At 39.9% G+C, this 72,089-nt stretch overlaps 2 protein-coding genes across 2 annotated transcripts; both read right to left on the reverse strand.

Moving 5' to 3' along the window:
- Nucleotides 1-10,863: 10,863 nt before the first annotated feature.
- SHCBP1 (SHC binding and spindle associated 1) lies at nt 10,864-41,478 on the reverse strand. Its single transcript, XM_069552737.1, has 13 exons — nt 41,240-41,478; nt 36,806-36,973; nt 36,522-36,637; nt 34,896-35,104; nt 30,139-30,231; nt 26,104-26,337; nt 25,844-26,012; nt 25,420-25,540; nt 22,138-22,269; nt 21,360-21,478; nt 14,721-14,807; nt 14,214-14,355; nt 10,864-12,186 (listed from the first exon to the last, which is right to left on the reverse strand). Exons 1-13 carry the CDS (start codon nt 41,346-41,348, stop codon nt 11,861-11,863), a joined length of 2,025 nt encoding a protein of 674 aa, XP_069408838.1. The 5' UTR covers nt 41,349-41,478; the 3' UTR covers nt 10,864-11,860.
- A 14,904-nt stretch (nt 41,479-56,382) lies between these two features.
- On the reverse strand, nt 56,383-56,845 carry LOC138419764 (small ribosomal subunit protein uS8). The gene has a single exon (XM_069552739.1). It carries the CDS (start codon nt 56,819-56,821, stop codon nt 56,429-56,431), a length of 393 nt encoding a protein of 130 aa, XP_069408840.1. The 5' UTR covers nt 56,822-56,845; the 3' UTR covers nt 56,383-56,428.
- Between the last annotated feature and the right edge of the window lie 15,244 nt (nt 56,846-72,089).

A 72,089-nucleotide genomic window follows, 5' to 3' on the forward strand; every position in this document is an offset into this window, starting at 1 on the left:
TTCTACATAGTTGGAAGTTGGATCTTATACATCCTTTACTCCCCCACAATATCCAGCAGGATGCCATACATAGACCACTCTCCAGACAAGTCCCTGGGTCAATACTCAGACATTATGATAGTAATACTTAGTCAAAAGACTTGGACATTAAAGAACCCTCCTGAAATTAACTCAAAGCAGGTCAGCAAAGCTGTATTCCATTTCTCAAGTCAGAAAATGTTCGGGTGGGTTATTCACATGTTCAAGGTGACATGAATAGTTTGTGGCAGATTTAAGAGGAATTTTCACACAACTCTAGACATTTAGAGTTCTGGGCTTTCTTGCAAACAACAATGTAACAGATGTTTTATTTTAAATTATCTATGCCTGAACTGACTTTAGATCAGTTATTTCAGGATCTTGAGAGGGTGGTGGTGCCTATGCATGTTTCAAGTGCTGAGAATCATCAGCTAATATCCCAGCCTTGTCATCTTACAGCACTGGCATGGAAAGAAAAAGGGGGGTTGGTGCTGAAATAATGACCCTACATGCATGGTCTCTAGAAATTGCTGGGAAATACCGGAAGACACAGACTCACATGCATTCATAATCAATACCATGAGTGATGAACCTGAAATAATTCTGTCTTCATGTTCTATGGAAATTATCCTTAGGCTCTTTTTCTAGAGAAGCAAAAGTGCTGGATAAAAATGAGATACTCATACATTTCCATGATGTCTATCTAAGATAGTATTTTCTGAAAGCCTCCTATACTCCTGCTATTATCTACATCCTTAACATCTTCAAAATTTGGATGCAGAAAAGACCAAAGGTCTTTCCTCAAAAGATGCCCTAACATATGCTATAGAAAAATACCTGTAGTCCAACATTTTTGTCTTGGGAAAAATGATTGGCTTTCTATTGTCAGTATTTGCTTTAATAGTCTCAGATCTTTCCATAGGATATTATGCAGTTAATTTCATAGTGTAAGCACTTATCTAATACCAGTGCCTATCAGTACCCCCTCCAGAAAAGCTTTTAGGTGATAGTGTTCTACAGAGTAGATTTCCTCCCTTCCTCCATCATAATGCCATCAGCAAATTAGTCATTACATTCCAGAGCCTAGCAGAACCCTCCCTTGTCCATTGCTGAATAGTCAGTTACAGTCTGGACAGAAGCGGTTTCTCACCAATTAAAAAAAGAATTACAGTCATTGTTTCTGCTTTTCAAATTAAGGGACAACATCTATGTAATATAGAATTAGATTTGGCTTAACAAAATGATTGGGTGTTAGTTCTAAAAGTCTTGTAGGTCTTCATAGAACTGTTCAACTTCAGCTTCTTCAGCATTACTGGTTGGGGCATAGGCTTGGATCACTGTGATATTTGTCTTGGAAACGAACAGAGATCATTCTGTTGTTTTTGAGACTGCATCCAAGTACTGCATGTCGGACTCTTTTGTTGACCTCATGATGGCTACTCCATTTCTTCTAAGGGATTCCTGCCCACAGTAGTAGATATAATGGTCATCTGAGTTAAATTCACCCATTCCAGTCCATTTTAGTTTGCTGATTCCTAGAATGTCGACGTTCACTCTTGGCATCTCCTGTTTGACCACTTCCAATTTGCCTAGATTCTGGAATGGAATTCTGGGACTGGAATGCAAAAGTAGAAACTAAAGAAACACCTGGTAACAGGCAAATTTGGCCTTGGAATACGGAATGAAGCAGGGCAAAGGCTAATAGAGTTTTGCCAAGAGAATGCACTGGTCATAGCAAACACCCTCTTCCAACAACACAAGAGAAGACTCTACACATGGACATCACCAGATGGTCAACACCAAAATCAGACTGATTATATTCTTTGCAGCCAAAGATGGAGAAGCTCTATACAGTCAGCAAAAACAAGACCAGGAGCTGACTGTGGCTCAGATCATGAACTCCTTATTGCCAAATTCAGACTTAAATTGAAGAAAGTAAGGAAAAACACTAGACCATTCAGGTATGACCTAAATCAAATCCCTTATGATTATAGAGTGGAAGTGAGAAATAGATTTAAGGGACTAGATCTGATAGACAGAGTGCCTGATGAACTATGGAATGAGGTTCGTGACACTGTACAGGAGACAGGGATCAAGACCATCCCCACGGAAAAGAAATGCAAAAAAGCAAAATGGCTGTCTGAGGAGGCCTTACAAATAGCTGTGAAAAGAAGAGAAGCAAAAAGCAAAGGAGAAAAGGAAAGGTATAAGCAGAGTTCCAAAGAATAGCAAGGAGAGATAAGAAAGACTTCCTCAGTGATCAGTGCAAAGAAATAGAGGAAAACACAGAATGGGAAAGACTAGAGATCTCTTCAAGAAAATTAGAGATACCAAGGGAACATTTCATGCAAAGATAGGCTCAATAAAGGACAGAAATGGTATGGACCTAACAGAACCAGAAGATATTAAGAAGAGGTGGCAAGAATACACAGAAGAACTGTACAAAAAAGATCTTCACGACCCAGATAATCACGATGGTGTGATCACTCACCTAGAGCCAGACATCCTGGAATGTGAAGTCAAGTGGGCCTTAGGAAGCATCATGACAAACAAAGCTAGTGGAGGTGATGGAATTCCAGTTGAGCTATTTCAAATCCTGAAAGATGATGCTGTGAAAGTGCTGCACTCAATATGCCAGCAAATTGGGAAAACTCAGCGGTGGCCACAGGACTGGAAAAGGTCAGTTTTCATTCTAATCCCAGAGAAAGACAATGCCAAAGAATGCTCAAACTACCACACAATTGCACTCATCTCACACGCTAGCAAAGTAATGCTCAAAATTCTCCAAGCCAGGCTTCATGTGAACCATGAACTTCCAGATGTTCAAGGTGGTTTTAGAAAAGGCAGAGGAACCAGAGATCAAATTGCCAACATCCAATGGATCATCAAAAAAGCGAGAGTTCCAGAAAAACATCTATTTCTGCTTTATTGACTATGCCAAAGCCTATGACTATGTGGATCACAATAAACTGGAAAATTCTGAAAGAGATGGGAATACCAGAGCACCTGACCTGCCTCTTGAGAAACCTATATGCAGGTCCGGAAGCAACAGTTAGAACTGGACGTGGAACAACAGACTGGTTCCAAATAGGAAAAGGAGTACATCAAGGCTGTATACTGTCACCCTGCTTATTTAACTTCTATGCAGAGTACATCATGAGAAACCCTGGGCTGGAGGAAGCACAAGCTGGAATCAAGATTGCTGGGAGAAATATCAATAACCTCAGATATGCAGATGGCACCACCCTTATGGCAGAAAGGGACGAGGAACTAAAAAGCCTCTTGATGAAAGTCAAAGAGGAGAGTGCAAAAGCTGGCCTAAAGCTCAACATTCAGAAAACGAAGATCATGGCATCTGGTCCCATCACTTCATGGGAAATAGATGGGGAAAGAGTGGAAACAGTGTCAGACTTTATTTTGGGGGGGCTCCAAAATCACTGCAGATGGTGACTGCAGCCATGAAATTAAAAGACGCTTACTCCTTGGAAGGAAAGTTATGACCAACTTAGACAGCATATTAAAAAACAAAGACATTACTTTGTCAACAAAGGTTTGTCTAGTCAAGGTTGTGGTTTTTCCAGTGATCATGTGTGGATGTGAGAGTTGGACTGTGAAGAAAGCTGAGAGCTGAAGAATTGATGCCTTTGAACTGTGGTGTTGGAGAAGACCCTTGAGAGTCCCTTGGACAGCAAGGAGATCCAACCAGTCCATCCTAAAGACCAGTCCTGGGTGTTCACTGGAAGGACTGATGCTGAGGCTGAAACTCCAATACTTTGGCCACCTCATGCGAAGAGTTGACTCATTGGAAAAGACCCTGATGCTGGGAGGGATTGGGGGCAGGAGGAGAAGGGGACGACAGAGGATGAGATGGCTGGATGGTATCACCGACTTGATGCACATGAGTTTGTGTTAACTCTGGGAGTTGGTGATGGACAGGGAGGCCTGGCATGCTGCAATTCATGGGGTTGCAAAGAGTCGAACATGACTGAGCGGCTGAACTGAACTGAACTAACAAAATGATTACTGAAAAGAACAGAAAATTGAATTTAGAGGGAAACTCTGAGAGCAAGACAATGTGACTTTCCAAAAAGAAGGTTGAAATCTGTTAGCCTTTCTAAATCCGGAAAATTGAAAGACCCCCATGGAACTGTAAACAAATCTAATATCAATACTGTGTTGAAAAGTCAAAACGTTAATTTCCTGAAGCACTGGAGAGGATTTGTCTCTAGCAAATTTTAGATATAAATACCAAGTCAGAAGTAATTCTCCAGTGACTGAGTATGTTACCAAAGACCACAGATTTGAAATGCATTTTAGAAGCAATGAAATGGAATTAAATAATTGCCAGTGCTATAAAGCTTAATATTACTTTAGAAAGTGTTAAACTCTCATCTTCCTTGCAACTCATTTGGTACCTTGTAAGTGTTGAAGAAAAGCTAAGTGCAGGAGCAGTTTATTAATGTACCAAAAGCCACATCAATGTTAATATGCCTAACACCTTCAGAAAGTTTTTGAGAGATCTAAAATAAAATAGTATGTGAATTCCTAAAAGGCTTGTCAGAAAAATATCACTAGCTATCACCTAGGAGAGCTGCCTTTAGCACAAGGACCAACTATAAGTTAGGGATATTTGATTTTGCAAGAATATTCACAAGTTAACTGCAATGCATTATGCTTCCCATGAAAATAATGTAAAGATTCTAATTAGTTTTTAATTGCTTGATAAATTGGTCCAATTTTACTCAAAATGGCCTTTAAAGGGCTATACACCAAGATTATTTCAGTGAGCAAGACAAATTGAAAAGAAAATTGAAAGACCCCAGGGAACCATAAACTAATCTAATATCAATACTATGTTGAAAAGTCAAAACATTAATTTCCTCAAGCACTGGAGAGGATATGTCAGCCAACCTGGCCTTCAGGCAATAAAAGCTGAACTCAGAAAGCATGCATGCATGGTAAACTCCTAACTTTGGATGTGAGCAAATCAAATTAGAGTTGGTTAAGATTCTAGAACGTGAATGTGCTCAATTCAGAGTTAATGCCCTGTGATACCACCGTACCAATACTTCCTTTTATTTAAATGCTCCAAAAATGTTTTTATAGTCAAATACCAACCATTCTAGTAAATATTCCAACAGAAATAAGTATAGAGAAACTCAGGAACTTGACCTAGTTACTAATTGGCTATCACAGAGTATCCTAACATAGAGAGTTAACATAGAAAGACTCCATAACATAGAGTCTCCTAACTTCTCTCTCTACTAACACAGTCTCCCATTTCTTTTGGAAATGGTTCTCATCTTAGGAGAGTGGTCCTGAAGAGAGATCTCCATTCTCTGCCCAGGAACAGAATCTGGGTAACCTGTTTAAAAACCAGGAATCTTAGCCACTACACCATCAGAGGCTAGAGGCTAGAAGCGAATTGGACCCTGCTCTTTCCGTTTGGAAACAAAAATGTTTCAAGGAGGCAAAAACTGTAAGAACAGGCACAAAGTTTATTATTAGAGACACAGTACAATGTATGGGAGAGCACATAGGAAAACAGTCTAAAATCAGAAGTTAGGTAGAAATACACCCCAGAGAGAAAGGGTATGGGCATCCTCTTTGATGAGGAGGGGCCCAGTAAGGTGATTTAAATCACTTATATAGGACAGTCCTTTCAGGTCTTTGCTTACATTTGACCAATTATCTTGTTTCTTTCTTCACATCTTGGACCTTCCCCAAGATGCATGTGCGACTTTTTCCTAAGATGGATTCTACCACAGGCCTATGGGTGCATGTCCTCACTTGTTATGGAGTGGGGCCCTCTCCCTTTTCAACCCCCAAGAAGCCTTCCTGCACATATGCAGACAGGAAAGTCTTCCTTGACCTCAAGAACTGGCACCTTATTGCTTTACTTTGGCAGAGCTCAACTTTTGCCACTAGCTTTGCCCTTGGAGTGTCTGGATGAGAACAAAGCTTGAATTTCACTCCACTTGACAAACACTAGGTGTCCAGCCCAGAGGCTGTCTTCTACCTCAGTTCCAACCTGGAGGATTAAAGAAGACTTCCACTTTCAGTGAAGATTGAGTAACAAGTTTCAGATTTACCCTCCTGCCTTAAATAACTAGAAAACTGGACAAAACATACGAGACAATGGTTTTCCACACATCAGACAACAGATAACACAGGACTGTGATACCTGAGATGGGAAACAAAATTATGCCAGCTTTCTGCCTGGAGGCAGTTTCCAGGCCTCAACACAGGGACAGGGAGCAGAGCACAGCTGTTTCACTAAGGTTAGGAAACAGAAATCAAGAGTTTAGAGGCCAAGGTGCCCAGAATTTGCAAGGCAAACTACTAGAGAAAGGAAATGTACAGGAGAGCTTCAGAAACCTGCAGTGGGTCCCCTTGAGTACGGGTTGAGTACCAACCTGCATATGTGTGAAAAAGTTACCCAAGGCTGGGGAAAGGGTCACCAGAAAAGAATGAGCAGAAAAAACTTCACTCTCACCAGCCAAAGTGAAAGGACCTTATAATATATGGGGCACCAGATAGATTTCTGGAAAAGCAAAGAAAGGTGTAAATTGGTCCCAGACTATAAGCTGCTCTGAACCTGCCCAAACAGAGCTTGAAAACAAACACTGAAAGAATTCTACTGATTCCAAGTAACCACATTCCAGGAAAAAAGAACAAAGCCAACACTATAAAGGACTAAAACAAACTACACATTAACAGAAAATTCATGATGCCTAACATCCAATCAGAAATAAGCAACCAGCAAAGAAACAGGAAAATATGACCCATAACCAAGAGTAAAGCCAATCAATAGAAACAGACAGAAGCAACAGAGATGATAAAGCTATCAAATAAGGATACAAATAGCTACAATAAATGTGTCCTATAGGATCAAGAAACTAGAAGAAAATCTAATCATGTTAAAGAGCAAAAGGAAAGATGTTATAGTCACCCTGAAAAACCACCTTGGGATTAAAAAATACATAATATCTGAAATGGGTGAGATTAATAGCAGTTTAAACTATTTGGAAGAAAATTTTAGTAAACTTGAAGACATAGCAATAGAAACTATCCAAAGTGAAACACAAATGAATAATGTATCAGTGACCTTAGGAACAAAATAAAACAGAGAAACATGTATGTAGTTAGAATTAAGGAAAGAGAGATGAGAGAGAGGACAGAAAAAATATCTGAAAAAAATAAACTCACACAATGAACTCCATGCAGAATAAGTAAAAATAAAACAAATTAAAATCAATATAAAGATATAGGATAATGAAACTACTGACTGACAACCAGTGATAGAATCTTAAAAACAGTCTGCTTGCTAGAAACTATGAAAGTGAAATGATAGTGAACAACATATTTAAACACTGAGATACACTGTCAATTTAGAATTCTCTAAGCAGCAAAATGTCATCTTTCAAAATTAAAGACAAAATAAAGGCATTTTCAGACAAACAAAACCTAGAAGAATTCACTGTCAACAGACCTATACCAAAAGAAATGATAAGGAATATTATTCAGGTAGAATATGATACCAAATAGAAATTTGGATCTATATAATAAAAGTAGAGACATTACTTTGCCAACTAAGGTCCGTCTAGTCAAGGCTATGGTTTTTCCAGTAGTCATGTATGGACGTGAGAGTTGGACTGTAAAGAAAGCTGAGCGCCAAAGAATTGATGCTTTTGAACTGTGGTGTTGGAGAAGACTCTTGAGAGTCCCTTGGACTGCAAGGAGATCCAACCAGTCCATTCTGAAGGAGATCAGCCCTGGGATTTCTTTGGAAGGAATGATGCTAAAGCTGAAACTCCAGTACTTTGGCCACCTCATGTGAAGAGTTGACTCATTGGAAAAGACTCTGATGTTGGGAGGGATTGGGGGCAAGAGGAGAAGGGGACAACAGAGGATGAGATGGCTGGATGGCATCACTGACTCAATGAACGTGAATCTGAGTGAACTCTAGGCGTTGGTGATGGACAGGGAGGCCTGGCATGCTGCAATTCATGGGGTCACAAAGAGTTGGACACGACTGAGCGACTGAACTGAACTGAATGAAGAATGGAGTGTGCCAGAAATAGTCCATACATTAACAAATATAAAAGACACATTTTTCAATCTTCCTGACAACTGATAGTTTAAAGCAAAAACGACAGCAAAAATATTGAGGGGCTTATAATCTATGTAAGGATAAAATGTTTGACAACAATAGCCCAAGGGAAAGGGAAAATAGACCTTACATATAAGGGGAGAAGACAGTTTATGTCTATTGTAAACTGTAGAGCAAGGGTCAGCAAATTCAGGCCATAGGACAAATTCATCTTGCTACTTACTTTTGTTCAGAAGCTACGAATGTTTTATACATTTTGGAAGCGGGTGGGTAGAAGGAGATATAAGACCATGTATTTACTACCTGGTTCTTTACTGAAAAAGTTGCTGAGGACTGCCTGGAGCAGGAGCTTTCCTTGGTACAACTGACATTTTTGGCCAAAATGTCATTCCGCGATGTGAGGGTAGGTACACTGTTAGATTCAGATGTTTACTGGCATCCCTGGCCTCTACCTAATAAACACCATTAGCACTCCACTCTAAGCTGTGACAAGCCAAAATGTCTCCAGACTTTGGCAAACGTCCTTTTGGGGTGGAGGTAAGGGGCCAAACTTGCCTCTAATTGAGAACTACTGCCCTGAAGCAAAACTAAAAAATATATATTTAACACGTGTATATAAAATAAGCCAATGGTAGAGATAAAATGGATCCATTTTTAAAAAAAGTTTTAAAAAACTCAACCCAAAAGAAGGTATGTGAAAGTCACTCAGTCATGTCTGACTCTTTGTGACCCGATAGACTATACAGTCCATGGAATTCTCCAGGCCAGAATCCTGGAGTGTGTAGCCTTTCCCTTCTCCAGGGGATCTTTCCAACTCAGGGATCGAACCCAGGTCTCCCATATTGTAGGTGGATTCTTTACCACTGAGCCACAAGGGAAGCCCAAAAAGAAGGTAGGAAAAAAAAAAAAAGGTTTCCAGAGAAGGCATAAACTGGTACTATTAAGAAAATTAAAGCCCACACCACGGGCAGAAAGGAAATATTTGATTAAAAATTTGCATCCAGAATTTAAAAAAAAACAGACCTTACAACTCAGTAAGAGAACCTGATTGGGGGGAATAAAATAAGAAAAGATGTGAATAGACACTTCACCAAAGATATAGAAATGGCAAGTAAGTATGTGAAAAGATGCTAAACATCATTAATCATAAAGTAAATGCAAATTAAAAACACAATGAGCTGCACATCTGTTACAATACTTAAAATTTAAAAGAATGGCAATTACCAAGTTTTAGCAAAGATATAGAGCAACTAGAACTCGCATAGACTAGGATACTCAACAGCTACACAATGGAAAACTACGCAGCAATAAAAACAAACTACAGACACATGAAATGATATAGATGTATTTTAAGAGCATTATGCTAAGCTTGAGAAGGTGGACGCAAAGACTATATACTGAGTTATTCTTCATTATGTATAATTCTAGGAAAAAGCAAAACTATGGGGACTGACAGCAGATCAGAGGTTGCCAGGACCCAACGGGAGGCAGAGGGGATTGACTGCAAAGAAAAATGAGGGAACTTTATTAAAGAGGATGGGGACTTTCAATATTGTGATTGTAGTAGTAGTTACATAACTACATATTTGTCAAGATTCAAAAAGTTGTAGATTTAAAATTGATGATTTTTTTATTATACCAAAGAAAGAGATAAATGTTAATTTTCAAGAAGGTTTTGAAGGTTTTCAAAAGGGGAAGTGAGGCTATAGTTTCCTCTGGTGACTAGGAGGAAGAATAACTTGCTACAATGCAGGATGGCTAGAAAATACTTCTATTCAAATTTGATTGAGTGCTAGTGATGTAGATTCTTATAACAAAATATACACTTAGCTACAGATTATCAGACAGTAGTTTTTAAGCCAGAGGGTCAACTAACAGCAAACATGGGAATTTAGCATGATTCCAGTTAAGTGGGGAAAAAATGAACTAGTCAACAGACACTATCAAGAGAACTTGCTAACCACTGAGAGAAAAAGAATTTTACATCATAACATACATAAAACCAAATTACAGGTGCATTAGAAGTGTAAATTTAAATAAGCCTACTTGTACTAGAAGATAATATAAAATACGTTTGTAAGCTTGTAATAGACAAGCCCTATGTAAACAAGTCACAAGACTCAGAAGAGTGGATTTGACTATACATTAATACTTAATCTCAAGTAAAAACTTTTTCCATGTCAGTATTTTCACTTGAACTGTCAAATCCCTCGAGGGCTCTCTCTATACTCCCTGAACTAAGTTATCTGAGATGCTCAATCCTCCCCAATAAGTAAAATGGACTCTATGTAACTTAAATAAGAATATACTATGTCTATTCACTAACATCATTTGAACAAAAATTAATATATAGTAAGGTTAGATTTAAACTGAGATAGAAATGAAATCTGAAAAACCATCATCCTATAATAAGGAACAAAGAAGGTATTAACTTGACTTACCTGGTCATTCTCTTGACACTCTATCTAGTAAGTTACCAGAGAAAATAAACAAAATCTAAACTCTAAGATAAAACAGAAATTTAATCAGAAAACCAATTTGATCTTTTTAAGTTGAATAAATGGTTTTCAAATAAGAATTTAGCTCAAGTGATACAGAATTAATTGGTATTACTTTTAGAATAGGATTTAAAGAGTAAAAGAAAGATGCCTTGCAATGGTCAAATGAAAAATCTAACACAAATTCTTCCACACTTTTTAGCATCTGAAAAATAAAATTACAACTTATTCAAATTTAAGAAACAATTTCTCTGAGAAAAAATTTTAATATTCTTTCTGAAACACTAAAATGATGTCAAAATACTGTACGTACTTCAAAAGATCACACATGCACACATGCACTATGGCCCATAATGCATTTGAAAAAATATTACAAGATTCATTATTTTCATCATTGCAATTTTAATCAGTAAGAACATTAATGTCACATATACTTTTTTATAATATAAATATTTTTAAAAGCTGTACTTTACAATAAGATATCAAGAACATAGAGCTGATATGTTTATAGGTAATCACTTTGCCTATGTAAGAAATCTGATCAGAGTACTTTTATGGTGACAGAAAAGTACCTTCTTTTTAATCATTCATATTCAGCAACAGGGAAAATGCTCTATGTACACACTGGCTCTGAATAACACATTTCATTCCTGTTTCAAACCTGCTATGCTGTTATTGCTTTAATGATTACATAAAAGTTCAACATAAAAAGGCATTTCCACTCAAGAGTCTCAGTAAGTCTGATAAGGCAGGTCACCTCCCAATCATAAAAGCTTTCATGCAAATATTTTAAGTATTATGCAAATAAAGCATGGATATCAGACTCACTATAATTGGGATTAAAAAGACAACTACAAGAACACTGCATATTGATACACTATGTTTTTGTGCAATCACCTGGCATTCTCTGCCTTTTTTCTTCATCTTTGAAGTGCTAATTTATACTAGAAAGTTATTAATAGACAATGTGGGAACTATATATTTGAGAAAGCAAGGCTTTCTGGATAAGAATCTCCAAATATTTTCTATTTTGTTTTTATGACTTTATTAAACAAAGAGAGAGTGTTTTACGTGCAACGCTTGCAGAGAGAAATAAAGCTACATTTCACTCAAATCCAACTGAATATATCAGATACAAAATACAGACATGAAGCAAAGTATGATAGCAGCAGTGATTCTTGGGGGCAACGTGCAAAATTCAATATTTTGCTATCTATTTACATCACAGTGGTCAAAAAAGAAATGTGCCAAAACTCCCTTTCCCATTCCACTTGAACTGGTTCCCCACGATTGAAACAAACATCTCCTGTGACATTAAGTTGTCATCAGCTTGTGTGATCCCCAGTTCACTCAACCTTTTCTTCTTCATCTGGCCTTTTTGTGTGGAGGCAGCAACTAGTTCATTTACAATTTCACAATTGCCTTCAACTTGCTCAGAAAGCTCAGCTCTCGCATAAAGCTCCATTTTACCAGTTGCGCATTGAATCAGCTCTTCGAGATCCACTCTCCCAGCCTCATCTGCCTCTCCACTTGTCTGAACTTTAAGTGCTTTATTTTCTGGGAAAAGAAAAAGCCATATTATAAAAATTGAGTTAAATATACAAACTAACCCAACTAAAACATGTATTTCTACAGTCTATCAGAGCTTTCAAGTTATTTCTGTCAAGGGGTCCTGTGTCATTTGACTGGACTTTCCAAACTCTGCCATAGTGTCTCAACAAGCAGTTGTATTAATTGTCAAGGCTTCCTGACCTTCATACAGGATTACCAACTTCGAATTTTCTCTTTTTATCCTAGATCTCATTCATTCAACAGACCTCTCCTGGGTATTTACTGAGCACTGTATTAGAAGCTAGATACAAAGATAAACAGAACAGTACTAGTACTTTTGTTTCCCTAAAGGAACTCCCAATTTAGCAGCTTTATAAGTGATTGCCTATGACAGGCAGAATTCTAGATGGCCCTATGATGGCTGCCCCTTGTTACTTTTACGACTGTTAAATGGTAAAAGGACCTTGCAGATGTAATTAAGGTTACTTATCAGTTGACCTTAAGAAGGTATTCCTAACCTAATCATATGAATCTTTTAACAGCAAGGTTTTCCCTGGTTGGATGATGAAGAAAGCATAAAGAGATTTAAAGCGTGAGAAAGATTTGAAGCGTGAGAGATTTGCTTTGAGGGAGGTCCTCTGTTGCTGGAATGGAGGAGGTCATGGGGGCAATAACCCAATAGCGATCCCTAAGAGCTGAGAGCAACCCCTAGCCAACAGCTGGCAATAACAATAAAAAATAAGAGATCTCTGTTCTACAACCTCAAGGAAATTGATTCTGCCGAGAACATAAGGAACTTGGAAGCAGATTCTCTCCCAAAGATTTCAGATAAGGGCCCTGCCCAGCTGATATCTCACTTTCACCCTTGTGAGACCCTAAGCAGATAACCCAGCCAAGCTCACCTTAACTTCTGACCTATAGAACTGTGAGGAGAAAAAGAACTAACAGATAGCTGGAGTGGACCTTGAAGGATGAGAAGGACAGCTCATCATCCTTTAAACGTTCCTCACCCATGCCAAGGCATAATCCTGCATGGCTGAGATTTCATAGTGATCTGGGTCATGGCTTGGAATTCAAGAATTTCCTGCAAATCAAAACCACAATGAGGTACCACCTCACGCCAGTCAGAATGGCTGCTATCAAAAAGTCTACAAACAATAAATGCTGAAGAGGGTGTGGAGAAAAGGGAACCCTCTTACACTGTTGGTGGGAATGCAAACTAGTACAGCCACTATGGAGATCAGTGTGGAAATTGCTTAAAAAACTGGAAACAGAACTGCCATACGACCCAGTAATCCCACTGCTGGGCATACAGACCGAGGAAACCAGAATTGAAACAGACACGTGTACCCCAGTGTTAATCCCAGCACTGTTTACAATAGTCAGGACATGGAAGCAACCTAGATGTCCATTGGCAGATGAATGGATAAGAAAGCTGTGGTACATATACACAATGGAATATTACTCAGCTATTAAAAAGAATGCATTTGAATCAGTTCTAATGACGTGGATGAAACTGGAGCATATTATACAGAGTGAAGTAAGTCAGAAAGAAAAACACCAATACAGTATATCAATGCATACATATAGAATTGAGAAAGATGTAATGATGACCCTATATGTAAGACAGCAAAAGAGACACAGATATAAAGAACAGTCTTTGGACTCTGTGGGAGAAGGCGAGGGTGGGATGATTTGAGAGAATAGCACTGAAACATGTATATTATCATATGTGAAATAGATCTCCAGTCCAGGTTCAATGCATGAGATAGGGTGCTCAGGGCCAGAGCACTGGGATGACCCTGAGGGACGGGAAGGGGAGGGAGGTAGGAGCGGGGTTCAGGATGGGGAACCTTGAAAGTTTCTTTCACACTAGACTCCATATTATAGCTTTACCAGGCTTCTCTATCTCTGTGCCTAAGTGTATGCTAGTTATCTTTTTTTAAGGAGAAGATCTCTATCTTTAATTGGAGCTTAATGCTGAAATAAACTAGGTAGAGATTTTATTTAGAAAATTACTAAATATACCATACCTTCAGTTTCATCTTGGGCGTCTTCTTGCAGATCAGAGAAAATTGTAGGTTTCACCAAGACAACACCATAACCTTCATTATTATGTATGACATTATTCACCATGGATATTTTGGGAATGTCATAATGTTCATCTAAGAAGTCCTGTGACATTGAAAACAAATGTTTCAAGGAACTGTCACATTCAACACTGCCTGCTTTAAAAATCTTCTCACTTTTTTCAGGCTATTCTAAAAATAAAATAGAAAGCTATGCTTATTAATATGCAGTAGCACAATCTGAGCTCTGAATGACACAGCATTCCTGTTATTTCTGCAGATCTATGGGCAGCAAAGTATTTACAAGAGATTTTCAACCACCAACTATTGATATCATTAAAATTTATATACTGTTTATGCTTTTTAAAACAGGAAACAGAAATAACATGGGAATTTCATAAAACATAACTGTTTCTTAGGTAAAACCTAAATTCTACCCTTTGGAAAGAGGGTATCTCAGCAGGGGCTCACCTTAATGAGGATCCCTTCCTTGCAGTGATGGATCCCATTATCACTCAGAGTGCACTTACTCCCAGGATATATTTCTACACCAGCACCCTACAAATTACATTTTAAAGTAATCACAGTCAGTTTTAAAAAGGCAGGACTATAAAAGAAGGTTTATCACTTCTTAGACTTTAAATGTAGCACAAATATAAAGTGTTTCATAGAAAGTTTTATTAAGTATTTCTAATCAACATTTCCATTTGCTTAATTTCCAGCAAGTTGTCTATCATTTATCATATTCAGATATCATATAGACACACACACACAAAACAATGGCTAAGAGTTTCAACACTTGATTACTATTTCGCTCTTTCATTCTGGACAAATTAGTTTTCTGATTCTGCCCCAAAAATGTCAGTTAACAATTACATTGAAAGAGGCACATACTAAAAATAACCATTCTCTTAGATATACTCAATTAGTTGGAGAACAGTGTTCAAATCTAGTAAAATATTGTAAATTGTAGATAGAAATAAGGCTCTACATTTTGAAAAGCACACCAGTTCAAGAATATACCAACATAACTGGAAAATCATTTCTGTGAATTAAAATAACTAATGCTCCCCACTACTACACAGTTTCCAGCAGAAACTCTGAAAGCCAAAGGGCACAATATATTTAAAGTGATAAAAGGGAAAAAAACTAAAATCAAGAATACTTTATCTGTGAAAATAATCTGAAAAAAATAGATATACATATATATGTTTTAACAGACTCATTTTGCTGTACACCTGAAACTAACCCAATATTGTAATATATCAACTATGCTTGAACAAACAAATAAACAAAAAAGAAATCCCCATATTGGACACTAGCTGATCAAAAGGCCAGCATACTGCATGGTCTGTCCAAAAGAAGAGAAAGCCAACAGGGATGGCCAGGGACACATAAGACATTCCTGGCCTGAAATGTGGTGGGAAGGAAGATACCCTGCAGGGACAGTGAAGTTAAGCAGGGGTTAAGGAGAAAACTGGAGCCCAGAGGAGGCATCCCACCATCCTGGCTGCATCACTCTCCGTTTACTGAGATACAACTCACATACCATGCAATTCACCCAGTTAAGTTTAATGTACCATTCAATCGTTTTTAGGATATTCACAGAGTCATGCAACCATTACCACAGTCAGTGTTAAAACACTTTCATCGTCTTAGTACAAGACCCTGTACCCTTTAGCTATTACTCCAATCCCCTCTTCCCCACTCTATGCACAGCCCTAGGCAACCACTACTTTACTTTTAATCCATATAGATGTGGCTATCCTGGACATTTCACATAGAATGAATTATATACTATGTTGAAAAAAGAGAGAGAATACTTTATCCAGCAAGGCTTTCATTCAGATTTGATGGAGAGATCAAAAGTAAAGCAAAAACTAAAAGCAGTCAGCACCACAGAAGCAGCTTTTCAAGAAATCTCAAATGGAATTCTCTAAGCAAACAAGAAAAGGTCACTACTAGAAACATGAAAATTATGAAAGGAAAAGCTCGTTGATTGATAAAAGCAGCTATACAGTAAAAGTAGTAAATCAACCACGTACAAAGCTCACAGGAAGATTAAAAGATATAGTAAAATCATCTATATGGGCAATAAGTAGTTAAGGGATTACAAAAGGATGTAAAATAAAATGTCAAAAAACAGTAACTGCAGGGGAAGGGGAATAAAACTGCAGAGTTGTTAAAAATGTATTTGAAATTGAGATCAGCAACTTAAAATAATTACATATACATAAGGGTTGATATATATATATAAATCTCACTGTAACCACAAATCAAAAATCTATAACAGACAGAAAAAGAGAAAGGAATCCAAATATAACAGCAAAGACAGTCATCAAATCATAAGGGAAGAGAACAAAAAGAAAGAAAGAAATAATAAAGAACTACAAAACAACCCCAAAACAATGAACAAAATGATAATAAATACATCTCTATCAATACTTTAAATGTAAATGGACTCAGTTCAGTCGCTCAGTTGTGTCCGATTCTTTGCGACCCCATGAACTGCAGCACACCAGGCTTCCTTGTGCATCACCAACTCCTGGAGTTCACCCAAACTCATGTGCATCAAGTCAGTGATGCCATCCAGCCATCCCATCCTCTGTCGTCCCCTTCTCCTCCTGCCCCCAATCCCTCCCAGCATCAGGGTCTTTTCCAATGAGTCAACTCTTCGCACGAGGTGGCCAAAGTATTGGAGTTTCACCTTCAACATCAGTCCTTCCAATGAACTAAATTCTCCAATTAAGACACAGAGTAGCTGAATGGATATAAAATAAGACCCATGTATATATACTCTCTACAAGAAACTACTTCAGATCTAAAGACACACAAACTGAAAATGAACGAATGAAAAACGGTACTCCATGCAAATGGAAAAAAAAAAAAAAAAACTGGGATAGCAATATTTATACCAAACAAAATAGACTTGAAAACAGAAACTGTAACGAGAGAGAACAAAGGAAATGACATAAATATAAAGGAGTAGACCCAACAAGAAGATGTATCAATTGTAAGTATGTATGCACTGACACAGGCGAATATAAAGAAACTGACAGTAATACAATAATAGTAGACTACTAACACCCCCTCAATGGATACATCTAGGGAGAAAATCAATAAGGAAACACTGGCCAGATGGACTTAATAAATACCATTCCATTCAAAAGAAGCAGAAGACATCCTTTACAAGTGCATATGGCAATTCTACAGCCAGAAAACAAATCTCAAAATTCTAGAAAACGGAAATCCTATCAAGCACCTTTTCTGATCACAATGGTATGAGACTAGAAATCAACTACAAGAAAAAAGACTGCAAGAAACACAAACATGTACAAGTTAAACAACATGATACTAAACAAACAATGGGTCACTGAAGAAATTTTAAAAAAACAAACCTGGAGACAGATGAAAACAAATGATCCAAAACACAATGATGAAAATAAAAACACAATGATCCAAAATCTATGGAATGCAGCAAAAGCAGTTCTAAGGGACAAGTTCACAGTGAAACAAGCCTACCTCAGAAAACAAGAAAGATCTCAAATAAACAACACAATGTTAAAGGAACTAGAGAAAGAACAAAGAAACTCCAAAGTCAGGATAAGGAGATGAATAACAAAGATCAGAGTATAAATAAATGAAGTAGAGACTGGAAAATAATAGAAAAGTTCAATGAAATCAAGAGCTGGTTCTTTGAAAATATAAACAAAATTGATGGCCCTTCAGCCAGACTCACAAAGGAAAAAGAGAGAGGGCCCAAATAAAACGAGAAATGAAAGAGGACAAGTTACAACTGATACCACAGAAATACAAAGGATCATCTAAGACTACAAGGAACGATTTTATGCCAATAAAGTGGGCAACCTAGAAGTAATAGATAAATCTCTAGAAATGTACAATCTTTAAAGACCAAATTAGGAATAAATAGAAAATATGAACAGATCAATTACCAGTAATGAAACTGAATCAGTAATTTAAAAAGCTCTCAGCAAACAAATGTCCAAGACCAGACATCTTCACAGGTGAATTCTACCAAACATACAAAGAACAGTTCACATCTATCCTTCTTAAATTATCCCCCAAAATTGAAGAGGTACATTCCCAAACTCATCCATGAGGCCACCATCACCCTGATATCAAAACCAGAAACAGACAACACACACACAAAAATCACAGGCCAATATTCTTGACAGTCATAGATGAAAAACATCCTCAACAAAATGTTAGCAGATAGAATCCAACAATACATTAAAAGGATCATATGCTATGATCAAGTGGGATTAACCTAGAGAAACACAGATGGTTCAATATCTGCAAATCAATCAACATGACACAACACATTAACAAATCAAAGAATAAAAAAACCATTTGATCATCTCAGTTGCTGCAAAGAAAATTTTGGACAAAATTCAATATCCATGTATGGATTCTCAACAAAGTGTCCATTAATGGAATATACATCAATATAATGAATGATATACAGCTAATACCATACTCAATGGTGAGAAGCTGAAAGTATTTTCTCTAACAATCTGGAAAACATGAAAAGGATGCCCATTCTTGTCATTATTATTCAATGTGGTACTGAAAGTCTAACCACAGCAATCAGACAAGAGAGAAAAGAAATTCAAATAGGAAAGAAGTAAAACCATCACTGTTTTTAGATGACATGATACTATCCATCAAAAATCCTAAAGACATCACCAAAATCCTACTAGAACTCATCATGAATTTGGTAAAATTGAAGAATACAAAATTAACATACACAAATCTGTTACCTTTCCATACACTCATTATCAGAAAGAGGAATTTAAAAAACTATCCAATTTACAATCACATCAAAAAGAATACCTCCGACTAAATCTAATTAAGGAGGTAAAAAACCTGTATATTTAATGAGACTTCCCTGGCAGTCCAGTGGTTAAGCCTCTGCACTTTCACTGTAGGGTGTGTGGGGTCAATCGCTGGACAGGGAACTAAGATCCCATATGACATGCGGCATGGCCAAGAGAAAAAACAAAGTTGCACTTAGAAAACGTAAGAAACTGATGAAAGAAATCAAAGATGACACCAATAGATGGAAAGATATACTGTGCTGGTGGCCTGGAAGAATACTGTTAAAATGACCATACTACTCAACACAATCGACATATTCAAAGCAATTCCTATCAAAACACCAATGGCATTTTCCACAGAACTAGAATAATTCTAAAATTTGTTTGGAAACACAAAAGACCCCAAATAGCCAAAACAATCTTGAGAGAGAACAACAAAACAAGAGGTATCATGTTCCCTAATCGCAAGCTATACTACAAAGGTATAGTAATCAAAACAGTATGGTACTGGCACAAAAACAGGAGAAATCTTTGCACCCTAGGGCTAGACAAAGAGTTCTTACACATAAAAGGAAAAATTGATAAACTGGCCTTCATCAAAATTTAAAACTTTGTTCTGTCTGTAAAAGCCTCATGAAAACAATGAAAAAACAAGCTACACACTAGCACATCTGTAAATGATGTACCCAACTGAGGATTCCTATCTAGAATTTATAACGAACTCTCAAAACTCTATAGTAAAAAAAAAAAAAATAATCCAATCAGAAAATGTACAAAAGTCTTGAATTTTTCACTGAAGGTAAGGGTAGCAAAAAAGCACATGAAAAAAATGTTCATCATTTATTAACCACTGCTGCTGCTGCTAAGTAGCTTCAGTCATTTCCAACTCTGTCTGACCCCATAGACAGCAGCCCACCACGCCCCCCCATCCCTGGGATTCTCCAGGCAAGAACACTGGAGTGGGTTGCCGTTTCCTTCTCCAGTGCATGAAAGTGAAAAGTCAAAGTGAAGTCGCTCAGCCGTGTCTGACTCTTAGCGACCCCATGGACTGCAGCCTACCAGGCTCCTCCGTCCATGTGATTTTCCAGGCAAGAGTACTGGAGTGGGGTGCCACTGCCTTCTCCTAGGGAAATACAAATTAAAACACACCTATCAAAATGGCTGAAATTAAGAAGTAGTGAAAATACCAAATATGGATCATTGGATCCATAATACCAAACCAAAAATTGGATCCAATACAAAAAATTGGATCAAAAATACCAAACTGGATCATTCAGACTTTGTTAGTGGGAATGTAAAATGGTACAACTAATCTGGAAAAGTCTGGCAGTTTCTTTTAAAAAAGTAAGCATACAACTAACCACAGGTCCTGCAACTATACTCCTAGGTATTTACCCCAGAGAAATGAAAATGATGGTCACACAAAAACCTGTACACCAATGTTCACAGTAGCTTTATTTACAAAATCCCCAAACTGGAAACAACAGATGTTACTGAACAAGTGAACAGTTAAAAGTGTGGAACAATCATACACGGAGTACTACTTAGCAATAAAAAAAGAACCTATTGGTAGATGCAGCAACCTGTATGCAGATCCAGAGAACTGTGCTGAATGAAAAAAGCCAATTCCAAAAGGGTATATACTGTATGATTCTATTTACATAACATATTTGAAATGATGAAATAACGGAAATGGAGAACATATTAGCATTCGCCTGTGATTAAGGAGAAGGTCAGAAGGAGAGGCACACAGACAGCTTTAAAGAGCAACATGAAGGATCCCTATAGTGATGGAAATATTCAACTTAACTGAATTTTATCCTGGTTGTGATGCTGTACTATAGTTTGGGAAGACATTACAATTAGAGGAAACTGGTAAAAGGCACACAGATAGGCTATTTCTGTATTATTTCTTCCTACAGAATGTGAATCTACAATTATCTCAAAATAAAAATTTGATTTGAAAACAGCAAACAAGCTTCAATTACTACATCACTTACAAAGTTACAACTTGAAAAGTCTAACCTCTTTTTTAAAGGTATGACAGAGAAACTGTGAGATGCATTACTGTCTTCCTAATAATCTGTTTTGAAAATGCTAAATAAGAAGAACATTATACAATTGAGTCTGGCCAACTTAATGCATGTAAGTATCTGAAGTTCTCTGAAGAAAGAGAACAGAAGTATGTATTTACATCTTGTCCTACATTTTATTTATCTATTTAGAACTTAAAACCTAAGCTACTCCCCAAAAGGGTAAGAGATGATCATACCTTGGCACCATATAAATCTGAGTTCTTCATTAAAAATTCTGCTGAAGTTCGTACTGTGACTCCTGTGGTTTCACACTGCAGTACACAGTTTTCCAATGTAGTCTTGCCACGGTGAATGACTATGATGAAAACATGCAATCAAATGCTTTAAGAAGTAATGTATCTTTTATAATATTCGAAATGGCCTAGAGTTGATATTAGATACAGTCTAAATAATTCTCATTTAAACTTTGTTACTGAAATTATGAATTCTTAATTTATAAAAACAATGACTATTTTGAGCTATTTTCTAAAATCTAAAAGCAGTATTTTTAAAAAAGAATGACTTGACCTCAGAAATGCAAAATCATGTCAAAAATCACTTCTCATTACAAAAAAAAAATTATGAAAATAACTTTCATGACTGTCTTACAAGAGAGAAGAAAAGGAGGCCCAATTCAAAATAGGGGATACAAATCCCAGGAAACAAATACTATCACAATGTGAAGATAGCTGGTTTGAGTCCAAGACTAAATCAAATACAAAGAACACAGACCACATATTGGAATGTTCTAGTAGAAAAAAATGATCACTCAGAAACAAATATAAAATTTTCAAGAATACACTGAACTATTTTTCACTTTAGAGTAAGCTTCCTAAGTTGTCTAGCTATGTACATAATTAACCAGCTTTTCATACTACTCAAAAGTGGTATTTCATTAAATTCTCTCTTCCAGGGGAAGTAAAGCTTTTCTTCAAAGCCTGGAAAAAATAATAAATGAAATATTCAGATATTTACTCAAGATTCCTTCTACGGCATCATGCTGGACAAATTTTATGCTTGAGATTTTAATATCTGCACCCGTACAATCCACAAAAGTGTCTCCTTTGCCTCTCTTTTCTATCACAATATCATCTGGTAGACCATATCCTAAGGAAGAGAGCAAGAACATTTAGGATAGGGGAGGGGAAATGTCTAAACACAAAATTTCTATGATACATTTCTTCATTTCAAATGACTCGAAATGATATTTAAGACCAGTCAACCCAGTTACATGTAAATAAAATCGAGGGACTTTCCTGGGGGTTCCGTGGTTAACACTTGCCTTAACTGAGTGACTGAACTGAACTGAACTCCAACGCAGAGGGTGCAAGTCAGATCCCTGGTTGGGGAGCTAAGATCCCATGTGCCTCATGGTCAAAAAACCAAAACATAAAACAGAAGCAATATTCCAACCAATTCAATAAAGGCTTCTTTAAAAAAAAAAGGTCCACATCAAAAAAAGAAAAATCTTAAAAAATAAAAATCTATTTCTCCACATATCTAGCTTGAGTTTTACCAGGGCATACAATTTGTTAACAACTGCTTGCATATCAGGAAGACTACCCCCTATCAGTCATCTCATACCAGTTTCGGCAGTAAACTCACTTACAAAACTGCTACTAAAAAATAATAATAATCTTAAGTACTCACAGCTGGGTCAGAAGGCTTTAATCCATTTAGCCTTTATAAGTTTTTACTTCCCAACTCAAAGATTCTATTATTCTAATGCAATTAGATTTGAAAAAGCAAAACCATTTCTCAAGATTTTCTCATTTTTATATTCTCTTAACCAGATTCACCTAAAATCTGACAAACTGGCTTAGAACAGTTTTAACTATTGGAAAAATAGGTCTACCTTGTTAACCAATAGAAAACATTGTTCTCTACAAATCTTAATCAAACTAATAATGCAGGTAGACCTCTGAGTGGGCTTATGAAAAACCGGAGTATCAAAAACTAGAAAACTTTGCCTGAATTTATCATAAACCAGAAATTACACAGACAAAGCTTTAAGAATTAACTCTCATTGTCTAAACACCAAAGACTCATTGTTGAGCCTTTGCCTGAGGAAATGAAAGTCGTAAAACGTTAAACAGGCAAAATCTCTAAAGTTTTCTACATTTGAAGAGGGTGGGGGCACTAGAGAATGCAAGAGGACCCCACCCATGGGAATGCTACTAATGCTGCATTCTGGATGACTAGATTGTAAATGTTTTCCCCGATTCTTTTTATGTGTCTATGTGTACTTTGCACATTTTTAAAAATAATAACTTTTTATCATCAGAAAATTAAAAATATAAAAAGGATGGCCATGTTACTTTATATAAACAAGTTACATAATCCTAGCCATTTAAAACACAAAGCCTTCACCTAAGTGAATGGATTTTCTAAACAAGAAAAATTCTATTATAAGTACTATTAATACCATGCAAATAGTGGGTACTCAATATATATCATTTGTTATAAGTGTTAGCTATAGATCAGATAAACTATCATATAAGCTTTAATCTACCTCATAAACAATTACTCCATATAGTCACACCAGAGATACCATCTGATTCCCCAAATTCTCAGAAATGCCCTATGTTCATATATTTATAGTCATTCTTACACTTAACTATCAGAATTCTATGTTTATTTATGCGCTTAGTTGTTCAGTTGTGTCCAACTCTTTGTGACCCCATGGACTGTTGCCTGCCAGGCTCCTCTGCCCGTGGACTTTTCCAGGCAAGAATACTGGAGTGGGGTACTTCCTACACCAGAGAATCTTTCTGACCCAAGGACTGAACTCTCATCTCTTGCATCTCCTGCAATGGCGGGTGGATTCTTTACCACTAGCACCACCTGGGAAAGTGGAAGTTGCTCAGTCGTCTCCAACTCTTTGCGACCCTATGGACTATACAGTCCATGGAATTCTCCAGGCCAGAATACTGGAGTGGGTAGCCTTTCCCGTCTCCAGGGGATCCTCCCAACCCAGGCATCGAACCCAGGTTTTCCGCATTGCAGGCAGATTCTTTACCAGCTGAGCCACAAGGGACATCCAAGAATACTGGAGTGGGTAGCCTATCCTTCTCCAGGGGGATCTTCCTGACCCAGAAATCAATCCGGGGTCTCTTTCATTGCAGGTGGATTCTTTACCAACTGAGCTATCAGGGAAGCCTTGGTTATTTGTGGCATATGGCACAATTACATTATAATTTCCTCACCAATCTAGGAAGAATGCTTATCCACCATATAATCTATAATATCAATGCTGTTTGCACTATGCCAAAAAAATTAAGTGCTTTTATTGCTGTGATTTATTCTACAGATGTGTTATTTATAAAACACACATCTGTCATATATCAAATGTTGGAGAGGAAACAGAACAAAAATTATACACATAAAAAAGGGGGTGAGGTGATGTATTGGTGAACAGCAGGATATTAAACTCCCAGCCTAGCTTCTATTAAGCAGTTTTGACAAGATAAAGAACAAAGCTTAAGCAGTTTGTGAACAGCTGCACCAATCCCAAAATAATATAGGATTTTTTGCATTACAAGTTTTATTGCTAACTTGAAGTTCTTTTGATAAATAGTTGAACAGGTGCATCTAAATTTGACAAGCTATGGAAATACAAAAGACCAAGGTGAACTACTGTAAAGCAACCTAAATTTAGGAATCACTCTAAATGTACAGTAAGATTATAACAGCTAAAAGCTATTTTTAATAGACTCAACGCTAATGTTCTCAAAAGTACACTTTAGAAGTTGTGACATTCAGAAGTTCTTAAAATAATTAAGATAAAGATTTTCAGTCTACTTTCAAGTTGGACCTATACCTCTCACAAAAATAAGCTAAATTTAAAACAAAAACCATGCACCAATATATCTACAACATACATGAAATAAGTGGAAACAACAAATTAAAAAATAGTAAACTTTAAAGTAATATTGCTGGGAATTTTTTTTTTTATTCTAGAAATGAATTCATTTTCATCAACCACCTATAGTCTGGAATTATGTTTCTCCCTAGTGGTTGTTCCTCTATATTTTTGTCTTCCCAACATTTATAATGTCATAAAGACTCATACTTCACGTTGCTCAAACACTGAGTCAATAACTTATACACTTCAAAAACCCTTAATGTTTCCAGGCAACTCATTTGAAATTAATTGGGTTGAAATAAAATTCTTAGAGCTTCAACAAGATCAGTAATTTCCTGTTTTATTGAGTGTCTCATGCAGGAGAGTTTGGTTGTATCATCTTCCATACTCACCTTCCAACTCAATGGAGTCAGCAATGGAGAAGGCACCGTGTACCACATAATGGCCAGGACAGACAATAACAGTGTCGCCCTCATAGCAGGCATTTATAGCAGACAGCGGATCACTATGGAACTAGAAAACAACAACAACATATTGCAAATACACACCCCTCAAATGCAACCTGAGTATTACTCCAGGTGCCTTCATGTTTCACTTTGAAAAGGGAGCCAAGACTGTATATTTCTCTCCTTTGCTATTGCACTGAGCCCAGTATGTGACTGATGACTAGCGCTGTGGAAAGGCAGTACTCTCACTGCTTCCCACTCCACAGAAAACCAGCTCAGGGAAACGCCTATAAACTTTCTGTAGAATTCAGGAAAGCCTAGGGTGAATCAGACAGAAAAAAGCAACCGGAAGAAGAAACTCTCCTTTTACCTGAATTTCTGTTTCTTCCTTACAAGGCTCTGGGCAAAGCCTATCCCTGAGCAGGGACTGCAGCAAACCAGTCGTCATGGTGGAGGAGACCACATGAGTGACCTTCTGGCCATTTAGACGGATGCCTTTTGCTTGTATATTAGAATTCTTCTGATAACCAAATACATATCTTAAAGAAACCAAACAGACCTGTCAGTTCTCAGTAAGACAGCTGGTTAGAAAAGAGGCTGACTAGTTGAGAATAACAAAAATACACATACCTCAACAAAGGATTCTCAATGAGTTTTAGCTTTTGTTTCAACTGTTCGATCTCTGAATACAACTTTAACCCTTCCACCATGGAGATATTTTCCTGCTCAGAATCAGAGTTACAATTTGACAAACTGCTTCTCAGATTTAAAAATTTCCTGTAACTCTCCTCACATTGAGTTAACAGATTTTGGTAGTCAACAATAAGTCCTGAAGGAACTCGGTCTTCAAGAATGTCGTAATGCCTGAAAGTTTAAAAGCAAATTGAAACCCATTGCCTTTCAGACACATTTTTCCATCACTAAGACAGCCATTTAGTCCTCAAAGACCTCATTAGAAAAGTGTCTCAGAGTATGCAACTCAGCAACATCTTAAGTCTCACTAAATAGGTGGATGTTATTGAAAGTTTAAGGGCCACTTCATTAAGGCCACTAATTTTTCTTTTGAGGAGTTGCTATTTTTTTTTCCCCTTAGATCCAAGCATTTGTGTTTTTGAAGCACTGAAAGCTTATGTTGCACAATTTGTAATTATTATTTAATAAGAAATTATTTTCTCATATATTAAATTCAAAATCTTAATAAGTGGGTGGCAGTGGACAATCTGGAGATGGGGTGGGGAGGAAAGCATCCCGAATAGTTCAAAACAATGTTTAAGATTACCACATTTACAGGATTACAAAATTTAAATGATTCAAATCATCTAGTCCTTTCCTGCATTTTAAGCACTATGGAGCAGAATTTGCCAAATATTTCTTCAGGAAGATTACCAGAGTATTTAAAAAACACAAGCCTTTGAGATTCTGAGAAAAAAAATAAAGCTGTTATTACTAAACTAGAGAGTGATTAAAACAAAATAACCTTGTATTTTGTATTGGACAACACTGTTAGCACTTAAAGTTTATTATTAATTTATATACCTTCTCAAATATATAAACACAACAAAAAGTTCTTTTAGATGCAGTAATTTATAAATGTGCAATTAAGTTAATGGATATGAAATGGATTTGAAAATATAGTATTATTTCACTACCTATAGTTCTAAAATAATTGCTTTATTTCTCAAGTATATTGACTTAGGGCAGAGCTTCTTTTTTTAAAAGTTGATTTATTTTAATTGGAGGCTAATTACTTAATAATATTGCGGTGGTTTTTGCTGCACCGACATGAATCAGCCACAGGTGTACACAAGGCCCCTCATCCCATCCTGAAACCCCTCCCACTCCCTCCCTATCCCATCCCTCTGGGTTGTCCCGGTGCACCACAGGCTTTGAGTGCCCTGCTTCATGCATTGAACTTGGACTGGTCATCTGTTTCACATATGGTAATATACATGTTTCAATGCTATTCTCTCAAATCATCCCACCCTCACCTTCTCCCAGAGTCCAAAAGTCTGTTCTTTACATCTGTGTCTCTTTTGCTGTCTTACATATAGGGTCATCGTTACCATCTTTCTAAATTCCATATATATATGTTAATATACTGTACTGGTGTTTTTCTTTCTGTCTCACTTCACTCTGTATAATAGGCTCCAGTTTTATCCACCTCTGAAGAACTGACTCAAATGTGTTCTTTTTTATAGCTGAGTAATGTGTCTCCTTCAATTCGGGTTCCCTTGGTGTGTATGCCCAGCAGTCGGTTTGCTGGGTTTTATAGGCCAGAGCTTCTTAACCTTGGCTGCTTATTAGGATCACTGGGGAACTTTTAAAAATACAGATGCTCAGGTCCCCATCCAGACCAATTAAATTAGTCTTTAGAAGCAGAGGAGTATTTTTTTAAAATTCCCTGGAGATTCTAATGTACAGCCAAGGTTGTGCACTATTGCCTTAACGTCTTAACTTTGTCATGCTCTAAAGAGAGGACAAAAAAAGAAAACCATATCCTAAACAAATTCACATCAAATTACAGCGAGCATTTAAATAGTATTTAAGATGAATAAAAAATACTTTCTCCACTTTTCACGTAAATGAGTTAGGTGAAGCTTGAAAAGCAAGGATTTTGTCTGCTTTGGTTAATCCGTACTCATTTAAAAATATTCTAGAATTCCATTTTGCAGACAAGAAACTGGGGAACCCAATCACTGGTCTATTAACTTATGGAGATTAAGACTCAAATTTTAAAATAAGTTTCTTAGTACTTCCAATATCCATGCCATTCAGCTTATTTCTTGTCATTATAGTGATGCTTCATAGTCTGAAAGTAATGAACCAATACCGGTGTCTCAGACCCATAACCTTTGAAGCAGAGTGTTTTGAATTAGAAAGGAAAAATATTTACCTCACAATGCAAAATCAAGACAATAGAGTTTTATTCCCTTTAGCTCTTGCCTATTAATAGCTCTACTCCTGTCCTATCCCAGGGACCTTTTAAAGAGTCTGTCTATATTTGATAACATTCTGGTTTCCCCATCAAGTCCCATAGTTCTTCTCCATAATTGAAAACAATTCCTCTCTTATGCTTTTCCATCTGCCAGTGAAGTATAAGATATGTATGTAAATAATTTCTTATTGTTCGAATATATAAAGCTGTCAAATCGGAATATTTTCCAAATAAAGATCAAATTTGCCAGATACACGATACTCATCCATTACATTTCCCTTCAATCAAAACCAATCACTGCTCTTTAAGAGCAAGTGTATCAAAACTAGAAAAGATGCAAGCTTATTGAAAGTCTGGATTTTATTGACTACATTATAGAAAAACGGGAAATGAACAATGGAAAAATTGGAAAGGCTAAACAAAAATCATAGCCAATTTATGAAAATCTGAAATTAGACATTCATAATTCTAAACCAAGTAGAACCAACCTTAACCAAACTTCTCAGGTATTTTTTACTTACGACTTACTATTTAAACCAAGGGAAACTTACTAAATCAAATCAGTTCTACAGAAATGTAAAGAGTACTGCCTTATCTTATGTAACCACATCATCTTTTACACAGGGAAAAAAAATTACCTTCTGCAATTTATTTTTATCATGCAAGGTCTAATTTTATTCTTACTGCAGCACTGCCTATTAAATTACAGTGCACAAGTATCAAAAAAAATTATCTGATCTTATGGCACCATCTAGTGGAAACAACATTTAACAAAGTCAGTGCAGGACAACTACTTGGGTTGCATGGTTAATTTGGGGTATTTTTATAATGGAAGGGTTTTTCCCTACCAAAACATGATATATCAGAAGAAAGTGTTTAGGTATTTTGTTTACTTAACTATGTGTTATATTTGTTTAGCTATTTTGGAAATTTTTATTCACCATCAATATTAACTATGCAGTATTTTTATCTGTAAAATAAGATTTAAGGAAAATAACTTGACAAAACATCCTGAGGTAAATCTGTTTAGCCTAGTACTTTACTTAGAGTAAACCCCTGTCTTTAAAAGTAGTCTTTAAATTAAAAAGAAGTGTTCTATAATTCAATTAATTTCACTGTTTTTGAAACAATTATCTTTGAATTTGGTTCTTTTTAATATATGCTCAACTGAGTTTTACTTAAATTCAAAAACAAGGAAGCTGTTAACTTATATGTTCTTGAATTCTCTGCTTTTAGATTCTAAAAACACTACAAGTAGGTTTATAAACACAAAGTAGGTTTCTCTGCACTTATACAAATTTCATTTAATAACTTGTCAATGGGTTATTGGAGAAGGCAATGGCACCCCACTCCAGTACTCTTGCTTGTAAAATCCCATGAATGGAGGAGCCTGGTAGGCTGCAGTCCATGGGGTCGCTGAGGGTTGGACACGACTGAGCGACTTCACTTTCACTTTTCACTTTCATGCATTGGAGAAGGAAATGGCAACTCCAGTGTTCTTGCCTGGAGAATTCCAGGGATGGGGTAGCCTGGTGGGCTGCTGTCTGTGGGGTCGCACAGAGTCAGACATGACTGAAGCGACTTAGCAGCAGCAGCAACAATGGGTTATACTATTTGTCTCTGTCTGTAGGCCCCTGGAATATATATACAGTATACACAAAACACGGGTTAAATTAAACCATAAATAGCTATTTTTTCCAACATGTTCAAGGCCACTAATAAACACTTACAATCTCAATCGAGGTTCAACACATCTGACAAAATAATCATACTCATCCTCCTCTTCTTCATCCCAACTCCTCCAAATGTTCTGATAGAAAAACCTGAAAAGTAAATCAGTATCACTCAGTCACTGGCTCAAAATGTTAGTGAGGTAAGAGTAAATCAAACAAGTCTACCAAATATGAAGAAGAATGCATATCTGCTAACTTGACAATCATGAGTTCCACAGGAACTTCTTTGGATTGGCTAAAGAAGTTTTTCTACAACACTGGTTCTGTTACAACCTTATTTTTATCAGAAGAACTATTGACCATCTGAAACTTGGTGGAAAGTAATGGCATTTGATTAGAAAAGACTGGGAGAGAAACAAGTTTAGGGCTAAAAACAAAGAGTTCTGTTTTCACTACATTCAGGTTGAGATGCCTATTTGAACTCCAAGTGGTAACGTCAAGAGTGCAGATGAAAAAAAAAAAAAAAAGAGTGCAGATGAATATACAGAACCTGAGCTCAAGAAAAAGGTCAAGGCTAGAGACATAAATCTGGAAGTTGTCAGCATATAGATGGCATTAAAGCAATAGATGAGATCATCCAGAGACATAAAGCAGTAGTTCTCAACTCTGGTTGCACATTGGAGTCCACTGGGAAGCCTTTAAAAATTGATTTGCCGCCCTATCCCAGACCAATTAATCAGAATCTCTTGGGTGGGAGACAGGAGAGAGAGTGTACAGGATCCACATTTTTTTAAAGTTCCCCAAAGTAATTTAACAAATCTTTTATCATCAAAAGTTTCAAACATTTACAAGAACAAAAAGTATCATGAATACCATGTATCCATGATCCAGCTTTGACAACACCAACTCCTGGCAATCTCATTTACCTCTACTCCACCCACTTGCTTCTCTGCTCTCCTACCCCCACCATACTGACACTGGATTACTTTAAAGCAAATTTCTGACATATCACTCGTAAGTGTTTACTTTGTGCCTCTGAAATAAATCCTTATACAAAAAAGTTTTAATTACTTAATAACCAAGTATCCTCAGTGTTTTGTTTTCCCTGATTATCTCTTTCTTTCATTGTTGCTTCTGTTGTTTTATTATATTTGGCAAATTCAAATCAAGATCCAAACAAAGGTCAGCCATTAAATTTAATTAAATCACTTTTACGCTATAGATTATCCATCCTTCTTTTTCACCTTGCAATTTATTTAAGTTTCCCACACTCTGAATTTTACTGATTGCATCCCCATGGGGTCATTTAACCTGTTCTGTTTCCTTTATTTCTAGTAAACTGATAGTAAGAACTAGAGGCTTGATCATCTTTAGGAAAGACTTTTTGGCAAGAATGCTTCAAGGGATAGAATGTACTTTCATCGCAAAGCACATGATGCCTGGCCATCTCTATTTTATTATGGGTTGCAAATACTGATACTCTCATCATTCTTTCTTCATGTACCAGCTGGAATACTCCTATAAAGAAAAGTCCCAGGAGATTCTAATGTGTTTCTAAAGCTGATTAGAGAGAGAGAAGAGTAGATAGCCTAGCCCTAAGCCCTGGGAGATTACACTCTGAAATTTGAGTATGAGAGGAAGAGCTGGCCAGGCCAAGATTACTAAAAAAGCAAGCCCATCATAAGGCGGTGTCCCAGAAGCTGGGAGGAGAGGATATTAAAAAGATGAGAATTGTCAAATAATTAGAATATGACCAAGAGGTCAAGGCAAGATGAGATCAGAGGAGTGATGACTAGCCATGAGAATATAGGTGACCTTAAGCACAATTTCAATCCTGTAGAAGTAGAGGCGTGAGTGGAAAGCCAGTAAGTACAGACTATATAACTGTCAAAAAGTTGAAAAGGAGGGAGCAGTGAACATGACGCTATCTTTGGATTCATGTTGATGTTTGACACAAAACAACAAAGTTCTATAAAGCAATTATCTTTCAATTAGAAAATAATTTTTTAAAAAAATGAAGCCATTCTTTTAATTCTTATAGTCTCTTCACCCTCTGGAGTCCATCTCTTAAGAACAAAAAAAATACCTGAGCATGCCTTTGTGTGAGTGCGTGCTAAGTCGCTTCAGTTGTGTCCGACTCTGTGACGCTATGGACTGTAGCCTTCCAGGCTCCTCTGTCCATGGGATTCTCCAGGCGAGAATACTGGAGTGGGTGGCCATGCCCGCCTCCAGGGGATCTTCCCGACCCAGGAATCGAATCCACGTCTATTATGTCTCCTGCATTGGCTAGCGGGTTCTTTACCACAAGCACCAGCTGAGAAACCTGAGCATGCCTTTACTCAACCAAAAAACTGCTGGCTCCTTGCTGTCTTCAAAACAAAGTCCAAATTCCTGAGACTGGTGATATTAGATGGACTTACAATCCACTTCTAGAGCACCTGTCTTGCCTCGGAGCCTCTATATGCAAACTTCCAATTTCGCAAGCTCTTTCAAACCCGCTGTGACATGTTGGTCAGACTGTCTTCCACCTTTTCCACCTGGTGAGCTTATATTTGGCCTTCCCTGATGGCTCAGACGGTAAAAGAATCTGCCTCCAAGGCACGAGACCTGGTTTCAACCCCTGGGTCAGGAAGATTCCCTGGAGAACGGAATGGCAACCCACTCCAGTATTCCTGCCTGGAGAATTCTATGGGCAGAGGAGCCTGGCAAGGTACAGTCCCTGAGGCTGCAAAGAGTCGGACAGGACTGAGCGACTAACACACAATCTTATATTTATACTTCATGACCCAGCTCAAAACTGGTCAATCACCTTTCATTCACATCTGCACTTCCACCAGTGTTTATCCTCTCGAGACAGAAACTTGGGAGTCATCCTTGCCTTCTCCCATATCCATTCCACCATCAAGTCTTAGCCATCCTACTTTCTCAATAAGCCTAATCTGTATTTGCTATATCTCCACTCTAGTCCACTCTGTCTCTTAACTGGTCTCTCTACCTGTTCCCCCTCCATTTACTTTCTACACAGCAGCCAGAACGAAACTTTCAAATAAAAAGCTGATCATATTCTCCCTTGATTGAAAACCCTTCACGGGTTTCCCATTGCACTTGAAGACAAAAATGATTCATTGGCTAACAAATCACTGTGTCTTCTGACCCCTGATAACCTCTAAGCTGGTTTCCTAAGTCTCATCGATCACTGTCTACGTTCCAACCAGTCTGGGCTTTTGGCTCCTTAAATTCAGAGCTTCCCAACATGTTTCGTCCTCCACCCTGCCGCAACAACTTTCACCTAGCAAACCCTTCAGACCCAAGTTCCAATACCATTTCCTCAGGTAATAACCATATTACAGAAACCTGAGCTAGTCTTAGAACACTCTGGAATCCCTCAGAGCACTCACTGCAGTTTCCAATCACACACACATCTTTATGTGATTATTTCACCAAGTTTCATCTCCCACATTTAGACTGCCAACTCCCTGGTGATGGCGACTGTGCCTGTTTTGTGCACCACTCAAATCTCATCCTCAACTCAAGACGCAGCACTGAAACACATACTGAATGAAATGAACAAATGAAGACTCTTATAATCTGACCTTTTATTGACAGTGATCAGAATCTGAGCCCTCAAAATGAAGAATAATTTAGCCAGGTTCTCCTTCAAATAATACTAATTCCAGATACTTGTCTTTCTACCAACTTCTATACCCATGAGATTAACTCCCTGATTTCTAATTTCCTAAATGCATCAATTATCCCTTTACTTTCAAATGTCTCAGTTGACAGCTTTTTAAAGTGAGAGAAACATAAGGGAGTTATTTTGGTTCTGGACATAAGCCAGTTCTTTAGATTTATATTGTTTGGCCTAATATTGAATAACTACAGTTGAATGTCCTTGAATACAATTAGAAATCTTCCATGAAGTGTCAGAGATAGGGTGCAAGACACTTTGCTTCTTTGTAGAGTATCAAATTAAGTTCAAGAAAACCAGGTTAACTCACGAATGGTATAGAAACTGGAAATTACTTTTTGAACTACACAACACCAAGCAGCATTATTAACATGACCTTTATATTATCCAGTCTTCCAGTTTATGGAGGAATATAAGTCTACTTTCAAATGGCCAAAAATAAGCCTTCCTTAGTAAATATAAAAAGATGATTCAAAAGAACTATCTGTATCAGGAACTATCTGCCAAAAAAGTTATCTGAAACTAAAGAAAACATGAGGTATGAGTTTCCTTCTCATTTAAGGGACAAGGCATGCACCTGTACAAGAGGAAACCAACTCAGCCAAAAAAGGTTGAAAGGCATGCACACCCCCTCTAAGGATCCCAGAAGTGGCCTGAGAAAACATCTTTAGCTAGACACATCCGTGAAAACATTGTATGTTAGTCTTATCAGTGCACAGGTGATGGTATATCAGTTTCTTTCCTTTCCTTATATTTAAGTGTATCAACTATAGCCTTAGCATCCAGAATTTTTAAGGCAGTTTCCAAACATATACAAACCAAATTAAGAATCCCCTGTCTTTTGTTAATATTTGGGGACACTGAGAAAAGGCTATACAGGAATCCCTAGTACTACTTTTCTCAACTTTTCTGTAAGTCTGAAATTAGCTCAAAATGAAAATTTTAAACATTGAAATCATTCTTTAATTTAAAAAAGATCCCTCTATCTTTGAATATTTTAATAGACGTCTGCAGTGACCAGATTTACAGTTTGAGCTTTAAATCTAGGTATAATACAGACCAGAATTACAGCATTTCATCCAAAGTTTTTGGCCACAAGGTTACTTTTATCAACCTCTATTCCTACCTGACATGCTCAATTGCAAGTGCTGTCTGGTCAAATAATCCAGAATCATCAAACACCACCCACAGCTCCTGCAGGGGCAACCGGTATTCCTTCAGATCAAGGAGTTCTTTCATACACTCCAAAGTAAAAGCGCTCACTTGCGATTCACAGAGGTACGGATCGGCAAGCCTCACCACTGCCTTCAAAGCTGTGAAGTCTACATCTGTGACCTGAAATTTAAAATGTGACTTAACATACACAAATGAAAATTAAGATACATCTAAAACACTATTTACAGCCTGATTTCTTTTTTAAAGCATGAAATGGGAGTGGAGAGCCTTCTTCCATACGTAAGGACAAACAGAACAGACCTGGCTTGTACCCACATGGAGCTGACATTGTAATCAAAGTGACAAATAAGGTGGCAACAAGTATGTGACAAAGAATAAGTAGCAGGGGTGGTGGTCTGGTTTTACTGGAAGGGTTGGGGAAGTCTCTTTTGAGCTGGGATGAAAAGGAAGCAGCTGTTTCAAGAGGAGGAAAGATGAAAAGGCCCTGAGGCAGAGATGAGGTTGGCAGCTGAAGAGCAGAGAAGCAGTTTTTCTTGCTGGAACAAAAGGAAGGAAATGAGGTAGGGGCAGCAGGAGGGGACAAGAGAGGCAAGATCAGGACAGGAAGGGCACTGAAGGAGCTTGGCTTTTACATGTTATCCAACGATGAGAGGCCAGAAAGCCAAAACCAGACCTCTAGTATATGCGATGCATTAGAGGAATGCAGGGGAATGGCACATTTCTCTTCTAAAATAATGATTTTGGCTGCTTTTAGAGAACTGAGGTAGGTTGAGGGGAGGGCGTTACTATCATAATCAACTTAATGGCCTGAACTGCAACCAAAGGTATTAGCATAATCCAAAATTTAAACATCCATGAGCAGCAGCTGCTTGCAAACCACTGCCTCATATACAGTCACTGTAGGATGTGATGTCATTTTCTAAAGGGGCTGCAGATACAAGCTGTACACACACTCCCTGGTTTACCATTTTAGTTTAATGGGGTTTTTTTTTTTTTTGTGGTTCAGTTAACAAACACTGAGAAAAATTCACAGCTCTAAGTAGAGTGCAAATTTAATGTAAAAGGCCCAGCCAGTTGAAAAATAAGACTGTTTTTACTTTCTGCAGTGGAACATAATATCAATAGATTAACTACATACCTACAAATCTGTTAGGCAAAAAATAGGCTAGTTTTAAAATGCCTACTTGGTTTGAGCTACTTTAATGGGCTATAACTAAGAAGATAAAAAATTAATTCAAACCCCACTGACTTTATAAAAAACTAATTCAAACCCCACTGACTTTATAATTAGGCATCTTATTTTTTAAATGGTCTCAAATACCTCCCCCACTTCATAGGTTTCTCGTCCATTTCCCTTTTTTAAAGGACGGTGAAACTTAAACCACCCCAATTCCCTCTTCAGTTGCCTTTAAAATTTGCAGAACACTTCTTACACCACAGCAATTAGGTGTGAAAAGACACACCATTTTCAATCAGCTCATAAATCTTAATTAAAAATAAGCACTTAGGTTACAACAGTTTGAGGGAAAGTGTTTTTAGGTAGAGATAAATGTCTTAACAACAGAATTAAATTTACCTCAACTAGCACCTCAAACACATTAGTGTGCCAGACTGCCCGCCATCCAGATGGTTCAAGGACCTTCTCTAAGAACTCAGCTGTGAATTCTTTTACCTCAGAGGCCTTGCAGTCAGCTACAAACAAATTAAACACAATAAGAATTGAGACAGCGTAAAGCAGAGAGAGGTTAATAAATCCTTGTAAGTCTACTTTCTCAGAACCAGCAATGGCAGTCTGAGGAACTGAGACAATTTACCTGTAAATTAAAAGATAAAAGAAGCAAAAAAAAAGGACCTACTCACCTAAAATGTAATCTTGATAAGCTCTGAATCGCTCATAGAACAAAAGTTGACTTGTCTGGAACATTTCTGGGAAATGAGTTTTTCCTTCTGGCACAAAGCTTTGTAAGCTACTACCTGGTTTAGCATGATCACTGCAATCACTGCATGAATCTTCATTTTCAAACAAACCTAAGAGAGCAAGAAAAACAGTCAGGTGCAACTATCCCAGACACCTCGAATGCCTATCAACCGCTTCTATTTTCATATATTTGCTTAGAAATTTCAAATAAAATATAAACAAGGATTTGGATATAATGCTTTACTTACCTCTATCACTATCAAAAAAAATTTTTTTTTCTAAATTTAAAAGTATCTCAAAACTCAAGTTTTACTTCAGAACAGTTAAGAACTTAAAATCTTCCATGGGTTAGGTTTTTGTTGCTGTTCTGTGAGGCAAAGAAAGAGGGTTGTTTTTTAATTCAGTGGAAATCACCCAAGTTCTCCTTCAGAAGATATAGCTATGATTATTACTAGAGCTATAGAGGAAGAAAAACAATGACAAACCTAGGCAATGTATTAAAAAGCAGATATATTACTTGCCTACAAAGGTCCATATAGTTAAGTGGTTTTTTCAGTAGTCATGTCTGGATGTGAGAGCTGGACAAGAAAAAAGGCTGAGTGCAGAACTGATATCTTGGAACTGCGGCACTTGAGAAGACTCTCGAGAGTCCCTTGGACAGCAAGGAGACCAAACTAGCCGATTCTAAAGGAAATCAACCCTGAATATTCACTGAAGGACTGACGCTGAAGGTGAAGCTCCAGTACTTTGGCCATGTGATGGGAAGAGCCGACTCACTGGAAAACACCCTGATGCTGGGGAAGACTGAAGGCAGGAGAAGGGGATGATGGAGGATGAGACGGTTGGATGGCATCAATGGACATGAGTTTGAGCAAGCTCCGGGAGACGGGGAAAGCCTGGTGTACTGCAGTCCATGAGGTTGCAAAGAGTCAGACACAACTGAGGGACTGAATAACAACAGCAAAGCAACTCATAATGGTCAAATATCCTACAATCATTAAAAAAAAAAATTCCATAAAGCTGTATTAAATGTAGAGGTGGTTTCCGATATATCATCTTAAGACAAATTGAAACTTCCCTTTAATTTCTCCAATATCACCTGTCAATACCACTCAATAAACACGGATATGCACTCTTAATAATGCGTAACATCTATCTCTTTTATACTTTAATAAAACTTTATTACACAAAAGCTCTGAGCGATCAAGCCTCGTCACTGGCCCCAGACTGAATTCTCCTCCAGAGGCCAAGAATCCAGGCGTCTTTTGTGGTTCAGCAGCAACCTTTTATCTTGGGGGCCCGTCGGGGATTCTTTAGGACATGGCAAGGATGCTTGCTCTAGTTCTTTGTTCTCCTAGCGACCATGTTTTCTGCTATAATTTACTAACTCTACAGTGTGCTTGTGTGAATGAATGACATGCCCCACACAAATCAAGTGAGGAGCCCTGTTCTGCAGTTCCACGGTGACCTCATAGGGCTTATGGCAGGGGGTTTATATTGACCTGCCAATGGACTCCCCTGGTAGTTCAGATGGTAAAGCGTCTGCCTACAGTGCAGGAGACCAGGTTCAATCCCTGGGTCAGGAAGATCTCCTGGAGAAGGAAATCGCAACCCACTCCAGTGGGTCATCCATGGAAAATCCCATGGTTGGAGGAGCCTGGTAGGCTACAGTCCATGGGGTCCGTCACAAAGAGTCGAACATGACTGAGTGACTTCACTTTCACTTACTTCACCAAAGCTACTAGGTTTCTCCTCTTTAATTTCAGTGCCTGTGTCTAACGAAAGGATTAGAAAATGCTAATCGAATTAGGTTTGGGCTGTATGTAATTATGTTTCACAAGGCGTGATTGAGCTAGTGGCATACCTAATTCTGTGTAATATGATATTTTTAACAGCAGTCATTTTAAAATGACCACTATAATAAATAAACATGCTGAGGATAGCATTTAGATCAGCTAAGTCCTTTCCAGTGGTTTCAGGAAGGTTATCTGAGACTTTTAGCAGGAGTCTCTTTCTCTTCCCCCATCCCTTATATTTCTCCCTCCTTCCACTTCTTTGCCCCAGTTTAGGGCACCAGAATTATGCGACCCCACAGACTGTAACAGGGAAGAACAAATTTGACTCCATATTGGATCTGTTTCTTATACTTTAATCTTTGTATTCTATTACTTTGATACAAGATTGTTGCCTATAGCCTGAAATAGACAGGATAGCTCATTCTCAAGGCTCTGACCTCTAAAGGTATAACAACTTTTCCCCATTCATATACAGATAAAACGTTGCAGAACAAAGAATAACATTTGCTTTGTTGAAGGTTTAAAGAAACATCATGACTTGCCCTACCCAACAGCTGCAAGAATAAAGGCTTCTGAAACAAAGAAGTGTGCAACAACCAGCCACACCCTCTCCCCTTTCAGTATAAAGGAAAGCTGAATTCTAACTTTGGCAAGATGGTTCTTTGGGACACTAGTCCACAATCCTCTCGGTCTGCTGGCTTTCCAAATAAAGTCACTATTCCTTGTGCCAACAACTCCTCTCTCAATTTATTGGCCTGTGGTGCAGAGAGCAGGAAGTGAGTTTGGACTTGGCAACAAGATAACCAAGGTGTACACTAGGGTTTCCGGCTCACAGACACCAATATACCTGAGCTTCAGAGGACATCAATACCTTATCAAATGTGTGAAAATCTCTCTGAACCTCGGGAAGATGAAAACAGTATGCCAACTTCAATTAAGAGAATAAACTATTTCACACCATCCATCACATAATATAGATATGTTTTTTAAAGAAATAGTACTCCATCTCACACCCATTAGGTGACTATTATCCAAAAAACAATGAGAAGCTACCAAGAAAACAAGTGTTGTTAAAGATGTGGAGAAACAGGAACCCTTGTGAGCTGTTGGTAGGCATGTAAAATGGTATAGCCACTATGGAAAACTTACGGTGATTCTTCAAAAATTTAAAAATAGAATTACCATATTACCCAGCAGTTTGAAGCAGGGTCTCCAAGAGATATTTGTACAGGCATGTTCACAGCTAAAACTATTTAGCTTTAAAAAAGGAAGAGATTTATGATTATGCTGGATGAACATTAGGCGGAGTGAAATAAGCCAGTCAGTCACAGAAAGACAAATACTGTGTAATTCCACTGATATGAGGTACTTAAAAGTAGTCAAAAAAAAAGGGTAGTTGCCAAGGGCTCGGGAGAGGGGCGAATGTGGAGTTATTATTCAACAGGTACAGAGTTTCAGTTTACAAAATGAGAAGAATCATAGTAACAGATGGTACAGAGTTTCAGTGTACAAGATGAAGAGAGTCATAGTAACAGCTGGTGGTGATGGCTACACAACAATGTGAATGTGTTTAATACCACTTAACTGTACACTTAAAACTGGTTAGGTACTCAGTGGCTAACCAACTCCGCCACCCCATGGTCTGTAGCCTGCCAGGCTCCTCTGTCTATATGATTTTTCAGGCAAGAATCCAAGAGTGGGTTGCCATTTCTTATTCCAGATTATCTTCCCAACCCAGGGATTGAATCCATGTCAAAAATGGTTAAGATGGTAAATTTTACGTTATGTGTGTTCAGAGCCGATCTGAAATACTTTTCACACATTACTTCACTTAATCTTCACCACTCAGCAACACTACTACCTGTTTTGCCGATGAGAAAACTGAAGTCACCTGACTGTTGCCAGATCACAAAGAGGGGTGAGTAGTGGAATTAAGTTCCACTTAACGTTTTCTCACTTCTCCAGGACTCTTGCCACTACACAATACAACTGAAAATGTTAAAGTAAAAGCCTGAACCACCTTAAAATATCAGGGGGGAAAAACGGAGTCTCCAAGAAGAGACAGAAAGGACTGAGAATTAGACCTGGGTTCTATTTTTTTACAGTGTCACAAATTGGCTCCCCTTCCTTTGGGCACGTCACCTGCTCTCAACGCTCAGTACTGCTCTCTAGGCCAAGCGTCCAATTTCCTTCGGGAAAGGGGGCAGTGGTACGTGATCTCCTTTGAGATGCAAATAAAAATATGCGTCCACTCTAAACACACAAACTCGCGCACAAGGGCGGGGCAGGGCGGGGTGGAGGGACACCCAGACAGCAACAGTAGGGATCCCCGCCCCGCCCCAGTCCCTCCAGTCTAGAGGAAGCTGAGGCCAGATTGGGCGAGGAGGAGAGGTGTCCTGGGTACCTCCCGATTCGACGTCCAGAGAGTGGGTCGGGGCCTGGCCCAGTCACAGCCGCCACCCAGGCCAGCCAGGTCCGGAAGGCCTGCGCCCCAGGCGCCCTCGGAGAGCCCCAACGCCCCCCGCGCTGCCGACACGGTCTGTCGCAGACGGCAGCTCCTCCCGCACGGCGGGTGCTCACCTTTCTCCAGGCGCTCCAGCTCCTCCTCGGCCGCCCACCCAGGAAGCTCGGGCTCCGGCGCCATCGCTTCCGACCCCAGCCCACCACCCGCCAGCAACCCGTCAGCCATTTCAAATTTCCGCGGGCGGCCTCCCTGCCCAGTAATGTGATGACGCAGCCGCTTCTAATTGGATAGTGGGCCGAGGCCCTGGGACCAATTAAAGGAAGGCTGGGGTGGCCCGGGTGTCGGCACGAGCCCCGCCCCCTTCAGTCTCCACCCACCCTGGAGGGGAGTGTCTGGGCGCTATCTACTGGCCTGGTCGACTGCTGTTGTCGTCCAAGAGCTTGCTCTTTTTGTTTACTGGGGTGAACTTGTATGAAGTTAAATTAGGACATAATTTGGGATAATTTCCAAAAAAATAACAAGCCATACCTGGAGTGGGGTAGAGTGGAAAAGGCACTGGCTTGAGAGTCAAAAAACAGTATTTAGACTTGTTTCTTCCATTATTACCACTTCACCTCTCAGAAGAGCATCTTCAATTCTAATAATATATTGACCTAGATGGTTCCAAACCTTTCACCACCAAAAATCTGTTGCTCTCTGGCTTTCTCTTTCCCCTTCTCTTTCTTTGACTATCTACACAAAGAGGATATTTTCAAAAAATATCAAATTATATTTAGTATGTAAAAGTATGTTTTACCCACATTTATTAATCAACAACAGATATAACCTCCAATGATAATAGCTAACATTTATTGAGTACTGTGTGCAAGACACCTTTCTGCATATTTTACCTACAGTGTCTTATTCAATCTTCAAAAACTATCCTATGAGAAAAGAAATTTTACTATTCCCATTTTACAGATGAGGAAGCGGAGTCACTGAGAAAATAAGCAGTGCCCAAGTTAACCCAGCAAAGCCGGTATTAAAAACCAGTCAAATTCCTGAATCCACCCTTTAATGGTTCTTCCAGATCATTACTAGTCAGAGTTGAGATGGCCGGCAACGGCAGCGGTTACCGGAACACCAGGAAGGGTGAGACCCACAGAAAGACAAGGGCCTGGTCATGACAGTGTCATCACAGGGAAGACATTTCCACTTAATGCCTTTAAGGAAAACCTTGGGCTAAAGTCTCTCAGATCCCTCACAGCTGAAATGAAATGGAACCGAAGAGGTGACTATAAAAACCTGCACTTAATTCAGCTAGCTTTTCCAGAAAACAAGATTTCTTTGACTCTCATATACAGAGTCTGACCTTCCATTTATTTGTCCACTGAATGAATATTTATTGAGCACCACGAGGGGGAAACACATAAAACAATAAAATCAAGACTAGCATCAGGCCTTGAAGACTAAGTTATCTTTCTCATAAGTCTCCTTTTAACCCTACTGCCACAAACCCCACAAGTGGAGGGATTTCTACTTACCCACCCCTGTCTGTGCTGGAGACAACACAGTTCTCTCCTTGTTCAATTACAGAATATTTCATCACCCATCAAGATATTGCTTCTGGGAAAAATCTTGGAAATGAACATGTAGCCACAGAGTCAGATGAACACCTGGGTTGCTGCAAACTCCATAAAGGACAAATCGTTTATTAAACTGGATACGTTTCCTGTGCAACCTATGCTTGCATGGATTATATGGAAGGTTTTGAGAGCTTTCCCCTAAATGGAGACCTTTCAAGAGCACACATGTCTTAGGAGTTTGCTTTCCCTGCCCTCTCCCCCTTATCCTGATGAAAGGGTTTTTTAATTCTTTTTTTCCAATCTGTCCACCTGCAGCCCATCTCAGCCTTCCATCTGCCTTAGGTGGAGTGGCACCCATTATTTACAGTCTTTTTTATATCTTCAGTCTCTTTTTCGGCACTAGGTCCTTAGACTCTGTCTACACAGGGGCTCAAAACTTACTGAACTCTCCTAGAAACTTCCAAAGCCCAACTGAAGTCTTGAGATATTACCTCTGTACTTTGCTTCTGGATAGCACCAAGTCATTCCTGTTGCAGCAAAACAGAAATGAGTGAACAGCCTTTGGCACATACCAGCCAAACAGGCCTACAAGAGTTAAACAATCTTGGTTAGACTTTAGCTGTTACTATCAACAAACGCTTGTAGCTGGACTTGTCCTTCACAAAGAAAATTACTCTCTGACTCCATATAGATTTATATTTGCACCTGGCATTCGTGTCCTCCTACACTCTCTTGTAGCATTCAGCATTTCAAAAAGAAGGACATGGGTGGATAACTTCAGGTCACCAGACCTGGTTGTTGAGTTGCCTGATGCTAGCTGTGGCCATTTTGAAACCTTACAAAAGAAAGAAAGAAAAGAAAGCACAGACTTCCAAGAGGATATAAACCTCTCCTTATTCCTGAGACGGAGAAGGCAATGGCACCCCACTCCAGTACTCTTGCCTGGAAAATCCCATGGACGGAGGAGCCTGGTGGGCTGCAGTCCATGGGGTCGCTGAGGGTCGGACATGACTGAGCGACTTCACTTTCACTTTTATGCATTGGAGAAGGAAATGGCAACCCACTCCAGTGTTCTTGCCTGGAGAATCCCAGGCATGGGAGCCTGGTGGGCTGCCGTCTATGGGGTTGCACAGAGTCAGACACGACTGAAGTGACTAAGCAGTAGCAGTATTCCTGAGAAGGGGGCCACGGTTCTTGAGGCCTTAGCCTGCTGTGTTTCCCTTTTGCCTGGCAAAAATAATAAAGCTACTCCTTCCTATTTCCTCCAAACTCTGTCTCCATATTTCTATTTGGCATCAGTAGACAGGGAACCAAGATTTTGGCATTTTCTCTCCTGCTTTCTTACTGGCCAGTAGCTTCCCCCAGAGGCCCACTGTCCCTCGTGCCCGTCGGCCTCCGCCCGCAGCAGCACTCATGGTCCAGCACGCCCGCTCCACTGTCTTTCCTCCGGTGGCCTCCGGGCCCTCCCTGTTCTGGTCCTCCCTGCCTCATTCCTCTTCCTCCGCCTCAGATTCCTGAACACAGAGGTCTCCCAAGGACAATGTCCTGAGTCTGTCTTCCTCAGGAGGTAACTCAAGTGAGTGAAGAAGGCAATGTGTGGACTCTAGCACTCACTTCAAGCTCATAGGAAAGCGCATGTGCTGATTCACTTGACAAATAATAAATATAGAGAGTATAGACTGTGTGCCAGACACTGCTCTAGGCTCAGGAAGCAGGGGCAAAGAGGACAGACAAGGTCCTGCCTGCATGGCGTTCACAGCCTAGGGAGACACACAACAGACAAAAAAAATTCAATTTATAAGCAAAATTCAATTATGAAAGATACTACTAATAAAATAAAATTCAGTGATGTGATAGAGAATGATGAATGGAGAAGACCGATTCAGAATTTTATGTGAAAATGCCTGACTTTAAGCTGTTAGCAACTTAAAATTTTTTTTTAAGCTTTTTTTTAATGTGGACCATTTTACAAGTCTTTATTGAATTTGTTACAATATGGCTTCCGTTTTATGTTTTTTGGTTTTTCGGCCGCAAGGCATGTTCAATCTTAGCTCCCTGACCAGGGATTGAACCCGCACCCCCTCCTTTGGAAGGTAAAGTCCTAATCACTGGACCTCCAGGGAAGTCCCACAACTTTTTAAAATGTAGACACTATGCAACCCTGAAAAACCTTATTTCCTAGACAAAATTTGGCCCACAGCCCACTAGACTGGAACCTGTCTTCTAGCCCCAAGCTCTCAAAGTATAGTGCAGGGACCAGGAGCTTGTTAGAAATGCAGTTTCTCCCCTATCCCCAGATCTGCTGGATTGAAATCTGTGTTTCAGGAAGAACCCCAGTCCTCAAGCAACATCATTCATATTTGCTACAAAGATCTTCGGACCTGAGTTCTCTACTGTGGCTATTTCAGTTTTCATTTCCTGCTGAAAAATTTGACTTGGAATTCTCGTTCACAGTCATGTTCATTATGCTCCAGAGCCAAGAGCAGCCCAACCCAGTGTATAAGGCTCTCATCTCATCACACTCTCCCTGTCATAGCCTCCTGTGACCATCACCATCTCCCATGCAGGCTGTCTAGATGGCACCTGGGAAGTCACCACACCTGAGAAGACTCATTCACCCTCTCACCTGCTTCAGAGTTAATTGCTCACCTCTCACTGCTCCTAAGGGAGCAGGGATCCCCTAGGACCCTGCAGAGGTCTCAACACAGTGCCAGGCTGGCCAGGCAGGTGACAGAAAGGAGAGAACGGAGCACTGGTGCCAGTCCCATAGGATGTGATGGGTGTGGACCCCATGTTGCTTGTCATCCAATTGAAGCCAGAAGTCTAGATTTTTATAAGAAATTTCCCATATTAAAAAGTTGGCAACTAATTTTTAAAAACTTAAAACACTATGCCAGCCAAATAAAACATATCTGCAGACCACCAGTTTGCAACTTCTGAGGCCCAGTCTACTTGTGACATTTCGTGAGATGCTGTGGTTCTTTGAAGGCGAGTACCGTGTCATATTCATTGTTGCATTGCTGGTGCCTACGACTAAACTTCACTTAGTGAAGGGACAAACTAAATTAACATTCCTCCTTTTATATATATTTAATGCATAGTGTAATATTACTATGGCATTAGCCAAAGGCTCATATTTAGAGCCATTTCTGGGCCAATTCTGCTGCTACTGCCGGGAGACTCCCTACCCAGAACCACAGATTCAACGTTACTACCATTACCTAAGTCAGGGTCAGCGAATGCTGCTTGTATCAGGGACCCTCTATCCCCAAACAGCACCCCCAGGACAGAAACACTCTGAAGTGTGCAGCTCAGGGCTTTGATTCCTGGGGGACAGAAGCCCAGCAGAGCCCCCACTGCCCCACTTTAGAATGTGTCCGTGCATCCATATGAATGGGTTCCAAGTGCACACAAGGACTGAGACACATAGTGAAAAAAATTTCTTTGACTGTGCTGGGTCTTCCTTGCTGTGTGGGCTTTCCTCTAGTTGTGGAGAATGGGGACTGCTCTCGGGTTGGGGTTCGTGGGCTTCTCATTGTGGTGGCTTCACCTGTTGAGGAGCACAGGCTCCAGACATACGGGCTCAGCAGTTGCTGCCCCCAGGCTCTAGAGCAGGTTCAGTAGTTGTGGCACTCAGGCTTAGTTGTTCCGTGGCATGGGGGATCTTCTGAGATCAGGGTGGAACCGGTGTCTCCTACATTGGCAGGTGGATTCTTTACCACTGAGCCACCAGGAAGGCCCCATGGTGCCAATCCTGAACATCAGAGCGGAGTGGGGAGAGCACCCAGATCCTGGGAAGGGTGCTCCAGGGGGAGGCCGGTCCCTCCACCTGGAGTTGTGGGGAGCTCCACTTGGGCCTGGGGTGGGCAAGTAGCCCATAAGATCCAGAGAGAGGAGAGATGCTAGGCCTCTGCTATTCTGATCTGAGAGTCTGGGGCTCTCATTGACAAAAACAAAAATGAACAAAACCAGGCCCCAGTTTTGGCTTGTATTTTCCACTAGAGGGCAGCTTAAACTTTCAAAAGAAAAGAAATCTAGCAACTTGGTAGAGCACTGAAGGCAATGGCAGCCCACTCCAGTACTCTTGCCTGGAAAATCCCATGGACAGAGGAGCCTGGTGGGATGCAGTCCATGGGGTCGCGAAGAGTCAGACACGACTGAGAGACTTCACTTTCACTTTTCACTTTCATGCACTGGAGGAGGAAATGGCAACCCACTCCAGTGTTCCTGCCTGGAGAATCCCAGGGATGGGGGAGCCTGGTGGGCTGCCGTCTATGGGGTCGCACAGAGTCAGACACGACTGAAGCGACTTAGCAGCAGCAGCAGCAGCAGAGCATTGAGAAGTCCTTTCAGCAAGTTTCTTCTAGAGCCTCTGGGCCTTGTGGAAGGTTGCAGGGATTAGAAGGGAACAAGTAACTTCTTACCTCACAGAACCCACTGTCTGTTTAGGGGAGAGACATATTAAGTAAAAGAATACCTGGTGAATATAGTCAGACCTGGGATAAATGGCACCAAGGAGACAGAATCTTAGGCAGAGCCCTCTTTGAGGGGTACTGAGCTAAAACCTTCAGGATAAGACAGATGCAGCCATTGGTGGGAGGTAGAGGGGGACTCGGGAAGAAGTGCAAATTCAGGAAGGAAAGTGGGGTGACTCAGGAAGACGAGAGCCCCAGTTCTAGAAGCCTTGAGACAGAAGAAAGTTTGGCATGTTCCAGAAACAGAAAAAGTGTCTTAACTGTGATGTTGGATATATCAACCTACACAGGTGTTAAAATTATATAGAATTTAATACACACACACACACACTCATGATGAGCACAAGTAAAACTATGGAAATCTGATTAAGGTCAGTGAATTGTATCAGTGTCAGTATCCTGGTATTCTATGTTCTATATTCTATTATAACTTTGCAAATGTTCAGTTCAGTTCAGTCACTCAGTCATGTGGACTCTTTGCTACCCCATGAACCGCAGCACGCCAGGCCTCCCTGTCCATCACCAGCTCCTAGAAATGTTACTATTGGAGAAAACAGGGCAATGTATTTATTCAACCTGAGGAGAAACAAGAGTATTCATTTCTTTGTTCACACCAATATTATTGTTAAGAATAAATTATATAAATGAAAATATACCCTTTTAACATATACACTTCTAGAAGTTTTGACAATGTATACAGTTGTATAATCACCCCCACAGCAAAGATATAGAAGTTCTTCATTGCCCCAAAAGGTTTTTTATGCTTCTTCCCAGTCAACTACCCCCAAAACTGCTGCTTCCAGCCCCTGGTAACGGCTGATCTGCTGTCATTATAGGTTCGTCTTTCCTAGGTTTCATATAAATAGAATTATACAGAGTGTACTTTTTTTCGTGTTTGACTTCTTTCACTTAGAATAATGTTTTTTAAATTCACTCATATTATTGCATGTAAGAGTAGTTCATTATTTTTACTCCCAGTATGTAGTTTTCCCCCACAATTTATTTAATCATTCACTATTGGTGGATATTTATGTTGGCTCAATTTTTGACCACTATGGGTAAAATTTTTATGAATATTTGAGTACAAATTATTTTGTGATCATATGTTTTCATCTTTCCAAAGTAAATGCCTGGGAACGGAATTTCTGAGTCATAAAAGTGTATACTTTTGAAGAAATGGCAAGTAGTATGATGGTTGATTTTGTGTCAGTTTTACTGGGCCATGGAGTATCCAGACATTTGGTCAGACATTATTCTGTGTTTCTGTGAGTGTTTTTTTTTTGTTTGTTTTTCAGTCGCGAAGTCGTGTCCAGTTCTTTGCGACCCCATGGACTGTAGCACGTTAGGCTCCTCTGTTCTCCACTATTTCTCAGAGTTTGCTCAAATTCATGTTCATCACGTTGGTGATGCTATCTATCCCTCTCATCCTCAGCCACCCTCTTCTCCTTTGGCTTTCAATCTTCCCCAGCATCAGGGTCTTTTCCAAAGAGTCAGCATCCGGTGGCCAAAGTATTGGAGATTCAGCTTCAGCATCAGTCCTTCCAGTGAATATTCAGGGTTAGTTTCCTTTAGGATGGACTGGTTGGATCTCCTTGTAGTCCAAGGGACTCTCTAAAGTCTTCTCCAGAACCACACTTGGAAAGCATCAGTTCTTCAGCACTCAGCCTTCTTTATGGTCCAACTCTCCCATCCATATATGACTATTGGAAAAACCATAGCTTTGACTGTACAGATCTTTGTTGGCAAAATGATGTCTCTGTTTTTTAATACACTGCCTAGATTTGTCATAGTTTTCTTTTCAAGGAGCAAGCATCTTTAATTTCATGGCTGCAGTCACCATCCACAGTGATTTTGGAGCCCAAGAAAATAAAATCTGCTTTCACTTTTCCTCCTTTTATTTGCCATGAAGTGATGGGACCAGATGCCATGATCTTAGTTTTTTGAATGTTGAGTTTCAAGTAAGCTTTTTCACTTTCCTCTTTCACCCTCATCAAGAGGCTTATTTCTTTCTCGTTACTTTTTGCCATTAAGTGGTATCATTTGCATATATGAGGTAGTGATATTTAGGTTGAGATTAACATTTAAATTGGTGGACTAAGTAAAGTTAGTCTTGATGGAAGTGAAAGAGGAGAGTGAAAAAGTTGGCTTAAAACTCAACATTCAGAAAACGAAGATCATGGCGTCTAGTCCCATCACTTCATGGCAAATAGATGGGGAAACAGTGGAAACAGTGGCTGACTATTTTTCTGGGCTCCAAAATCACTGCAGATGGTGACTGCAGCCATGAAATTAAAAGACGCTTACTCCTTGGAAGGAAAGTGTTGACTAACCTAGACAGCATATTAAAAAGCAGAGACATTACTTTGTCAACAAAGGTCCGTCTAGTCACCTGATGCGAAAAGATGACTCATTGGAAAAGACCCTGATGCTGGGAAAGATTGAGGGCAGGAGGAGAAGGGGACGACGGAGGATGAGATGGTTGGAGGGCATCACCGACTCAATGGACATGAGTTTGGCTGAACTCCAGGAGTTGGTGATGGACAGGGAGGCCTGGCGTGCTGTGGTTCATAGGGTAGCAAAGAGTCGACACAACTGAGCAACTGAACTGAACTGAACTGAAGTAAAGCAGATTGTCCTCTTTAATGTGGGAGAGCCTCATCTGATCAGTTACAGGCTGGAGAACAAAAAGGCTGACTCTACTCCCAGTAAGAGAAAATTCCTTCTACCTGTCCACCTTCAAATTGGGATAACAGCTTTTTCCTACCTGTATGTGTGCATGCTAAGTCACTTCAGTTGTGTCCGACTCTTTGTGACCCTATGAACCATAGCCCACCAGGCTCCTCTGTCCTTGGCATTCTCCAGGCAAGAACACTGGAGTGGATTGCCATGCCCTCTCCCAGGGGATCTTCCTGACTCAGGGACTGAGCCAGCATCTTTTACATCTCCTGCATTGGCAGGCGGGTTCTTTACCACTAGATCCACCTGGGAAGCCTTTTATACTTGAACTTTATTCTCCTGCCTTTATACTTGAACTGAAACATTGGCTCTTCCTGAGTTTCAAGCCTGCCGGCCCTTGGGCTGAAACTATACCATTGGCTCTCCTATGCCGGCCTCTAGAGTCAGACTGTGAAACTACCATGAGTTCTTGGTCAGCAGCTTGCTGACTCATCCTGCAGATCTTAGGATCTGTTTGTATTTCAGTTGTTCTACAGAACTCTATTATAAGTAGCTATGCCATTTTCTATTACTTCTAGCAATAAACAAGAGTTTCAGTTGTTCCACATCCTCACCAACACTTGTTTTAATTTAGATAACTTTTGGATACTTTAGTAAGTATATGGTGCTATATCATCATGCCTTAAATTTGTATCCCTTAAAAATTAATTATGTTGAACATGATATCATATACTTTATTGACTTTGTATATCTTCTTCTGTGAGTTGCTTGCTGAGGTCTTTGGCCATTTTTTTTTTTTTTTTTTGCTGCACTGTGCAGCTTGCAGGCTCTTAGTTCCCTGACCAGGGATTGAATCCATGCTTCCTGCAATGGAAGTGCAGAGTCCTCACCAGGGAAGTTCCCAGTCTTTGGTATTCTTAGCAACTTTTTTCACATGTCACACAATTCACCCACTCAAAGTGTACAGTTTAGTGACTTCTAGTATATGAACAGCATTGTTCATCCATCACCACAGTCAAGTTTAGAAAAAATCACTACTTCAAAAAGGAGCTCTGCATCTGTTGACCATTACTCCCTAAACGCCAACCCATCTTCCACAGTCATCAGTTCAGTTCAGTTCAGTTCAGTCGCTCAGTCGTGTCTGACTCTTTGTGACCCCATGAATCGCAGCATGCCAGGCCTCCCTGTCCATCACCAACGCCCGGAGTTCACTCAGACTCACGTCCATCGAGTCGGTGATGCCATCCAGCCATCTCATCCTCGGTCGTCCCCTTCTCCTCCTGCCCCCAATCCCTCCCAGCATCAGAGTCTTTTCCAATGAGTCAACTCTTCGCATGAGGTGGACAAAGTACTGGAGTTTCAGCTTCAGCATCATTCCCTCCAAAGAAATCCCAGGGCTGATCTTCAGAATGGACTGGTTGGATCTCCTTGCAGTCCAAGAGACTCTCAAGAGTCTTCTACAACACCACAGTTCAAAAGCATCAATTCTTTGACGCTCAGCCTTCTTCACAGTCCAACTCTCACATCCATACATGACTACTGGAAAAACCATAGCCTTGACTAGATGGACCTTAGTCGGCAAAGTAATGTCTCTGCTTTTGAATATGCTATCTAGGTTGATCATAACTTTTCTTCCAAAGAGTAAGTGTCTTTTAATTTCATGGCTGCAGTCACCATCTGCAGTGATTTTGGAGCCCCCAAAACTAAAGTCTGGTACTGTCTCCACTGTTTGCCCATCTATTTCCCATGAAGTGATGGGACCAGATGCCATGATCTTCGTTTTCTGAATGTTGAGCTTTAAGCCAACTTTTTCACTCTCCTCCTTCACTTTCATCAAGAGGCTTTTTAGTTCCTCTTCCCTTTCTGCCATAAGGGTGGTGTCATCTACATATCTGAGTTTATTGATATTTCTCCTGGCAGTCTTGATTCCAGCTTGTGTTTCTTCCAGTCCAGTGTTTCTCATGATGTACTCTGCATATAAGTTAAATAAGTGGGGTGACAATATACAGCCTTGACGTACTCCTTTTCCTATTTGGAACCAGTTGGTTGTTCCACAGTCATAAGAAACCACTAATCTACCTTCTGCCTCTATAGGTTTGCCTATTCTGGGCATTTCATATAAAATTAATCATACTGTCTGTGGTCCTTTGTGACTGGCTTCTTTCACTTAGCATGTTTTCAAGGCTCATTCATATATGGATGTGAGAGTTGGACTATAAAGAAAGCGAAGCGCCAAAGAATTGATGCTTTTGAACTGTGGTGTTGGAGAAAAATCTTGAGAGTCCCTTGGACTGCAAGGAGCTCCAACCAGTCCATCCTAAAGGAGATCAGTCCTGGGTGTACATTGGAAGGACTGATGTTGAGGCTGAAACTCCAATATTTTGGCCACCTGATGTGAAGTGCTGACTCATTGGAAAAGACCCTGATGCTGGGAAAGATTGAGGGCAGGTGGAGAAGGGGACGACAGAGGATGAGATGGTTCGATGGCATCACCGACACAATGGACATGGTTTGGGTGGACTCAGGGAGTTGGTGATGGACAGGAAGGCCTGGTGTGCTGCAGTTCATGGGGTCACAAAGAGTCGGACACGACTGAGCGACTGAACTGAACTGAACTGAAAGTTGACTCTATGTTTAACCAGTTGAGGAACTGGTAAACTGTTTTAAAAGTGACTGCACTAGTTTCCATTCCTACCAGCAGTGTACTAGGATTTTATTTTCTACCAATCCCCGTCAACCCATATTATCATCCATCTTTTTTATTATAGCTATTCTGGTGAGTGTAAAGTGGTATATCTTACTGTGGTTTTGGTTGGCATTTCCCTGATGGCTACTGCTATTGAGGACCTTTCCATGTGCTTAGGGCTATATGTATAACTTTCTTATAGAAGTGGTTATTCAAATCCTTTATCAGTTTTTAAAACTGAGTAGTCTTTTAATTATTTAGTTGTAATAGTTCTTTATATATTCTACTACAAATACCTTATCAGATATATAATTTGTAAGCATTACCTCCCCTTCTGTGGGTTGCCTTTTTATTTTATTTTTAATTTAGATGATATCCAGATTTTATTTTTTCTTTTGTCAATTTTCCTTTTGGTGTCATATCCAAGAAATCAAGGCTTAATCAAGGTCATGATGATTTACAAACTTGTTTTATTCTAAAGGTTATATATTTTTAACTCTTATGTTTGTATCTTTGATCCACTCTGAGTTAATTTTTGTATATGGTGGGAAGTAGTAGGTAAAATTCATTCTTTTGCAAATGGATATTGAGACACCATTGAATTGTCTTGGTACCCTTGTTAAAAATCAATGGACCATAAATGTTTGTGTAAATTTATGGACTTCTAATTCTATTTCATTGATCTATATATCTATCTTTATGCCGGTACCATGTTGTCTTGATTACAGTAACTTGCCATAGGTTTTGAAATCAGGTGGTATAAATTCAACTTTGTTCTTTTTTTTAAGAATGTTATTGCTTATTCTGGGTCCCTTGCATTTCCATATGATTTTAAGATCAGTTTGTCAGTTTCTGCAAAGAAGCAGATTTTGATAGGGATTGCATTGAATCCACAGATCAATTTGAAAAATATTGCCATCTTTAACAATATTATGTCTTCTGATCTTCTGATATATGAACATGGGCTGTCTTTCCATTTATTTAGGTTACCTTTTTTTCAACAATGTTTTTAGTTTTCAGAGTATAAGTTTTATACTTCTTTGGTTATATTCATCCTAAGTGTTTCATTCTTTCTTATGCTGTTGTTGTTGTTCAGTTGCTAAGTCATGTTCGACTATTTGCAACCCCATGGGCTGCAGCATACCAGGCTTCCCTGTCCTTCACTATCCCCCGAAGTTTACTCAAACTCATGTCCATTGAGTTGATGATGCCATCCAACCATCTCATCCTTTGTTGCTCCCTTCTCCTCCTGTCATTAATCTTTCCCAGCATCAGGGTCTTTTCCAGTGAGTCGGTTCTTCGCATCAGGTGGCCAAAGTATTGGAGCTTCAGCTTCAGCATCATTTCTTCAAATGAATATTCATGGTTGATTTCCTTTAGGATTGACTTGTTTGATCCCCTTGCAGTCCAGGGGACTCTCAATAGTCTTCTCCAGCACCACAATTTAAAAGCATCAATTCTTTAGCACTCAGCCTTCATTATGGTTCAACTCTCACATCCGTACAGGACTACTGAAAAAACATAGCTTTGACTATATTTCTTATGCTACTATAAATAAAATTGATTTCTTAATTTCATTTTGTTTTCTCTTTGCTACTGTATAGAAATACAATTGATTTTTGTTTAGAGATCTTGTATCCTGCAATCTTGCTAAACTCCTTACTCTAATTGCTTTTTAATAGAGTCATTAGAACTTCTCATGTATAAAGTCAGTGAAGTGAAAGGAAATTCTCAGTTGTGTCCAGCTCTTTGCAACTCCATGGACTATAGCCTGTCAAGCTCCTCTGTCAAGTCATCTGCAAATAGAAATAGTTTTGCTTCTTTTTCATTCTGAATGTGTTTTATTTGTTTTTCTTGCCCAATTGCCCTGGCTAGGAGAAACTCCTAAACAGTGTTGAACAGAAATGGCAAGTGAAGTGAAAGCGAAATGAAAGTCCAACTTTTTGCGACCCCATGGAGTATATATCGTCCATGGAATTCTCCAGGACAGAATACTGGAGTGGGTAGCCTTTCCCTTCTCCAGGGGCTCTTCCCAACCCAGAGATTGAACCTAGGTCTCCTGAATTGCAGGTGATTCTTTACCAACTGAGCCACAAGGGAAGCCCAAGAATGCTGGAGTGGGTAGCCTATCCCCACCCAGGAATCGAACCAGGATATCCTGCATTGAAGGCAGATTCTTTACCAACTGAGCTATAAGGGAAGCCCAGAAATGGCAAGAGCTAACACCTATGTCTTGTTCCTAATCTTAGAGAGAAAGCATCCATTCTTACACCATTAGGAATAATCTTACAGATGGATTTTTTTATTGACTTTATCAGACTGAGGAACTTCACTTCTATTCCCATGTTATTGAGTATTTATCATGAAGGGATATTGAACTTTATCAAATGCTTTTCCTCTGTCTCTTGAAATCATGTGGCTGTTGTCATTTATTCTATTGATGTGGAATATTACATTAATGATTTTCAAGTATTAAACCAACCTTACATTCCTGGGATAAATCTCACTTGACCATGATGTTATATATTGCTGGCTTCAATTTGCTTGTATTTTGTGGAGAGTTTTTGCATTCATATTTAAAAAACATTTTCTGTAGTTTTCTTGTGATGCCTTTGTTTGGTTTTGACATCAAAGTAATACTGACTTTATAGTCTCCTGCATTTTTCCTACGTAAGATTTATCACAATGTACACTTCTCTATTTTTCCTACCTCGCTTTTAAACAGTGAGCTCCGTGAGGGGAAGAAACATGTTTGCTTCCTTATCACCAATTCCTAGTGCCTTTCCCAGTATCTGGCACACAATCAGTGCTCCATAAAGGTTTGTAGCATTCATCAGTAAGTAAATCAGTACATGAGTATTGTGAAGAAAATTCCATATTTTATAAAAAGACAAGAAAAATTTACACATAAAAAATATCCCCTGCCCTTTGGCCTCCTATTTCCCTCCTACTGTGTATTGTGTATCTGAATTCTGCATTGGCCAAACCTCCCCCATAGCAGAAATACCTGCTCAGCCAGAAGGAACAACATTCTCCCGGTATCAACAAAACAGCTCATTTAAAGATAACATTCCTTCTTGATCTTGGAAGGGGCCACAAGATGCTTAGATCTGGATTGTGTAAACTGTCAATAATACCTCATTTAATGTACAGCTCTGTCTCAAAAAACTTAGATAACTGTATGTTGACTTCTAACAGGTAGAATAGTTTTTAGAGCTTTCTGAGATGCTGCTTCTGGATTATAATGCTCAATTTGGCTCAAATAAAATTTTCCATTTCTTTCTAAGATTGAATAATTAACTTTTGATTGACAGTATTCATATCGCCTAGGGCTCGTCCCTTATCTCCGTCTTCACAGCAGGTTTCTTTCAACATATAGGCTCTCCCTCCTGCACTGCCGAGGTGTTTTGATTTACAAGTGTTTAATTTGTTAGCAACATTTTCTCAGAATCACACATATGCCTCCAAGTATAGCTATTTGGTCCCTGATCGATGTCTCAGAAGACCTTCCCTGACTGCCTAATATAACTAGATCTCACCCCATAATTCTTTCACTATACCCAGTTTATTTTTTTCCAAGCATTTTGAAAATTTGTTCTTATAAATTTCTTCTTTTCTTGTTTGTTCTGTCTACCTCAGACGGTGAGGACTACATCGCAGTCGCTAACACCTCCTTATTGCCTAGTAGAGTGTCTGGAACATGATTGAAGCGAATGAATATTTCTTGAGTCAATAAAAGGACACATGGATAGCAGATCTATATTAAAATTCATCTCTTTCAGTCCTCTTGGCCTCATTAAAGGATGAGCTCCCAAAATTAGAAACTATAAGGTCTGCAGCCATTGAACTGGGGATCCTTTTTTTTTTTTCCTCTGAGGCATTTTATTTGTATGTATTACATCCCTAGAAAAAGAATCCAAGGATTTTCCCTCCTGTATGTTTTCGTCTTGCTTCTTCATGGTCCATGATGCCAGCTGAGGTTGTCAGTACAATGAAACCAAACTGACGGGATGGGAGCAGGTTATTCTGCCATTTTTCTAGATCTTTGAGTTGTACATCAAATCTGGGGCTGATCACTCCACACTTATTTAGCCTGCCTGTGAGGTTCACAACAATTTTCCCAGCCCTGTGATCATCAATGATTTCAAATTCGCCAATGTAACCATGCTTCATCATCACTGTTAGAAACCTGACGATGACTTTGGAGCATGGCCTAATAAGGACCTGGCGTTTGCCTCTCTTCTCGGCATTGTTGATACTCTTGAGAGCATCAGCCAGGACATTCATGCGCACCATTATGGCGGCACGGAAAGATGGCGGAAAAGCTGAACTGGGGATCCTAAATGAAACTGTGAAACTCAGCAGAATCCTGGGACCCTCCTGACACAAGACCTTTTTTCCTGTCCCCCTTTTTTGTTTTCAGGAAAAAAGCTTTACCTAAATCCCCAGGGCAGATTGAAACAGTTATTAATTAAAGGAAGTGAGGAAGGTATGAAGATTCCTTAAAAAACTAGGAATAAAACCACTGTATGACCCACCAATCCCACTCCTAGGCATATGCCCTGAGGAAACCAAAATTGAAAGAGACACATGTATCCCGTTGTTCATTGCAGCACTATTTACAATAGCTAGAACATGGAAGCAACCTAGATGTCCATTGACAGATGAATGGATAAAGAAGCTGTGGTACATATATACAATGGATTATTCAGTTCAGTTCAGTTCAGTTCAGTTGCTCAGTCATGCCCAACTCTTCACAACCCCATGGACCACACAGCATGCCAGGCCTCCCTGTCCATCACCAACTCCTAGAGTCTACTAAAACTCATCTCCATTGAGTCGGTGATGCCATCCAACCATCTCACCCTCTGCCATTCCCTTCTCCACCTGCCCTCAATCTTTCCCAGCATCAGGGTATTTTCCAACGAGTCAGCTCTTCACATTAGGTGGCCAAAGTATTGGAGTTTCAACTTCAGCATCAGTCCTTCCAATGGATATACAGGACTGATTTCCTTTAGGATGAACTGGTTGGATCTCCTTGCAGTCCAAGGGACTCTCAAGAGTCTTCTCCAACACCACAGTTCAAAAGCATCAATTCTTTGGTGCCCAGCTTTCTTTATAGTTCAACTGTCACATCCATACATGACTACTGGAAAAACCATAGCCTTGACTAAATGGACCTTTGTTGGCAAAGAAATGTCTCTGCTTTTTAATATGCTGTCTAGCTTGGCCATAACTTTCCTTTCAAGGAGTAAGCATCTTTTAATTTTACTCAGTCATAAAAAAGAATGCATTTGAGTCAGTTATAATGAGATGGATGAACCTAGAACCTATTATATAGAGTGAAGTGAGTCAGAAAGAAAGACAAGTACTGTATTCTAATTCATATATACAGAATCTAGAAAAGTGGTACTGAAGAATTTATTTACAGGGCAGCAATTGAGAAACAGACAGAGAATAGATTTATGGACATGGGGAGAGGGGAGGAGAGGGTGAGATGCATGAAAAGAGTAACATGGAAACTTACATTACCATATGTAAAATAGATAGACAACGGGAATTTGCCATATGGCTCAGGAAACTCAAACAGAGGCTCTGTATCAACCTGGAAGCATGGGATGGGAGGGAGACGGGAGGGAGGTTCAAAAGGGAGGGGATATATGTATACCTATGGATGATTCATGTTGAGGTTTGACAGAAAACAGCAAAATTCTGTAAAGCAATTATCCTTCAATCAAAAATAAATTAAAATGGAAAAAAAGAGTGAGGGAATGCAGAAGCAAAGGAAAAGCAGTCAATAAACAATAGAGCAGCAATAAAGCAGGGTCCTGACTCCTCTTGGTGAGGAGAGGGGGTAGATGTAACAATCTGACACGTATTTCTAAGTCCTTCTGTAGGAACTAAGGACCCCAACCAGGAGGAGGATGGCAACTTGAGGCAGAGAACCAGCACATGAACCCCAGATTGGCTGGAACCAGAAGATCGATGATTGAGATTCTGGGAGCACCACCCTGTTATCTTACAACTGACCAATGAAAGGAGAGTTACACCCCCTGCAGGCCTCCCCCCAGGTTTTGCCCATAAAAATGCTTCCCCAAATACCATCTGGAATTTAAGCTTTTTAAGCATGAATTGCCCACTCTCCTTCCACAACCTTTGCAATAAACCTTTCTCTGCTCCAGACTCCCATGTTTCAAGTTTTTTGGCCTCACTATGTGTGAGATACATGGATTTGGGTTCAATAGTAATGGGAGTAATTGGATCCAGGGAGTACAAGCTAACAGGGGGCACTCAAAAGCAAAGGCAAGGTGGGAATGGTTGCCAGTTATGAGCTGCAGAGCCAAAGCAGCAATCTGAATCATCTGACCCACACCGCACCTATGGTGTTGCCTGGTTGATCATAACATTCCTAGAACTGAAACAGAAAGGAAGCCTACTAAATTCTTACTTATTCTGTATAACCATAAAATTTCTTGGCCAAATGAACAAAAGTTTAAACTGTATAGTAAAGACAGAGTCACGGGCCCTCAAATAATTCCCCAACTTGAGCTAGTTTATAGACCCACAGCCCCTTGCCTAAAGAGGAGGCTGGTTCCCCTTTAGGAAGGACCTCAGTATACTGTCAAAATTTTATGCCGTTTACCCTTCTTCCAGCCTTGGGTACTTGTGCATTGGGAAAAAGGAAATAAGCAGAACTTTAGGGGACTGCTAGACATAGGCTCTGAATCTTTCAGCTGGCAAAGCCAGCAGTAAACACATATTGTTCTCCTTCAGGGATACATCAGCACTCCAGCCTTACATCATGGTTTAGTTTGTAGCGTTCCTGCTCAACTTCCTCTTCCACAAGATATCACATTGGTTCATTATATAGGTTACATTGTGCTGGTTAGACCTACTGAGCAAGAAGTAGCAACTACTCTAGACTTGTTAAGATTTTTGCATGCCAGAGGGTAGAAAATAAACTTTGAAAAAAATTCAGGGAGAAATGCAGATGCCCATCAAACACAGGAGAGGATGTTCAATATTGCTAATCATCAGGGAAATGCAAATCAGAACCACAATGAGAAATCACCTCACATCAGTCAGAATGGTCAAGATCAAAAAGAACACAAATTTTAAAAAGTTGGCGAGGATGTGGAGAAAATGGAGCCCTCTTACACTGTTGGTGGGAATGTAAATTGGTGCAGTCACTATGGGAAACAGTATGGTTTCTCAAAAAATTAAAAATGGAACCACCATATGACCCAGCAATCCCACTGGGTATATATTAAAAAAAAACACTAATTAAAAAAAATTTATGACTCAATGGACATGGGTTTGGGTGGGCTCTGGAAGTTGGTGATGGACAGGGAGGCCTGGTGTGCTGCAGTTCATGGGGTCACAAAGAGTCGGACACGACTGAATGACTGAACTGAACTGATGCACCCCTAAGTTCATAGCAGCATTATTTACAATTGCCAAGATATGGAAGCAACCTAAGTGGTCATCAATAGATGAAAGGATAAATAAAATGTGGTGTGTGGGTGTGTGTGTGTATGCAATGGAATACTATCCAGCCATAAAAATAGAATGAAATTTGGCCATTTGCAGCAACATGAATGGACTTGGAGGATATTATGCTAAGTGAAATGTCAGACAGAGAAAGACAAATACTCTATGATATCACTTCCATGTAAAATCTAAAAAAAATTACAACAAACTAGTAAATATAACAAAAAAAAACAAGCAGACTCACTCACAGATATAGAGAACAAACTAGTGGTTACTGTGGGGAGAGGGAAGGGAGAGGGGCAATGTAAGCGTGGGAGGCTAGGAGAGTCAAACTATTATGTTTAAAATAAACTACGAGGATATACTGTACAATGTAGAGAATGCAGACAATATTTTATAAAAACTGTAAATGGAATGTAGGCTTCCCTGGTGGCTCAGAGGTAAAGAATCCACCTGCCAATGCAGGAGACGTGAGTTCAATCCCTAGGTTGCAAAAATCCCCTGGAGAAGGAAATGGCAACACACTGCAGAATTCTAGTCTGGAAAATCCCACGGACAGAGGAGGCTGATGAGCTACAATCAATGGAGTCACAAAAGAGTTGAACACAACTTGTGACTTGAAACAACAGCAATGACATAAATGAAGTGTAACCTTTTTTAAAGAATGGAAATTTATTTATTTTAATTGGAGACTAATTACAATATTGTAGTGGTTTTGCCATACATCAGCATGAATCCGCCACAGGTGTACACATGTTCCCCATCCTGAAACCCCCTCCCACCTCCCGCCCCATACCATCCCTCTGGGTCATCCCAGTGCACCAGCCCCAAGCATCCTGTATCATGCATCGAGCCTGGACTGGCGATTCGTTTTACATATGATATTATACATGTATCAATGCCATTCTCCCAAATCATCCCAACCTCGCCCTCTCCCACAGAATCCAAAAGACTGTATTGGTGTTTTTCTTTCTGGCTGACTTCACTCTGTATAATAGGCTCCAGTTTCATCCACCTCATTAGAACTGATTCAAATGTATTCTTTTAAATGGCTGAGTAATACTCCATTGTGTATATGTACCACAGCTTTCTTATCCATTCATCTGCTGATGGACATCTAGGTTGCTTCCATGTCCTGGCTATTATAAACAGTGCTGTGATGAATATTGGGGTACATGTGTCTCTTTCAGTTCTGGTTTCCTTGGTGTGTATGCCCAGCAGTGGGATTGCTGGGTCATAAGGCAGTTCTATTTCCAGTTTTTTAAGGAATCTCCACACTGTTCTTGATAGTGGCTCTACTAGTTTGTATTCCCACCAACAGTGTAAGAGGGTTCCCTTTTCTCCACACACTCTCCAGCATTTATTGCTTGTAGACTTTTGGATCGCAGCCATTCTGACTGGCGTGAAATGGTACCTCATTGTGGTTTTGATTTGCATTTCTCTGATAATGAGTGATGTTGCGCATCTTTTCATGTGTTTGTTAGCCATCTGTATGTCTTCTTTGGAGAAATGTCTGTTTAGTTCTTTGGCCCATTTTTTGATTGGGTGGTTTATTTGTCTGGAATTGAGCTGCAGGAGTTGCTTATATATTTTTGAGATTAATTCTTTGTCAGTTGCTTCATTTTCTATTATTTTCTCCCATTCTGAAGGCTGTCTTTTCACCTTACTTATAGTTTCCTTTGTTGTGCAGAAGCTTTTAATTTTAATTGGGTCCCACTTGTTTATTTTTGCTTTTATTTCCAATATTCTGGGAGGTGGGTCATAGAGGATCCTGCTGTGATTTATGTCGGAGAATGTTTTGCCTATGTTCTCCTCTCGGAGTTTTATAGTTTCTGGTCTTACATTTAGATCTTTAATCCATTTTGAGTTTATTTTTGTGTGTGATGTTAGAAAGTGTTCTACTTTGATTCTTTTACCAGTGGTTGACCAGTTTCCCCAGCACCACTTGTTAAAGAGATTGTCTTTTCTCCATTGTATATTCTTGCCTCCTTTGTCAGAGATAAGGCATCCATAGGTGTGTGGATTTATCTCTGGGCTTTCTATTTTGTTCCATTGATCTATATTTCTGGCTTTGTGCCAGTATCATACTGTCTTGATGACTGTGGCTTTGTAATAGAGCCTGAAGTCAGGCAGGTTGATTCCTCCAGTTCCATTCTTCTTTCTCAAAATTGCTTTGGCTATTTGAGGTTTTTTGTATTTCCATACAAATTGTGAAATTATTTGTTCCAGCTCTGTGAAAAATACTGTTGGTAGCTTGATAAGGATTGCATTGAATCTATAGATTGCTTTACCTTTAAAAACTGTGAATCACTACATTGTGTTCTTGTAATTACATAATATTGTACATAAATCATATTATAATAAAAATTTTTTAGGTAACGTCTACCTTAGTAAAATCTCTAGGGGTCCAATAGTATAGGGCATATCAAGATATTCCTTCTAAGGTAAAGGATAAGTTGTTGTCTCTGGCCCCTCCCACAACCAAAAAGGAGGCACAGTGCCTAGTGGAACTCTCTGGATTTGGGAGGCAACATATTCCTCATTTTGAGTGGGTTACTTGGGCCAATTTACCAAGACACCAGGAAAGCAGTTAGTTTTGTATGGAGCCCAGAACAGGAGATGACTATGCAATAGATACTGAATGCTCAACCATGGACCCCCAAGTTACTATGAAACCTGAGCTGCCCAACATGAACTGGCTTTTATCTGACCCATCAAGCTACAGAGTTTGGCATGGACAGCATCTCTACATCATCAAGTGGAGACAAGATATATCAGATTGGCCTTGTCAGGCCCTGAAAGCACAAATAAGTTACATGAAGAAGTGGCCCAAATACCCACAGTCCCCCTTCTGCTATGCTGCCTCCTCTCTCCCAGCCTGTATTTATGGCTTCATGGGGAGCTCTCTACTCTCAATGGAAGGAAGACTTGGGCCTGGTTTATTATGTAGGCATATCATGCCTACATGATATGCAGGCATCAGACAACAGCCCCTCTCTTGAACATTCCTGAAGGACAGTGGTAAAGGGAATCCCTCACAGCAGGCAGGACTTCAAGCAATGCATCTTGTGATTACATACTGTGACTACATCTTGTGATTACATCATCACTTTGTGATTACATACTGATTCAGGGGCTATGGCCATTTGGCTGGATAGTCAGGGGCTTGGAAGAAATGTGACTGGAAAATTGGTGACAAGGAAATTTGGGGAAGAGGTATATGGCTAGGCCTCTCTGAATGGGCAAAATATGTGAAGATATTTGTGTCTCATGTGAAGTTCACCAAAAGATGATCTCAGCAGAGGATTTTAATCATCAAATGAACAGGGTAATCCATTCTGTGATACCAGTCCATGAACCCTCAACGAGCTCATGAACAAAATGGCCACGGGATGGAGCTTATGCGTGGGCTCAGCAACACGAGCTTCCACTCACAAGGCTCACCTGGCTACAGCCACTGCTGGGTGCCCACTCTGTCAGCAGCAGAGACAACACTGACCCCCTGATATGGCACCATTTCCCATGCTACCTAGTAGCAGGTTGATTATGCTGGCCTACTTACATCATGAAAGGGGCAGCATTTAGTTCTTACTGGAATAGATGCTTACTCTGGATACAGATTTGCCTTCTCAGCATGCAACACTTCTGACAAAACCACTATCCATGGACTTACAGAATGCCTCATTCATCGTCATGGCATTCCACGTGACATTGCTGTTTATCAAGGAACTCACTCCAAAAGAAATGCAGCAATAGGCCCATGCTCATGCAATTCTTACCATATTCTCTACCATCTGAAAGCAGCTGGCTTGATAGAAAATGGCCTTTTGAAGACTCAGCTACAACACAAGATCGTGCCAGCAGAATACTTTGCAGGGCTGGGGCAAAGTTCTCAGAAGACTATGTATGCCCTGAATCAGCATCTGGTATAGGGTCCTAGCTCTCCCGTAGCCAGGATTCACGAGTCCAGGAATCAAAGTGTAAACGTGAAGGTGGCACCACTCACTATTAGCACTAGCAATCCTTGAGCAAAATTTCTGCTGCTTCCTGTTCTCCTGGTGTTATGCTCTACTGACCTGCGCTGTGCTTAGTCGCTCAGTCGTGTTCAACTCTTTGCAACCCCATGGACTGTAGCCCACCAGGCTCCTCTGTCCATGGGGATACTCCAGGCAGGAATATTGGAGTGGGCTGCATGCCCTCCTCCAGGGGATCTTATCAGCCGAGGAATCAAACCAGGGTCTCCTGCATTGCAGGCGGATTCTCCACCAGCAGAGTCACCTGGGAAGCCCTCTACTGGCCTAGAGGTCTTAGTTCCAAAAGGAGAAATATTTCCAACAGGAGACACAAAGGTGATTCCATTGGGCTGGAAGTTAAGGCTGCCACCTGGCCATTTTGGGCTCCTCATGCTTCTGAATCAACAGGCAAAGAAGGAAATACTGTATTGGCCAGAGTGATTGATCCTAATCACCAAAAAGTCTGGTGTTACTCTACCATCAAAGTAAGAAAGAGTATATCTATATCATATCTATGCTCAGTCACTCAGTCATGTCCAGCTCTTTGTTACCCCATGGACTGTAGCCCACCAGGCTCCTATGTCCATGGAATTTTCCAGGCAAGAATCTGGAGCAGGCTTCCATTTCCTATTCCAGGGGATCTTCTCCACCCAGGGATCGAACGTGTCTCTGGCATCTCCTGCATTGGTAGGTGGATTCTTTATAATTGCACCACCTGAAGCCTACATCTATATCTATCTAGATCACTTCCCTGAGTGCTGAAAGTTAATATTGTAAATCAACTATATTTCAATTTAAAAAAACAAGAGTATGTCTGGAATACAGGAGATCCCTTAGAGTGTCTCTTAGATTTACCATGCCCTGTGATTAGGGTCAATGGAAAACGACAACTCAATCTGGACAGGACTATTACTAACTCAGATCCTTCAGGAATGAAGGTTTAGGTCATCCCAGCAGGTAAAGAACTACAACCAGTTGAAGTACTTAAGGCAAAGGGAATATGGCATGAAGAGTGAAAGAAGGTAGTTATAAATACTAGTGATGACCAGTTATTAGAGAAATGCAAATCAAAATTATAATGAAATTACCTCAACCAGAGTGGCCATCATCAAAAAATGCACAAACAATAAATGCTGAAGAGGGTATGGAGAGAAGAGAACCCTCCTACACTGTTGATGGTAATGTAAATTGGTACAGCCACTACGGAGAACAGTATGGAGGTTCTTTAAAAAAAAACTAAAAAATGGAGCTACTGTATGACCCTGAAATCTCACTTCTGGGCACATATTCAGAGAGAAACATGATCTGAAAGTATATATGCACCTCAATGTTCATTGCAGCACTATTTACAATAGCCAAGACAAGGAAGTAACCTAAATTGTCTACTAATAGAGGTATAAAGAAGATGTGGTTCGTATATACAATGGAATATACTCAGCCATTAAAAAGAATGAAATAATGCCATTTGCCACAACATGGATGGACCTAGAGAGTGTCACACTGCCTGAAGGAGGTCAGACAGAGAAGGAGAAATATAGTACGACATCCCTTATAGGTGGAATTTAAAAAGAAATGATACAAATGAGCTCACTTACAAAACAAAAAGAAACTCATAGAAAATATATTTAAGATTGCTGGGGGGAAGGATTGGGGAAGGGATATCTAGGGATCTTGAGATGGACGTGTACACATTGCTATATTTAAAATAAATAACCAAACAGGACCTACTGTATAGCACATGAAATTCTGTTCAATGTTATGTGGCAGCCTGGATGGGAGGGGAGTTTGGGGGAGAATGAATACATGTATATGTTTGGCTGAGCCCCTTCACTGTTCACCTGAAACTATTACAATATTGTTAACCGGCTACACTCCAATACAAAATAAAAAGTTTGAAATAAAAAATAAATATAAAAAATAAAATAAATACCAGCAATGGCCATGGGACCAGTTACAGAAACAAGGACTGTAATTACCATGAGTACTTCCCCCTTATTTTGTTACGGCTTCTCCAGTGGCTCAGTGGTAAAGAATCCACCTGCAATGCAGGAGCCGCAGGAAAGGGGGGTTTGATCCCTGGGTCAGGAAGATCCCCTGGAGGAGGGCGTGGCAACCTACTCCAGTATTCCTGCCAGGAGAATCCCACAGAGGAGCCTGGCAGGCTACAGTCCATGGGGTCGCAAAGAGTCAGACATGACTGAAGTGGCTTAGCACGTGTGCTTATAGTTACAAAGATAGACATATAGATAAAGAAATAGTTTTCTTTCCACTCCCATTCCCTGCCATGCAATGTAAGGTATATTGACTTTGCATCAAAATATTTTAAATATTGATATTATCACATCACAGGATTTAAGTTATGGATATCAAGAAGAGTAAGCATCACTCAGTGACTTTACTTCCCCTCCTGGGTAAGAGTTAATGTGTTATAAATTGTATACAAGATCATTGTATCCCATTAGATGAATTTATGAACAAGTTATTGCCTTTATTTGGAGATTAAACATGGCTTGAGAAGATGTGTATGGGTTCCTCATTGAAAAATGGTGAACATGTGATATGGTTAATTTTATTTGTCAGTTTTATCTGCTCAGATATGCCGTTAAACATTATTTCTGGATGTGTTTGCAAGGATGTTTCCAGCATTAGCATTTGAATCACAAGACAGAGTAAAGAGGATTGCCTTTCCCAAAGCAGACACCATCATTCAACTCACTGAGGACCTGAACAGAACAGAAAGGAGCAGGAAAGGAGGAGGTGGATGAAGGGAGATGGAGGAAGGGAAGAGAATGTGGCGGTACTTTCTCTCTGAGTGCTAGGCTGGGATAGTGACCCTCTCCTGCCCTCAGCACTCCTGGTTCTCAGAATCTATACCCTCAGCTCTCTGGCTCTCAGGTACAAGACATCATTTCACCTTCCTTTAGCTCAGCACAAGAAATCCCCCTGCTCTGTCCAACCCTAATTTGGACAGAGCAGCACCATGTGTCATGTACAATCTGATGACCCCCAAGCAAGGCAGACTCTCACGAAGCAACTGATTTGGAGACAGAAGGATTTTTAATTACTTCTTAAATGATGAAATGCCTTTTCATTATTTAAGGACCTTGTAACTGAGAGGCATTGATAGTGAAATAAAGCAATTAAAATATTAGTTTAATGGCCCCAATTAAAGTGACTCACATACCCCAGGTTTCTGTGTCCTGTCCTGTCCTGATGAGCTCGGAGTCACCTCCTCTAAGACACTGACCCTATCTCTTCCACTCAGTATTTATGAGCCATTCTCCTTGCCTTTGCAAAGCTTACCCATCCTTTAAGAGCAGGGAGCCTCCCTTGCTTGTTCTTCTCTGAGCTTTGGTAGTCATTAATCCTACCTCTAGATCTTATTTGATGAGTTTAAAAAAATAGCACATATATTACTCTATCATACAATTTGATAACTGCATTTCATTATAATTGGCTTCCTTTGTAATTCTATGTATTTTACTTGTGCTCATGAAAATATTATTCTGTAAAGGGGTCTGAAAGCTCCATCCAGTGGGACCATGGCACAGAAGAGATTAAGAATCTCTGCTTCTACCATGTGTAAAACATATAGCTATAAAATATATAACAAAAGGAGCTCAGCTCAGGTCTGTGATGATCTAGAGGGATAGGATGGTGTGGGGAGGGAGGCTCAAGAGGGAAGGGAAATATGTATACTTAGAGCTGATTCACATTGTTGAACAGCAAAAGCTAATGTAACATTGTAAAGCAATTATCCTCCAATTTTTAAAAAAATTTTAACTTTTAAGTAAAAAAAAAAAAAGAATCTCTGCTGACACTCTCCTACTTTTGACTCTCCTGTCAGCTCAGCTGAGGAGCCTGAAGTGGCTGGAGCAGTGGCCATCAGATGGCATGGGGGAAAGCACCTCGCCTTCCAGAAGCCACACCCTTCTGCCTACACTCGGGAAAACACTTGCAAGTAGGGCTTGTGGTTAATCAGACCAGCAAAGAGCCCTCTTTACTGCAGATGGAAGGCTCCAGTTGCTCACCAGGCAACAACGCTAGCAGAAGGAGTTGTCAGATGAAAAGGAAGCCTGGGGTTCAGCCAGCTTGAACCCCCAGACAGGTTCAAAGAGATGACACCAGGGCCAGAAGGACCATCACTGCTGCATGTTGGATTGCAAAGAGGCTGAGATTATAGACTGAATCTGAATGTCCCTTCAAAATTCACATGTTGAAACCTAACCCCCAATGTGATGATAATAGGTCATGAGAAGAGAAGCCTCCTGTTCTAGGATTGCTGCTGCTGCTCAGTCGCTTCAGCCGTGTCCAACTCCGTGCGACCCCATAGATTAGTGCCCTTTTAAAAAAGACAGGAGAGAGCCTCATCACCCCTTCTACCAGGTGGATCCATGGCCAGAAGACAGCCATCCATGAATGGGGAAGTGGTCCTCACCAGAAATGGAGTCTGCCAGCGCCCTGATCTTGGACTTCCAGCCTGTAGACTGTGAGTCATACATTTCTGTTGTCTATAAGCCACCCAGTCTTGGCATTCTGCAACAGCAGCCCAAATAGTCTAAGACAGAGGCAGAGCTTTCTTAAATTCTCCCCTGCATTCAGAGCATACCTGGATTCAAATCCCATGTCTGCCCCTTCTTAGTTATGCAGTAGTGGCAGGAGCTGACCAGTCTGTGTCCTGTTTCCTCACCTGTATTATCACAGGGATAATAAGAGTAGGGATAATGAGAGTACCTGCATCGTGGGACTGTCAGGAGGGGGACATGAATTAAGAGGCTGGCATGTAGTAAGCAGTGTCTAACTGCCAATTTTTTTTTGTTGCTTCTCCTCACGTAATCAGCCACTCATTGAGTGACATGGAGCACATTGCGTCTACTTCATGGAGGCCTGACACAGAGTGAGCATTCAATAATGGCCCGCTGTTGTCATTTTGACCATGATTTCTAGCACCAGGCTCAGTACTGATTTTAGATGAATTAGTCAAGCTCCAATTTGGGAGGCTTGACTCTAGTGCAGGTGTCCTGAGATATCCATCGCCAAGAATGATGACTCTGGGTTCAGGAAACATGGTTAGACCTGTGACACATTCAAGCTGGAAGAAGATGGAGATGAGTCTGACAAGAATAACCTGCTGATCACTCAACCTTTCCTGATTACCACTGCCTTACCCATCCTTCCAGGCCCAGCACCGCTCCCTCCAGGAAGTCCACTCTGGTTACTGCAGCCTCAGGGATCCCTCCCTGCCATGTAGTTCTCAGCCCTAGAAATATGCACCCCTCAGCACTAGGCCTTCTGCTCTCCCCTAAATCACTCCCCAAGCACCTCAAGGACAGAACAACAGCTCCTCTGCCCTCTTTGGCTCATTGATATCTCCTGGCAGAGGACATGCATAAGGCACTGATTAATAGAATCAGTTTTCTGCCACCTGCAAACAAAGGCACCTGTCCTGATTCATACCATACTTTTTTTCTAGCTTCTTTGCAGCCCTTGCAGTCCTCACACCATCACCTTAGAGTGAATGAAACATGTTTTACCAAAAGGAAACTAAGGCTCAGAGAGAGGAAGCAATTTGTCCTAACACTACAACAATGTCATTGCCAGGGTAGACATCAGCACAACCATACTGCCTTGGGTCCCTAGTTATATTCCCCATCACTCCATCACTCTGCTGAGAGCCTTGTTGTTGTGGATTGATGAAAGCAGGCAAGAACCACCCTCCAAGCTGGATTCACGATGGGCTCAGCTTACTCCCATTAATCTCTCCAACCCAGAGACTCTAAGTTCACAGGTACAGTTAGCACAATCCCCTCTTCTGGAATTCAGTCTCTGCTGTTAATCTTTAGGTTACTAACTTCACTCTGATAACACATTCTTGTTTAATTTAAACAGGATTCCTCACATTGCAATCAGAATCTTCATCTCTTTCTGAGAATGGTTGAGTGTGGAAGTGGTGCAGGGACAGGAGAGAGGTTCTGGACATTTCTCTGGCTTCCATCAAATTTTGTTTTGGATTTTGTGTTTTATCTTTGCACTGGGTCTTCATTGCGGCAAGCAGGCTATTCTTCTAGCTGTGGTAAACAGACTTCTCATTGTTTCTCTTGTTGCAGAGCAAGGGCTCTCCAGCGCATGGGTTTCAGTAGCTATGATTCATGAACTCAGTTGCCCCATGGTATGTGGAATCTCCCCCAACCAGGGATCAAACCTGTGTCCCCTGCACTGGGAGGAGGATTCTTTACCACTGGACCACCAGGGATATCCCATTGAGTCTTGTCTGATCTCGAGAAAATAACCCTGCAAGCCTCAGACGAACTATTTTGATGAATTCTTTGGCCTCAGTTTCCCCAAATGGAAAATAAAGAATTTGGACTAAACTCTACCCCAAGATGTCCAAGAAAGTTCCAGGAGTGGGTATGGGGTACAGCACTCTGTTCCTCCTCAACCAGAGCGGCTATATTTTATCTGCTTCCTAAGTTTTGTTTTTAATCTAATCAGAAACATATAAATACATTCCCATCATAAATATCTAACCAACAAGGTTAAAAAACACCAAAATCACAACTGGCTTTTGAACAACCATCAACAGAGGACACTGAAACCCACCAAAAAAAGACACCCTATGTCCAAGGACAAAGGAGAAGCTGCAACAAAATAGTAGGAGGGGCACAATCATGATAAAATCAAATCCCGTATCTGCCAGGTGGGCGACCCACAAGCTGGAGAACAATAATACTAAAGAAGTTCTCCCACTGTTGGAAGGTTCTAGACTTCACATTCAGCAAAGGGACTGGGAATCCCAAGGGAATATGATTTTGAAGGCCAGCAGGACTTGATTATAAGAATTCCAGGACTGGGGGAAACAGAGACTCCGTTATAGAGGGCACAAAGTTCTGTGTGCACCAGGACCCAGGGGAAAGGAGAAGTGACCCCACAGGAGACTAAGCCAGACCTACCTGTGAGTGTTTGACAGTCTCCTGCAGACTCTCAAACACTCTCCCTCATGCAATGTGTTGGCAATGGCTTGTCTCAGGGACAGGGGCACTGGCAGCAACAATCCTGGGAGAGGTGTGTTGGCATAAGTCCTCTTGGAGGTTGCCAATAGCCTACCATAAAGCCTGTAGACCAAAGGTGAGTTGCTTCAGGCCAAACAGCTAACAGGGAGGGAGTGAAGCCTTACCCATCAGCAGACAATTGGATTAAAACTTTACTGAGCATAGCACTGCCCACCAAAGCAAGATTCAGTTTTCTCCACAGCCAGCCCCTCCCATCAGGAAGCTTGCACAAGCTTCTTATCCTCATCCACTAAGGGAAGACAGAAGAAGCAAGAACTACAGTGCCACAGCCTCAAGAATGTAAACCACAATCGCAGAAAGCTAACCAAAATGAAGAGAAAAAGGATTAGGTCCCAAATGAAGGGACAAGATAAATCCTCAGAAAAACAATTAAACAAAGTAGAAATAGGCAACCTTCCAGAAAAAGAATAACAATAATGGAGATCATCAAGGATCTTGGAAAAAGAATGGAAGCAAAGATTAAGAAGATACAAGAAATGTTTACCAAAGACATAGAAGAGCTAAAGAATGAACAGAGATGAACAATACACTAGAAGGAATCAATAGAAGAATAACTCAGGCAGAAGAATGGATAAGTGACCTGGAAGACAGAATGGTGAAAACCATTGCTGCAAAACAGAATATAGAAAAAAAAAAGTGCAAAAAACTGAAGGTAGCCTAAGAGACTTCTGGGGCAACATTAAATGCACCAATATTTGCATTAAAGGGGTCCCAGAAGGAGAAGAGAGAGAGAAGGGACCCAAGAAAATATCTGAAGACATAATAGCTAAAAATTCCCCTAACATGGGAAAGGAAATAGTCATCCAAGTCCAGGAAGCACTGATAAAAATTAAATACAAGCATAAAATATTAAAAGCAAAAAGGGGGAAAAAAAAAAAGACAAATAACATACAAGAGAACTCCCATAACATTATCAGTTGATTTCTCAACTGAAACTTGACGAGCCAGAAGGGAATGGCATGGTATATTACAGGTGATGAAAAGGAAGAG

The sequence above is a fragment of the Ovis canadensis genome, chromosome 14 (genome assembly GCF_042477335.2).
Source record: "Ovis canadensis isolate MfBH-ARS-UI-01 breed Bighorn chromosome 14, ARS-UI_OviCan_v2, whole genome shotgun sequence".
Classification (NCBI taxonomy): domain Eukaryota; kingdom Metazoa; phylum Chordata; class Mammalia; order Artiodactyla; family Bovidae; genus Ovis; species Ovis canadensis.

Coding starts and splice junctions, on each gene's coding strand:
- SHCBP1 (XM_069552737.1), bottom strand. CDS start 41,348: ATGGCTGACGGGTTGCTGGCGGGTGGTGGGCTGGGGTCGGAAGCGATG. Junction 25,541..25,843: donor AGGAAGAAACAGAAATTCAG/GTAAAAGGAGAG, acceptor GTTGTTTTCTAG/TTCCATAGTGATCCGCTGTC. Junction 22,270..25,419: donor TGACTCCATTGAGTTGGAAG/GTGAGTATGGAA, acceptor TCTCTTCCTTAG/GATATGGTCTACCAGATGAT.
- LOC138419764 (XM_069552739.1), bottom strand. CDS start 56,821: ATGGTGCGCATGAATGTCCTGGCTGATGCTCTCAAGAGTATCAACAAT.